Source organism: Corylus avellana, chromosome 8, assembly GCF_965113065.1.
Source record: "Corylus avellana chromosome 8, dhCorAvel1.hap1.2, whole genome shotgun sequence".
NCBI classification, from domain to species: Eukaryota; Viridiplantae; Streptophyta; class Magnoliopsida; order Fagales; family Betulaceae; genus Corylus; species Corylus avellana.
The window spans coordinates 11,179,653-11,251,462 of record NC_142497.1 but is presented as its reverse complement, the minus strand read 5'-3'; the positions used below and the strand labels follow the sequence as shown (position 1 = coordinate 11,251,462).

Below are 71,810 nucleotides of genomic sequence, written 5' to 3'. Positions count from 1 at the left end.
AAAAATAAAAAAATAATTAAAAAAAAAAAGGAGCTAAAAAATACAATAAGACTAAATAATTTTTAACATTGACCATGCAATTGCCACAAGTGCTCGGTAAGGTCGGATTGCAGTTGAAAATGACTTTGACTGTCTCTGATGCTCAAATGCCTTTGAATAGACTCCATAAATCCAGGGGCATGCTCGTGAGAAATTTGTATGAGGAGAGTATCATCAATTTGTTCATATTCAAAGTCACTAGCATCGTTAGTATTTTACTCATTTTTACTGATCATGTTATGCAATATTATGCACGCTTTCATAATGTTAATAAGTATTTCACGGCTCCAACTACGTGCAGGTCCACGAACAATTGCGAATCGTGCTTATAGCACGCCAAATGTGCGCTCCATGTCCTTTCTTGTTGACTCTTGGATTGCAACAAATGGCTTTTCCTTTTTTCCTTGTGGACATAAAATTGTCTTTACAAAGGTTGACCATTGTGGATATATACCATGAGCAAGATAGTATCATATTGTATAGTTATGGCCTCTGCCAAAGATGCAGTGGATTGCTAGCAAGATCATATCATATTGTATAGTTGTGGCCATTGATTGAGTAATTGGTTGGAGGAGCATGCCCTTTAGCATGCTCGAAAAACACAAAAGATTGTTCTAGAACATTAATGTCATTGTGAGAACTCGATAACCCAAAAAATGCATGCCATATCCATAAATCTTGTGAAGCCAGTGCTTTCAAAATGATTGTTGGTTCATGGCAATGACCACAAAACATACATTTCCACTAAGTTGGGCAATTCTTCCATGTCTAGTGCATGCAATCAATACTACTCAGCATTAGCATTTCTGAAAAACCATGGCTTTCGCCAACTTCTAGCAATCTAGCAACATCACTAATGTTTGGAGACCATAAGTAATCGTTAGAATTGATTGAAATGATCGCATTAACACATTTTTCTACAATTCTATTGTTGTGCTTTCTCCAATCCACACATACTCATCGACATAGTCAGTTGGTGCTCCATAATCAAGCATTGAAAATGTTGCAGTCACCTTTTAAAGGGAAGACAAACTAAGTATTCTAGCACAATTTCTTGTCTGGACAAAGTACAAATTATAAATTTTTTACTTTAAACAAGATACGACGAAAAAGAGGATGATGCATACGAAACCTCCTTTGAAATATCATTGGAAGATAAAATGGTAAATCAACAAAATTGTTAAAGATATTTTTGTTGACTAAATTCAGTGATCAAAACCTTGTAAGAATTTTTCCTCTTGCTTTTTGGCTTTGTAACACTTCCAATGCTACCCGTTTGCAAGACTGTTAGTAGCCCATTCAAATGTGTAGCAGCCAGTACTAAAAGCCGAGAGCTCCGTTTGCATGATTGTTCATAATTCGTTCAAATGTGCAGCATCCAGTGCAAAAAGCAGAGAGCTCTGTTAGTAAGGCCATTTGCTGAGGGTTTAAACGAGAGGTGTTAGAGAAGATGTTTAACCTAGCCGTGTCCGAACAGGGTTTTAGTCCGTTTGAACGTAAGCTATCAGTTGTTGTTTTAGGGTTTTCCAACTTCAGCTTGGACTTCTATATAACCCTAGAATGTCGCCTCGGTTTTTCCATATTATGATTCATTTTTTCAGCAAGGAAACCTAATTCTTAGTTGCCTATATATATGGCTATTCTGAGCACGATTTTTCTAAGCAACTAAGGGGCAAATACTATATTGTGCTAAGAGAGCGTTTTTAGAGATTCAAAGCATGAGTGTTAAATCTCTCTTAAAGTGTTGCTGATATTTGAGAAGTTGTTCTTCAACGACAATCAATTAGCATGTTAGAGGTTCTGGCATGGAGAATCAATAGAATAAGTTTCCAGAGGTTTTGGGGGAACCACTATAGTAGAAGGCAAGAATCGTCACTTGTCTAGATAAGTTAGTATCAACTACAAAGTTTTTGTAAGCGTGAATAACTTCTAATTTCTCCTTCTTCTATAGTGCATGATTCCCTAGGTTTGGTTACCCCAGAGTGGTTTTTCCTTTTAAAGAGTTCTTTAAAGGTTTTCACTTCTTACCAAAATATCCGTGTTTATCTACCTTATTGCTTTACATATTTTGGTGATTGATTGTTGCTTGCTTATATGTTTAATTCCACATTATTTTTGATAAACACCTATTCACCCCCTTCGAAGTGTGTTTTTAGAGTCAATTTATATTTTCAAATGGTATCAGAGCCTAGGTCATTGGTTCGAGTAGCAGGAGTGTCATGTTGAGGGAGTGATTGTTAAGGTGCAATAATGCATCTCTACTTACTTGGACGACTCTTAGAACATGGTGATAAGTGTCGAATGTTGCACAGTCAAGCCTCGTACCTCGCATATGTTAATTCCTTAGTGTTGTTATCTTTTTGATCTTGTTGTTTTAGTGTTTTCAGGTTCTAAATGAAGACGAAAGCAATTGGTTTTTTGAATGCCTTCCCTCATTGAACACCAATTGGTTTTTAGATGAGATGGTCAAAGAATCACAAAAATAATCAAGAGAAAGCCTTTGGTGGACTTTGCAAAGAATCACAATTGATGAATTTACATCATGGAACAGAACCACAACGTGAGATGGATCCTTACTTTATTAAAATGTCTACATGCCAAAAAAAAATTGTAGTAAGTAGTTTCAACTCATTCTCAGAATCTAAGTCTGAGTCTTCCAAGAGCATTTTTCCTACGAGATTGACAGCCATTGTGTTTAATAGTTACACTTCTGTTAACACTGAAGTGTAAGTGTATAGAAATTCAAAAATATTTGAAAGACTAGTTCTTGGAAGGTTCATTTAAATTTAGAAATTGTCAAGGCCATATAGTCTTGGAGGCATTAAACCATCATACCACATTTACTCAATTACCTCAACTGCATTTACTCACTAGCTTTCCTACTCAATTTATCATTTTCCTACTGCATTTACTCAACCTACCAAATTGCATTTACTTAATGAAGTCAGTTTCAATAAAATATGTCTCATTCAATTTCTTTAGAATATGACTTGAAACATACTTTGAATGATCATAGTAAAACGTGTCTCACTCAATTTTCATTAAAGTTTGTATTCTTTTTCGAGTAATTAAGAAATAGGAACATAGTTCCCTATTGGTATTGGTGGATTTATTCATTGACACAATAGTTAATAGAAATTATACATTGTCTTGTTGAGTGGTCCCACATTGATTCGTTAACTCAATTTGAGCTAAGTATCCACAAAACTTATTTCTACTCTTTTGAATTGCTCCCCATTTGTTTTGATCTTGTGCACTTGCGAGTTAAAATGTACTAAATATTATCTATTAATTTAGGTAGTATTTAGGCACAACATCTCTCTCGCTCACCTTCTATCAATTTGTTTTTATTGGCTGTTTCAGGGGATACCGAAGAAAGAAAATTATTAGACAACTCAGTTGAGAGTTGTCTACATATACACGTGCATATTTTTCAGTTTGTGAGTCTGTTATTATAGTTGTAATTAATTGCAGTTAGTTGAAGATTAGTTGGAGTTAGTTGTTAGCTGCAGTTAGTAGTTAGAAACTTGCTAAGCTTATGTTCAAGTGTATAAATAGTGAACTTCATTTTCTTTGTAAAGTTAAGTTGAATATACAGAAAGTTCTTTCCAATCTCTCTATTTTCAACTCTGCAGTTCATCTTGTTCCTGTGATCATCTCTTTCTTCTTCCTCCTTCTTTGCATTCTTATCACAAATTGCAAAGCTTGACATGGTATCAAAGCCTTAATCACAACTGTGATTCTCTGTTTTCATGTTTGTTTTCCAATGACATGGAATTCCTGCAAATTCAATTGCTAGCCCATCAGGTTATCTCCAAACTCTCAATCCTAAATACTCTTCTTCTTCTTTTGCTTCTTTTCTTAACATTGTGCCACACTTAAAACAAAAAAAAAAAAAAAAAAAAAAAAAATCCTTGGATTATAGACACTGGTGCAACTGATCACATGATCATCCACTCATCCCTTTTCACTTCAATTATAGCTATAGTCTCAACACATGTGAAGTTACCTAATGGATCTATATCATTTGTCACATACATAGGCACTGTCAAACTTTCAGACAATCTTACGTTGACTAAAGTTTTGTGTGTTCCATCTTTTTCCTTCAATCTAATTTCAGCTAGCAAACTCATTAAAAATCTAAGATGTTGTCTCATCTTTCTTTCTGGATATTGCTTTATATAGAATTTGTACCATTAGAGAACGATTGGGGTGGGTAAGGAAGAAGCTGGTTTATTTGTCTTGCTGGAAGAGAACAAGGTCTCTGCCCAAGCTCAAGCTGCATCCTTTCCTTCCATTCAACAACATGCATCTTTTAATTTCATCAAACAGCCCTCATATGATGTTTGGCACTATAGACTAGGGCACCCTTCCATTTCTAGAATAAGGTTGTTACAGAAGCATGTTCCTGCAATTCTATGTAAATCTGATAGCATTTGTCCAATGGCCAAACAACCTAAGCTTCCTTTTTCAGTTAGCACTTATGTACTTTGTCACCATTTGATCTCATTCATTGTGATATTTGGGGTCCTCTAGCCACTAAGTCAATAAATTGTTTTGTTTTCTTTCTTACAATTGTGGATGACTATTCATAGTTTACTTTGGTTCATTTGATGCAACACAGATCTCAAGCCATTTTCATTATCAAATCTCTCTTTCAATTTGTTCAAACTCAGTTTCAAACTAAAGTCAAGTGTCATAGATTAGATAATGGTGCTGAATTTAAAATGAAAGATTATTTTTCTGGTCAAGGCATCATTTATCAACTTAGTTGTGCTGAAACCCACAACAGAATGCCATAGTTGAGAGAAAGCACCAACACCTACTAAATGTTGCAAGAGCCTTAAGATTTCAATCTCATCTTCCTTTAAAATTTTGGGGAGATTGAATACTCACAACCACTCACATTATAAACAAAATACCTAACACCCCTTCTTTCAAACAAATCCCCTAATGAGCTGCTATACTCTGCAATCCCATCATATTCTAATCTCAAAGTTTTTGGCTGCTTAGCTTATGTGTCAACTCTATCTAGAAATAGAACCAAGTTTGATCCAAGAGCTATTGCATGTATTTTCATAGGATATCCATATGGCATGAAAGGTTATAAATTTTTTAGTCTTCATGATCATTCTCTCATCATTTCCAGACATGCTATCTTCCATGAAACCATTTTTCCTTTTGCTTCTCACTTAGACCATTCATCATCTACAGCTCATGATGACACCATTCCTTCATCCATCCATTTTCAAAATTCTGATACATTTGATATCTCAGATTTTCCCTCTAATCCAGCAGTGTCAATTTCATCTCCTATTCCTCAACCACAGCCAGTCATAACAAACCCTAACTCACAGCCATTCATTTCACCTACTTCTGAACCTGATACCTTATCAGATTCAACGCCTTCTGTTGAACCAAATCCTTCATCTAATTATGTTTCCTCTTATGTTCCCTCTTCTATTCCTAGCCAATTGTCATGTCCATCCATTAGAAAATCCACTAGGATCAAAACCAGAACTAGTTACTTGCAGGATTATCATTGTCAATTGGTTTCATCTTCTCCACCCCCATCTACTACAATGTCTACTCATTCTGGTAAATCGTATCCATTGTCTTCTTTTGTTTCCTATGATAACCTGTCTCATTCTCATAAACATTTTTGCCTTAACATTTCACTCAACGTTGAACCTAAGTTCTATCATCAAGCTGTCAAGGATGTACATTGGCGTGAGGCTATGCATGCTGAAATCTCAGTAATTGAAGCAAACAAGACTTGGATAGTTATTGCATTACCTCCAGAAAAGAAGGCCATTGGCTGCCAATGGGTGTATAAGATAAAACAGAAATCTGATGGCAGTATTGAGAGGTACAAGGCTAGGTTGGTAGCCAAAGGGTACACTCAATGTGAAGGGTTGGATTATCATGAAACCTTCTCTCCTATAGCCAAGATGACAACAGTGAGATGTTTCTTAGCTCTTCCAGCAGCTAAAGCTTGAATATTACATCAATTGGATGTGAATCATGCATTTTTGCATGGGGACTTAGATGAAAAAGTCTATATAACTATGCCTTCCGGTTTTGGCAGCAAAGGGGGGGAGCAAGGTTTGCAGACTAACTAAATCATTGTATGGTTTGAAGCAGGCTTCCCGACAATCATTCTCCAAATTCTCTGCAACATTAATTGATCTTGGTTTTACTCAGTCCAAGGCTGACTGTTGTGCTAAATACTTACCTAAATTAATAGCCAAATACTTTGTATGTTTTACTCACAAGTACACAAGATCAAACGATAGTATAATACAACAAGTACGAGATCGATCCCACGGAGATTGTTGATTTTGTTTTAGAATTGATAAAAATATCAAATTGTTACTAAATTGATATTGTGAAAAAGAAATAAAAAGATATAAAGATAAATGAAAAGCTAAAGGTAGGACTTTGATTATCCACCACTAATCATACTTAGATAATATAACAATACGCCAATGATCCAATCATATTATGAATACTTAATGTTTGCCAACCTAAGGGTATGGGTGTCTACTCCTTAAGCTAATAATTTTCCTAATCAACGAATTAGGTATGGGTGTCTACTCCTTAAGCTAATAATTTCCCTAAGCAATGAATTAGGTACGGGTGTCTACTCTAATTCTTTTCTTTCTTAAAGGATTTAGCATGGGTATCTAGTAAGTTGTTTTTTAAGAAAGCAAATATCTATGGAAATCGACAAACACATAAGGGCCTAGGGCATGGGTGTCTACTCCCGGTTCCCCATGTTGATTAACCCAAGAACCTGATGTGGATTTCTTTTGTTACTCTTATTAAACCCAGGACTCGATCATCCAAATTGATTTAATTAACTAGTTCATACTACATGCATATGTTGATCAAACAAACACATGTGAGGAATTCAAGAAAACAGGAATTAATCAAGTTAAGCAACATAATATGACTATCACAAATGTGCCAATATTGAAATAATAAATAAGCATAATTAGGGCTTCAATCTAGCCCTCCTAAAGAGTTAGTTACATATAATGAAAATAAAACTAAAATGAAAAGGGAAAGAAAGAACCGAAAACCGCTCTTAGAAGTAGCTTCCAAATTCCTCCCCCAAAGTTGTGTCTATTCAAGGATCCTTATTCTCAAGGTTTAGAGGTCTATTTAATGGGCTTTAGAAGTCCTTGTTACACTAGTAAACCAAAAAAATTTGTAGGGTTTAGTCCTATTGCAAGTGGGACTTGGAATACCCTAATATGAAGGAAAGAGCATTCTAGCTGCAGCTCATTGTTCTCCAGCGCACGGGTGCGATCGATCGCAGCCCATGTGCTCTCGATCGAAGGAGTGTAAACCAAAAAAATTTGTAGGGTTTAGTCCTATTGCAAGTGGGACTTGGAATACCCTAATATGAAGGAAAGAGCATTCTAGCTGCAGCTCATTGTTCTCCAGCGCACGGGTGCGATCGATCGCAGCCCATGTGCTCTCGATCGAAGGTGTCCTGCGACCGATCGCACTACTAGAGCTTTCAGCTTTCCCAAATTTGCTCTTTAAGCTCAATACTTCAAGGTTTTCTTCCTTTTCTTCCAAAGGCCTACAAAGACACAGAAAATACAGAAAATGAATAAAATTGCATAAACTAACAACACTAAGGAATTAACACATGTAAGTTTACGGGCTAAAATATGAATATTTTGGCACTTAATACACCCCCAAATTTACATATTGCTAGTCCCTTAGCAATACAAAACTAAAAACAAAATGAAAAACAGAAAACAAAAAGATTAATCCATCTTTCGTGGGATGTACGATTGCATTTAGCATATGCAACAAGCCTTTTAAACTCCTAGGAATTCCATAGAGAACGAGTTAAGTCTCGTGAGGGTTTTCCAGGAATGTTACCCATAAACATCATGCAAGAGTTCATGTCATCCAAAAATTAAAGTATCACTCAAAACCATGATTCTCATTCATTAGCAAGCTTAAAAAAAAAATAAACTTCATCTTCACAATGAATTGGAATTTTAAAATTTAATCGCTTACAAAAAACATGCTAAGGCATCATAAGTTCGAAACAATGTAAAGTGAATTAGCACATAAATATGAAGCTTCCAAGTATTTCCAATGTGCAATGTCTCCATATCTCAAAGTTCATTGAAATCCCTATTAGAATGAACAACAATGGCATTTTTTTTTTTTTTTTCTTTTTCATCAGGTTGTGCAATGTTTGGTTTCCTTAAGCTTTCTAATTTACCCATGTATCAAGTGTTAAGTCATTGACTCCCAAACCAGATGGTTTTAGGACATTAGGTGTAGAGACACCCCTAGGACTTACTAACTCGAGTCAAAAAGGCTACGAAACCTAACTAACCATGACATTAACCAAATCAAAATTCTTCACCTTTTGATATGAACACTCAATGCTTTGAGGCAAGAGATTCAGTTACTTAGTGAAAAGCTTACCAATGATCATAATTCTTTTTCTTTTTTGTTTCTTTAATCTTTTTATCACACACACACACACACACATATATATATATATATGCCAAAGTATCCATCTAATAAATCATTCAGTTTCACCCAAGACATAGACGCACACACATCAGACTTCATGTCATACCCCACAAATTATGTGCTAATGTGCTTGTGTAAGATCAGATCAAACATGTGAATTCTCAACTGTCCTAAGCAAGTAACCAAACTGAAAAATTCAATTATCAGATCATGTGCTCAAAATTTTAAGCTCACCAATAAAATCAAATCACAATTTTTAAGATCAACCAAAATTTTAAGACAAACATGAACATGTATATATATATATTTTTTTTTCACAACAAAAAAAAAATAATAATACTAGGGCAATTTTTTTTTTTTTTCATAAACAACAAAAATAAAAATAAACTAAAACTGGAACAAAGTGTGTGTAAAGTGTCTCCCATACCCCCAAACTTAAATTACACATTGTCCCCAATGTGTCTATTTCATGGAAAGAATTTACCCGGGATATGGACGAAATTGTCTAGAATAGCACGCCCTCAAACTTGAACTGAAGCACACTTGTCCCTGCAAAATAAAATACTCAAATAAATAAAAAGGAAACAAAAAAAAAAACAAAACAAAAACAAAAACAAAACTAAAGACAAACATAAAAATAAAAAAAATAGAAAGATAATAGGATAAACTATGGGGTGCTTCTCATGAGCGTTAAGTTTAACGTCTTCAGCCAGACTATGACACTTTAAACTTGAAGCACCAGTCTTTTCTTCTCTTGCACCAAAAGGAATGAATTCTTCTTATTGCAAGATGCTTCCGAATGTCTATAGATCAGGGAGGACCACTTTAAGTTTTCACAAACAGTTTCTCATCCGATGGGGAATCATGAACTAGAATAAAGTAGGAAGAAAACTTAAGGAGCTTCTCTATCTTGATATCCTCAATTTGCTCATGTGGTAACTCTAACAGACTTCTCTCCTAGCCTCTTAGTGTTTCAAGAATAAGAGCTAATGTTGAAAAAATCTTAGTGCTCTCTCCTTTTTCCTAATGTGGCTCCTGTGGAACTTCAATTTGCTCCTCCTTCCCCTCTTCCACTGGATTTTCAACCACCTCTTCACTCTTCAGTGTGACAGCTTGCGCATGATAGTAGGTACATTCTTCCTCCTTGTATTGTCCATTGGGGTTTTCCATCAACTGCCTTTGACACTCTTCTTCTTGGTATTGTTGAGGCCAATTGATGGGAGATGCCTTCAGCTCCCTCGCCATTGCCTCATTTGTACTTTCAGTCTTCGAATAGCTTGATCGATCCTTGTATTGATTTGTTTTTTATCAATCGTAAATTACTGTTGCAAAGTTACTAGGGAGCATAGCATACTTGCCAGGTTATCCAGCTTTGACTCTTGCTCCTGATTTGTAGATGAATACAAATGACAAGTTTCAGTAGAATGATCAGAATGAGAACATGTGGTACATACCTGGAGTTGGATGGCTAGCTGAATGGGAGAGATGTTCTGAGTAGTCATGGAGTTTACAATCATATTTAATGACTTCTGCATGGCAGCCATTTGATCATAAAACTGCAGATATGATTGATAATGCAGTTCATTAAATTGTGGAGCATGAATTCTAGGAGCTTGAGCTTGCCACAGGAAACTTGATTATTGGCACCAGGTTAGGTTGCAAGAATCAAGATAGTTGTCGTTCCCCAGTCTAGAGAATGATGTGTTCTTATGCTCATTAATTTTGTTAGAAATTTGTCTCATTATAAGACATTCTCTAACATGGAGATAAGGGTCATGGCATAATGAACATAGTCCATGGGGTGTCGGAATACCTCGCACATGTAAATAAAATAACAAAAAGTTTAAATAAAAAGGAAAATAAAAACGAAATTTAAAAGAAAACTTACTAATATGCAAACTCAAATGACCCTGTATGAAACAACAACAAAAAAAAGTCAGATCTGTAAGTAGTACAGTAACTGTGCTGCTGTCTGGATGTGGGATTGATCGCACCGTGAGGTGCGCTCAATTGCCCTGGATGGGCACTCGAGCGCATCTCCAGAGGTAGAATAGTAACTGAGGAAAAACTTTAGAAAAATTAAAAACAGAAATAAACTTAGGGAAAAAATTCCAAACAAAATCAAACAGTTCTCGGCAACGGTGCCAAAAACTTGTTGTGCCAAATGCCCATCTAAATTAATAGGCAAATACTTGGTACATTTTACTCGCAAGTACACAAGATTAAACGATAGTATAGTGCAACAAGTACGAGATCGATCACACAGAGATTGTTGATTTTGTTTTAGAATTGATAAAAATATCAAATTGTCACTAAATTGATATTGTGAAAAAGAAATAAAAAGATATAAAGATAAATGAAAAGCTAAAGATAGGGCTTTGATATCTACCACTAATCATACTTAGATAATATAACAATATGCCAATGATCCAATCATATTATGAATACTTAATGTTTGTCAACCTAAGGGTATGAGTGTCTACTCCTTAAGCTATTAATTTTTCTAAACAACGAATTAGGTATGGGTGTCTACTCTAATTCTTTTCTTTCTTAAAGGATTTAGTATGGGTGTCTACTAAGTTGTTCTTTAAGAAAGCATAAATCTGTGGAAATCGACAAACACATGAGGCCTAGGGCATGGGTGTCTATTCCCGGTTCCCCATATTGATTAACCCAAGAATCCGATGTGGATTTCTTTTGTTATTCTTATTAAACCCAGGACTCGATTATCCAAATTAATTTAATTAACTAATCCATACCACATTCATATATTGATCAGACAAACACATATGAAGAATTCAAGAAAACAGGAATTAATCAAGTTAAGTAACACAATATGATTATCACAAAGGCTCCAATATTGAAATATTAAATGAGCATAATTAGGTTTTCAATCTAGCCCTCCTAAAGAGTTAGTTACACATAATGAAAATAAAACTAAAAGGAAAAGGGAAAGAAAGAACCGAAAACCGCTCCTAGAAGTAGCCTCCAAATTCCTCCCCCAAAGTTGTGTCTATTCAAGGATCCTTATTCTCAAGGTTTAGAGGCCTATTTATAGGGCTTTAGAAATCCTTGTTACACTACTAGACCTAGAAAATTCGTAGGGTTTAGTCCTATTACAAGTGGGACTTGGAATACCCTAATATGGAAGGAAAGGGCATTCTGGCCGCAGCTCATTGTTCTCCAACACACGGGTGCGATCGATCACAACCTCTGTGCGTTCGACCGCATGTCTCCTGCGATCGATCGCATTACCAGAGCCTTCAGCTTTTCCTAAATTTGCTCTTTAAGGTCAATACTTTCATGTTTTCTTCCTTTTCTTGCAAAGGCCTACAAAGACACCGAAAATACATAAAAGAAATAAAATGGCATAAACTAACAACACTAAGGAATTAACACATATAAGTTTAAGGGCTAAAATATGAATATTTTGGCACTTAACACTGATTATTCTCTATTCACAAGGCTCAAAGGTTCTTCTTACATTGCTCTTTTAGTCTATGTTGATGATGTAGCCATAGCTAGCAATGATCCCAAAGCAGTTTCGGATTTCATCATTCTTTTGATTGATAGGTTTCGTTTGAAGGACTTAGGACCTTTGAAATATTTTCTAGGTCTAGAGATTGCTAGGTCCACAGAAGGCATTTATGTATGCCGAAGAAAATATGCCTTAGAGATTCTTGAAGATTCAGGATTACTTGCTTCTAAGCCAATTAGTTTTCTAATTGAGCAAAATTTGAAATTGTCAAAAGATGAAGGTATTCTTTTATCAAATTCTACCTCTTATAGGAGGTTGGTTGGCAGACTTCTCTACCTCACCATTACTAGACCTGATATAACATACTCAGTGCAAATCCTAAGCCAGTTTAGGGATAAACCAAGACAATCACATTTAGATGCTGCCACAAGGGACTTAAGGTATGTTAAGAGTTCTCCTGCACAAGGTCTCTTCTTTCCAGCAATTTCAGACTTTCAGTTGAAGGCTTTTTCAAACTCTGATTGGGTAGGGTGTGCGGATACTCGAAGGTCTATTATTGGATTTTGCATCTTCATTGGTGGTCCATTAATTTCTTGGAAATCTAAGAAGCAACAAACAGTTTCCAGATCCTCTGCAGAGGCAGAATACCGTGCCATGGCCTCTACTTGCTGTGAACTAATGTGGCTGTTCTTTTTGCTTAAAGATTTTCAGGTTCCTCATCCAAATGCTGCATTACTCTTCTTTAACAGTCAATCTGCTCTCCATATTGCAGCAAATACTGTTTTCCATGAGAGAACCAAGCATATAGAAATTAATTGTCATCTTATTAAAGAAAAGATTCAGCTTGGTCTTATTAAAACATTACATGTTCCTTCCCAACATCAGTTAGCAACATTTTCACCAAGGAACTTGGTTTTAAGGACTTCAGTCGTTTGCTCTCCAAATTGTCTGTCAAGGACATTTGCCATCCTCCTTGAGGGGGAGTATTAGACTAATCAGTTGAGAGTTGTCTACATATGTACATGTATATTTTTCAGTTTGTAAGTCGGTTATTATAGTTGCAGTTAGTTGAAGATTAATTGGAGTTAGTTGTTAGCTACAATTAGTAGTTAGAAGCTTGTTACGCTTATGTTCAAGTGTATAAATAGTGAATTTCATTTTCTTTGTAAAGTTAAGTTGAATATACAGAAAGTTCTTTCCAATCTCTCTGTTTTCAACTCTATAGTTCATCTTATTTCTATGATCATCTCTTTCTTCTTCCTTCTTCTTTGCATTCTTATCACAGATTGCAAAGCTTGACAAAAATATCAATAAACAAAGGAACACATTGATTTTCGTTCAATTGTTATTATTTATAATGTGAACAGTAAATATACTCTTTTCTACAAGAAAAATCTAAACTTTGTCTATTCTTCTACTAAAAAGGAAAAAAGCCTCATAATAGTCAAATTATGAGGCTTTTGACTACTCTCTTGGAAATGTGCTAAACTCTTTTTCTACTCTAGGAAATTTTTTTTTTTTATTTATTTTTTATCCCTTCTTAAAATCTCATACATGAAAGGTTAAACCTCAATCCTCTTAACCTTAGAAAGAAAAGGAAGTTTCTTTCCAAAAAAAAAAAAAAAGGAAAGAAAAGGAAGCATCACTAATTCACTATTCTGAAGCTTGATCTTCGCCATGAAATCTGGATCAACTAGTTTAATGCGCTGTTATTATAACCAGCTGCCAGGTCAATAACTAGCAAATTGAGGTCACAGACAATGGTCAATCAAAGTCCACAAATCAGATGGCTGTGATCTAAAGAGGTCCAAAATGTCAAGATAAGTATATGCCCTGATTGGTACAATGGCACCTACGCCTACGGGGGAAAAATACTTTATTATGTCCCATCTCTATACGACCATATGAATTAATCTTGTTTATTTTATTCAATTTTTAAAAAAAATTTATTTATTTTTACAACAGATCATCTTCTTGATAATTTTATTTATTTAATTTAAAAAGGTTTAACTTAAAATATTTCAAGTGTCAGAGTGTCAGTCGGTTCCACACCGTTTGACCTCTACACTTCACCAGAAAAGACATTCCTAGAAAAAGCTTTCCCCATTATTTAAAATATATATAGTACTCGAATTAAACAGAAAAAGATTAAAGAAATACAATAAACTTAGCTGGCAACTCACTTATTTTAATCCGAATCCATTGGAGATGCAGATTTGCATGTAATAAGGTGTCAGGATTACAGATTTTTCACTTAATTATTGAAAATTATCGTATAATTAATTCCTAATCAAACGCCTTTACCAGACAACAAGGAAAAGTGCCATACCCTGACAGAGATCTTTGTACATCATGTATTTTTGGACCCTTTATAGTTTAGACTGCTTCCCCATGGGGATTCCCTGTCTATTGGTCATTTTCAAATTAATTTGCTCAATCATCTTTTTTTTTTTTTTTTTTTTTTTTTTTAATTTATAATTTTTATGCAACCAAAATACCTTAAATAAAGAATTTGGAAGCTAAAAGAAAGTAGGCACATACCCTACAAATACAATCAACGTCATTCAATGCGCAGTAATGCATAATTAACAAAGGTAGATAAAATTAGAAAATAAAAATATTAAAAAAATGTTAAGTATTCTTCTAATATTTTTTTGATATTTTTTTAACTGTAATGTAACTTTTAAAATTACTAATAGATTAAAAGTTAATAATGATAATTTCAAATTCAACGATAATTTTAAAAGTCACATCATAGTTGGGAGGATATCAAAAAAACACTAAAAAAACACATAGCATTTTTCAAAATAATATATATATCTTACCACCACAAGCATAAACACTGAATCTTTAGAATCTCTTTTACGACTTGTACTAATTTTAATGGTTTTTCAGCATGCATGCTTTTTTTTAAAAAAAATTTAATTATTTTTTTATTTTTATTTTTGATGAAAGCATGCATGCTTTCGAATGCATTTCATCTCTTAAATATATATATATATATATATATATATATATATATATATATATATATATATATATCACGTACCAACAAATAACAATTAGTTTAGACATACAAGTAGGGACAGTGAGAAAAACAAGACTTTTTTTGTAAGAAATTTTTCAATAAGTGCAGCCCATATGCTTATGATATTTAGTGTAGGTTTCCAACTTTGATTTCATAGTTCAAAAGGGCGATTTTAAAATATATTTTAGAAAGTGTATGGTTTGAAAGTACCCTTTTTTTTAAAAAAAAAAAAATTACGGTTTGAAAGCGTTTTTTATGAAGTGTATTTTTGCGATTTCAAATGTTAAACTGGGATAATATTGTATTTTTAAAAATTGCATTTTCAAATCATATGTTTTAAAATCACTATTTTTTAATCACACTTCTTGAAAAACAAACCTTTAGTGTGGTTTAATTAATAACATATTAAGAGCTCCCATTAATATATTCGGAATAAGAAATTATTTGTGAAAATCTAAATCGTAATTAATTTTTATTCTATTCTTATTCCTTTGATGAGATGAATAAATTAGAATTTTGATTGAGGGTTTCTAATCTAGCCTACAACTAAAAGGCTATGCATTTCTTCGATATGAGCGAAGCACAATTGTGTTTAGGTATATGTTAGAAGATACCTCTTTCTCATTTATTTCAAGTTATGAGATTCTTTTATTTGCTTGAGTAAACATAAATAGAGGTAATTAAGAATCATTAATTCCGCTATATGCTAACATTGTTTAGTAGTAATGGGAAGCCAGTGAGGCGCATTGACGAGGCTTGGTGCATGCATAAGTTTTATTCACTACCTACTACATAAGAATTAAGATTCTCTCCAGTTCAAATGAATCCAATTAGTTATATTAGAAAAGTATTTTTATCATCTCAAAAAATTAAAAGACAAAAATACATCTCAAGTATAACTAACTAATCATCTCCAGTTCATTCCACTACATAAAGGGTAGAGCATTATTATTTGAAAAATGTTACACACTCGTACTCCCTGACGTGGCATCCAAAATTACCATTAGATATGAAATCCAATAATAACCCATTCAAAAGCCAACGTTGATTTTGGATGCCGTGTCAGATAGTAATGTACCAAGGTTGCACATGCCTTTGAAGTTTGTATAGCATTTATCTTGAGTATGCTTGAGACCTAATATAATGAACCACCTTCCTCCCAATATAAATGCTAAAGCCAATGACTCATTCCAATATTCCAATTTTCAGGTTCACCAAATGCTTGACTGACAAATAATTCAAGTGTTTGAATGAAGAACAGAGAGTTTCTCTTGGTTAAGTGTTTATGGATTTACACACTTAATTTACTAATTAATTCCAGGATTAATAAATAAAAAAGACTTGGACTATCCCTTACTTTTAAGTCATTTTAAAGTTGAAAAATAAGTCTGAGCCTCCACAACATTCCAAAATTTCCAGCGTCAAAGAAGGTTCTCCATTTAATTTCTTGTCCCAGGCCTACTTCTTTTTTATTTTATTATTATTATTATTTTTTTTTCCCTTGAGCCTCGTTCATAGAAAAGATTCTGGGATTTTGATATTCCTCGCAAGCAGTGCAATTCCTCTAAAGGTCCAATTTACCCTTTATATTGTAAAGAAAAATTTTAAGGACATGTTTGGCAAGTGTACCTTTTCACTGTAACAGAAATTCATTGACACCAAAAAAAAAAATATTTGGTATGAAAAAATAAGAAAGTTGAGAGTTAAATTCTTTTGATGAAGAGTATATGTCTTTTGTCAAACCCACCTCGTACTATTCCTAAAAAATTCAACTTCCAAATATTTTTATTTTTATTTTTAACATCAATTAATTTTTATTACAATAAAAAAAAGTCATGGCTTTTGCCGACTATGCCCAAAGGGTATAATTGACTTCTGAGCACGTCTCAGCCAATAATTTTGGAAAAAAAAAAGGAAACAGTGCCAGCCACTTGTCTAGATTTCATAAACATTTATTTGTGATTGGGAGGAGGGAGAGGGGTTTCAGTGAGAGAGCAGGGCCGTATACAACAATATTACATCATCGTCATCAAATCCCAAAAAGAAATGCACAAAATAAAAAGAAGCTTTTACCATGTACTGTCAAAGAAAAAGGAAGGAAGGAAGAAATGTTTTCATTTCATTTCATATTTCATTTCATCAGAAAAAAAAAAAAAAAAAAAACACACACGAACCCCCAGAAACTCCAAAAGTCTTTTCTGAATCTCCCCTACCACCACGCCCTTACCCCATCAAATCTTTCTGATATTACTTACAGTCAGACATCAGTTCTTCAGTACAGGTACATGACCTTCTCTTGTGTCTTGCTATCATCAATATGATTGAACAAGCTGCTGATCATGTTATTATTACTAGTGCTAATCACCTGCTTAACATCATCATCTTCCATGGCGTATTCTAATGGGATTTCTCCAAAATACGCGCTTTGTAATTGGTTCACTTTTTCACCTCCATTGAGCATGAACTTGTGATTTTCTTCCAACCCATGGGAGATAAAGCTCTGGAAACCCATTTCCTCTTGTTTGATGATGTCTCTGCCGCCATAGCTGATCTGGGTACAGCTCCCAATATCAGATGAGCTGCAGCTTCCTTCGCATCCGAACATGAGGAGGTTCTCTTTAACAGGATAATACTTCATGGAGCTCACCCAGCTCTCCTGGGTCTGGAAAAAAGGAGTGGTGGAGTTGGAAAAACTCAATGGGACTGAAATATTATTATTGGTGGGTTCGAGTTCGAGGAGGCCTGAGAAAGAGCTGCATTCTTTGTAGGGTGAAGATGACAGTTGTTGGGATTGAAACGGTGGCGTTTGGTGAGAGGATTGGGGGAATGCTGGTGGTTTTCTCTGAGATGGAGGAAGCATCATCCCCATGAGCTTCTTCTTGAGCTTCGTGTTCCAGTAATTCTTAATATCATTGTCAGTCCTGCCTGGCAACTGAGCAGCTATAATTGACCACCTGTAATTGTTTTACATATTAACTTCCATAACAAGAAAACTCTCTGCTTTCTCTTAACAGCTGTTTGTGGGTGTTGATGTTAGATCTAAACTTGGCATGCATGCACAAGAATTATCCAAAAATATGCAACTTTTTCTTTTATGGTAGAAATGGAGAAAACCTAAATATTTGTCCGTCTTACCCACTGGATAGATTTCGAAAGAGGAGAACAGTTATTACACCCAAATTAAGACAGTTTAGGCAAATTTTCCAGATGTGGTCAAATATCCAGCAAAACTAGCGTGGAAAATTGGAGTGTATATATACCTGCTTCCAATGCTTGCAAATAGAGTGCAGATTATTCTGTCCTCCTCGTCAGAGAACTCCCCATGTTTGATGTTAGGCCTCAGATAGTTAAGCCATCTCAATCTGCAACTTTTCCCACATCTCTTCAGACCTGATCCAGAGCCAAAGAGGAAAATATGAGAGAGACAGAGAGAGAAACATGGTTATATAATGAAATGGGTTGATGATTGTTTAGGTCAATCTTACCAGCTTTCTGTGGGAGTGCAATCCAATTCCCTCCAGTTCCATATTTCTCTATGTATTCCTTAAGCTTTGAGTCTTCTTCTGGTGACCATGGCCCCTTCTTCACATTTGCCTTGTCACAGCAAGGAGCCCTCCCCATCTCTCTCTCTCTCTCTCTTTGGGTATTATTTGTTAAGGTTGTGTCTCTCTTGTGAGAAGTTTTGATCTCTTTTGGATATATATGTGATCCCCCAGCCTTCCTTTTGGAACCAAAGGTACCTCACTATAACTAAATGAGCTTTGGCTTGGATGAATGCTTATGGCATTATAATTAATAAGAACCCTGGTTTCGGAGATTGTACAAGAAAATAATGATTATTATATTAATTAATTCTCAGATACATAAGTCAAAACGTTAGATAAGTCTGCTAATTAGCTCAGCTAATAGAACTTTCCGTCTCATATGAACCTCAGTTTCTTCCTCCTCTCAAAGCATCCAAAGTCTTGTTATGTGGAAACACAACAGGCAACTGAATTGATAGCTACAGCTATCATTTTGTGACCTTTTCTAAATTAACCACACACCAAGCATGCATGACGTCCACCACATAAAATATTACTTAGTGCCTCCAACTAATTCATATTTAATTACTGCAATATTTCAATAACCAGTTATATATATATATATATATATATATATATATATATAATGCCCCCCCCCCCCCCCCCCCCCCCCAAAAAAAAAATAGGTAGATTAATTTCACCTATCTTTATAGGGTTATTAGCAATTTCTCCAGTAAAATTAACTGGGAAAGAAGGGTTCAGAGCATCACAATATATAACTGCTTTTAGAGCATCTTTAGTAATAATGAATATTTTAGCTACTCAAAATACACATTTTTTAACTCCAACGTACGGATTATATATCTATTACAACTCTTTACTTTCTTTAAATATTATTTTTTTGGTTTGTTAAGGAGAAATGATTAAACTAATTGTAGAGTATGTGAAGTTCAGTGTAGCAAAATTTTTAAAATTAAAATGACTACTATATATGTTGGGGATGAAAAAGGGTTGATTATCAGTTTTTTTGAACGTACATCTGCCGGAGATCGATGTTCAACATGTGTATATATTGGGAGAAAGAAAGAAGTTACATACTTCATGTAAAAGTGCTAAAATTTATGAACCTATTAAGAGATATCTCATCTGATCAGGGCCTCTTTTGATTTCACAAGATAAATACTATATATTAAGCCTCATATATATATATATATATATATATATATATATATATATATAGCTAGGGACCATATTTGTGTATAGAATGTCTGCTGTTTGGACATTCTGTTTGTACATTTTAGCACAAAATGATGATCATATATATGGCCCCATCAATCAGATCGATTCATGGCGCCCTAAATTCATCTGATCATCAGGTGTTTGGAACAGACTAATCAATGGCAAGTTTAGAAGAAGTACTACTGTTGAGGTATCATATATAGGCATTGTCACAGCTTGTAAAAATGGTGAAGCAATTTCAAAAGAGGGGTCCTGGCTGCAGGTACAATATTTTACTGGCGGCCTTGCCTTTCTGTTGGTAATTCTGAAACAAAGGTAGGATAGAGAGGCCTAAGAAGAAGCAATGAGGATTTTGTAGGCCATAAAATCAAGCTTTGCTTTTCTAGGGCTCTCATCATCCTATCTATGACTTATAACCCTAGCAAAAGACAAAGAGATGGGCATCCTGTGACTGCTATTTTCTCCTAGCTAGGGCCCTATAATTTTACTTCATAAGGATTATAATGTGTTTATCTATAAAAAGAAAGGTTCCTCTCAACAGTACTCATGTACTCCTATTCTGAGCCTCTTGCCTTTCTACCAAGCTAAATAGTGTCACACGTACAGGACTTTTTTTTACTAATTTCTACCATATTCTTTAAGAGTATGAGGAAATTTTAGCAATGTATATAGAAGGCAATAGAATTTTGGAAGTTAAGAAAGTGTTGTGTTTTTTTGTCCTATGTGAATATTATTTGTTAGACAAATTGAAATTGGCTCCCAGTAAAATAATAAGTTTTGCAAAGAGAATGCATTAATTTTGTGTTCAGGATACAATATTGCAATTGCAAACTCTAAACACCATTCTGAAGAAGAAAATCTATAACAGAAGACGATTTTATTTATTTATTTATTTTTGTGTAAATTGAATTTCTAAAATTAGCCTTTTACAGAACTAATTACATCAGTTTATAACAGTTGAAAAATGATTATTTATTAAAATTCAAACAAATAATAAGCTGCTCCAAGCATCACGCGTGGTGGCTAGTGCAAGTGTCTACCCAAAAGTTAATTCCTTATAAAGCATTAAAAAAATTGGGAAAAATACACTTTACTCCCCTGAACTATCCACCAATTTGCACTTTTAACTCCAATGTTTAAAAAGTGACACTTCCACCCCCCTCTCAAACTTCCAAATTGTTGCAATTCGACCATTTTGACTTTTTTTTTTTTTTTTTTCCAAAATGCCTTCATTCCAAGTTAACAAAAATTAAAAAATTAAGGGGTGGCAGGTCTGAGTGGCCAAAGCCACCCCCAGGCCCAACTAGGGTGGCTGGCCACCCCTTAATTTTTTTTTTTTTTTTTTTTTTTTTTTTTTTTAACTTGGAATTGGGGCATTTTGGGAAAAAAAAAGTCATGATTGTCGAATTGCAACAATTTGAAACTTTGAGAGAGTAAAGTGTCACATTTTAAACATTGAGGTTAAAAGTGTAAATGAGTGGATAGTTCATGTGGGTAAAATGTATTTTCCACACAAAAATTTCTAATTCTTCAATGTTGGAGAAATTTAAAGACTTAAATAGCGAGAAAGTTGAAATTTTTAAATAAGAGGCCGCGGAGAAACTTATTTTTCATGAATAATTCAACAATTCCATTATGTGCTAGGAAAAAAAAAGTAAAGATATTTCAATTAGCATAACTAATAGGAATTTTGTTTTTATGAGATATGTTTGGTGTCATTCTCGTACATATCTATTGTCCATTTTTTTTTTTAAACCCCACTATTGAATATGTGAGACCCACATGTAAGTTACACAGATTTAATGGTGAATTTGCACATATCTGATATGAAAATAAACAAAAATTATATAAGAGAATGAAACCAAACATTCCTCTATTTTTATTAGTTATTATCCTTTTCTCTTTCAATGAACATTACCACAACCTTTGGTACTACCCAGATGAACCCGAAGTGACCATTACTAAATGGAAGCCAAAACCCTATGAAAATTTAGGCCCTTTTTTAAAATAAAAAATAAAATTATATAGACTTGGCATGCGTGATATAATAAAATTACAAACATGCCCTTACGATAAAACGATAAAATTACCAAAATGAACAATATTATCCTCAAACAGAAAGGGACATAACTTCGCGGTGCATGCCGGCTGTATTAAAAGCTCTATATACAGAAGGCCCAAATTAAAGAGCTTAATTAATTTAGAATAAATCATCACAGTTTGCGTGAAGTAACATCATCCTCGTAAAACATCATCGATCGTCGTAATTCATGATACAAGTCAATCTTGTTGAAATTACGTAGAAGCTACGTACGTAGTTTCCCAACAGTAGTTCAAGTATTGAATTAATTAAAGAAAGATTTGGATAGGATAGAGCCTTGAGGATAAACTTCCATCACTCTCTTGCTATAATTAAGTGCTTTCTCCATTTTGAGTATACTTGCATTAATACTAATATAATATACACCAGACAAGAGTTGACCACATGCGGCTCATACTTACCTCTCCTCCCAACTACCATTTGGTTTGACTCCTCTAGAGTTCTACGCCATTTTAGTATTTTACCATGATGTATTCAATTTGAGTAATGTTATTTACTGGGTTGTTATGTGATTGTAGTATAACTGGAATGACGTAACAGTAAAAATTAACATTTGAATTAATAAGAATTTGTAAAAAATAAAAAAAATAAAGAGAAAAGTTCATATATTTTCCTCAAACTACTATCCAATTCACAATATTTTTCCAAACTTTCAATTGAGACAGTGTCACCCCTCCCAAACTATCAACAAATTGCCAACGTCCCCACATGGACAGCAAAAAAGACAAAAATGACTCTAAATTTAAGTCAATAAGATAAAAATACCAATATAAATTCGAGAAAAAAAAATTAATATTTTTTTAACAAAAAAAGGGAAAAATTTTAAATTTTCACTCCCTATTTTTGAATTTTTTTTTTTAAAAAAAATTAGTTTAGTTTTTTTTTTTTGAATTTTATTTAGGGTGTATATATCTATTTTTGTCATTAGGGGGTGACATTGACAATTTTTGGTAGTTTGGAGGTCGGCAGGGGAGGAGGAAAAGAATATTGTCAATTGGATGGTAATTTGAGAAAAAAAAATGGACTTTTCCCAAAAATAAAATCAATGGATAATTTTCATTATTGTTACGTTTTTTCGGTCGTATAACAGTCTACTAAATATCATTTTTTTAATTCAATTCACATTCATAAATTAACGTCAATTTGATGCCACGAACCATGTGATTCACAATGTAAAGGAAGAATATTGTAACTCATGCATGCTCGAGAGAGTGAGTGATTATGATAGAAAATATAAATTCAAAGAACAAATAGTTGCCACCCTATAAAATTAATGTTGGTATCTTACGTCCCACAATGGACCATTATCACAAGTCAACAGTTAATTGCATTACATAATCGACATGATTGGGTTCCACTTTTACTTTATTTTATTAATTAATGAGCTTCATTGGGTCGTCATTGCTAACGTGTTACTACTAAGCTGTATGCATGCCAACAACCATGTACATGCTGTGTGTAGTCATCTAATTTATTTATGCCGGAAATTCAAGCAAGGAATATTTGTGATCACCTATAACATACACTTATTATTCAATTATGCAATTACATAAAGCATAGAATATTGGGGTTTTTTTTTTTTTTAATTGAATAAGGAAATGGTTATAGGAAAATATCATTTCCACTCCTGATCCGAAAGGAAGGAGGAGACGATCCGAAAAACGAAAAAGGGGTGAGCTTCCCAACAATAGATCCAAAACAAACTAAAGTAATGCGGAAATAATTATAAAACATAGGAAATTGGACAAACAACTGACCCGGTCCTCTCAAGGGGCCGCGCAAGGCGGTTTTAGAAGCAAAATGGGCACAGATTAAGGCGAACGTATCTGAACCTCCACTTGTAACCAACAACAACCGTCGGAAGGAGGTTGAAGCGATAAAAGCACTGCTAAAGTTTATAACCAGAACTGTTGTAAAGAGAGGAACTAACACAAATTTAGTTACAAAAGTCTTCGCTAAAGAAACATAGAATATTGGCTTGCTTTGTCTATATACATAACAAAAATGATTTACACAAAAAAAAAAAAAAAGAAAAAAAAAAAAGACTAAAGCATTAGTCTCATTCAAAACGCATCTGGCATCCTTTGACTTCAATATATTATAGTAGCCCAAGTATAATTGGATCCTCTTCGACACTCTCATCATCTAACAACAAGATCTATACGATTGTAGGGTTAATTAACAAATAATATAGGCAAATATGCGAGTTTATTGTTTCATTAAGTATAGAAATTACTAACTTTTCATAATGAGCTGATTTTTAGTTTCTAGCTACCATGAGTTTACAATAATAGCTACATTCGGTATTGCAATACATTTAAATCAGTTCATTGCTGACGAAGTAAATATTCTATAGAAGAAAACCTTTAAACATAATACCTTCATTCCACTGCCTCAAACGAAACACATGCTTAATTATGGGCATATCTAATCAAGGAGAGTGTACAAAATCATCATATGCAACCACCTATAACAATATGCCTACGAAAATCATCCATATACATACATTCTATGTCCCAATTCAGGAACATATGCCTACGAAAACATCTAGTATGAAATTCCTGGTAAATCACATTACATAAATATCTATAAAACACTATGTTATATATGCATGTTTTCATTTATTTCATTCATTTTAATTTCCATTGTTTATACCAACGGATGAGACTTTCTCTCACCGGGAACTTTCTCCATGTTCGTTATTTCTTTGTACTTTGTTACTCTTAATCCATTATCCTTTTACTTACACTTCATATCCATGTATATATGTTCATGATTTACGCAAACAAAACTATCTTTCCTTTACTTTCATGCTCATGCAACAATCAACATCATTTCTTCAACACAATTCATAAAGCATATAAGACACCATTGAAATCATCATGAAAACATCTATCATCCATATCATGCTTTGAAAACAATTCAAAATTTGTTCGTTTACTCAATAATTAAGTAAATTAAATACTTACAAAACATTAAAATCTTAAATCAAAGTATTATTCCCCATAAGTAATATGTTTACATATCATTGACAACGGTTGTGGAGGATTCCCAACTCAAGCCTTACAATACAAAATTGTAGTTATCACATTGCAAGATACCATTAACTCATGTCACAACTATACTTCAATTCTACACAAACCCATAGTGTTCAATTTCCCTTGAAACCTAGGGACATTAATGAGGTTAACCACAACCATACGTTCAACAGTATGGGTTAATTGAACACTATATAAATACCCATACTAATGGAGAAATAAACAAATTTGACATCAATTTTTTTTTTTTTTTTTTTGACATGTCCACACAAAGGGAAGGGGGAAGGGGAATTCGAATTGAACTAGTGACTTTCGCTTTATTAGGCGTTATCTACAACCGATTGAACTACCCCTTAGCAGTGGAGAAGGCACGTGGTCCCTCGTGGCACCCCCAAGGATTTTAAATTTTTTTTTTTTTTTTTTAAACCCACAGCACCCTCAAACTTAACACACATCACATGTTTGATGTAATATCTCAATGATGTGTAGTTGGTCAAATTTTCCTTATTTTTCTTGAAGTGATTATGGCCAGTGGCCGTAAAGTGCAGTTCCATACAATTTTTTTTTGTATTTCTATTTTTTTGATATAGTGTCGACATGTTACATTTCTAATATATCAATTTCAGCACATATTTATGAACTTTTATAGATATTTTGTGTGATACATATATTGTGTGAATTACCAAATTTTTAGGGCAAAAAAAATTTTAGCGGCACCCCAATATAAAATAGCTTGCTCCACTACTGCCCGTAGAGACTTTTTTTTTTTCTTCTTAACTTGTACACAAATCTCTGACAATTATATGGGCTGCATGCATGAGAGATAAGATATTGTATTGAGAGAAATATAATATTATTTTATTAATTTGGGCCCCAAAATGTTTGGTTTATGGAACATATATATATATATTTAGTACATGCATATGCGCGTGCAAATAGATTCTGTAGATAGATAGGCATGCATATTGAAAACCTAAAGTTGAATCTCCTTTTGCGAAGAATATATTGAAGAAGATATCATAATTAATTATATAGAAGAAAAATTATTAATTTGCTCCACATTTAACAGAAAAGGCCATGATTTTTTGCACGCTAATATAATATTATATGTTAAATCTCCTTTCTTGCTTATGGAATCTTGAAATTAAAAAAACATATAAAGGGCCTTCGAATGGACAATTAAAAGCAAATAATTAATAAAAATGATTATAGAAAAAAGGGGTTTTATATACAACTAAAGAACAAAATAGACAACTGTCGTCATTCGCATTGACTCTCATGGCAAGGTGTTATTTTCACTTTCTCAACGGTTGGCAAACTAAGCTAGAATTTTTTGCAGCTTCTAATCTTTTATTATTATAATCATTAAAAAAAAGTATCGATAACATGTCATAATTTGCTAACTTTTCCTTTTTGCATTTATACCCCCCTGCTGCCCTGCATTTCAACCTATCTTTTTAATAACACTTCAAATCATTTTCTACATATTTTTTACAATTTTTGTAAAGTGAGAATATAATTCTAAAAAGAGAAAAAAAAAAAAAACTGAAATATAAAAACAAGGACAAAGTTTTTCTCTAAATTGGGTTGGACGAATTTTTTTTAACCTAATTTATAAAAGTGACATGTGTCCTTTTTTTTAATAACATGTAAGATACACATGCGTTTTTAATAAAATTTATTCCAACTTTGTCTCTACTATTAAAAAAATATATGCATATTTTTTGGACAAACTGATCATCTAATAAAGTGACAAGTGTTTCATAACTATTAAAAAAACATATGTTTCTCACATATTAAGAGACATATGTTATTTTAGTAGATGAATTTGTATGTATTAACTACATATCAGTTTGTAACAAATTTCTGTTTATATTTTTTTAATAGCATGTATTTTTTACATATTTTTTTAATAGTTTAAAAAACACTTGTCACTTTTAATGTCCGATTTATAAGAATTTTTTGCATTCTAATTTGTAAAAATTTCTTTCCCAAAGAAATCTTTGTAGTTGTGAAAAAATAAAGGAAATCAAAGGGGTTCCCACTGAAACTCGGGAAGGAAAAGTCAAACCAGTCCCAAGTGAGATTCGCGAGGACAAGTGTGTTTGAATGACGTCAGAAGTTGCGTATTGGACCAAAAAAAGTATCAATTTGAAGATTGTGGCCATCGTGGGCGGTCGAAACGTGTCCTAAACCGCCTCGAACTTCGCGACCATTTTTCATTTTCCTAAGACTAATCTATAAAGTGGTCCCCACTCCCGGGGCGGCTTCAATCTCGGTTGGTGAAAGTCTGTTTTAGGACCTTTGAATTTTGATCTTAATGTCAATTATTATTATTATTTTTTTAAAATTTTTTTTTATTTAAATTAGACAAAATCTTAGTCTTTACTATATGAAAACAGAAAAATGCTATATTTATTGTCTTTAAGAAGTAGCTCAGCAGAGGACATTAGTTCAAATCTCCCTCCCTTTCTTGTAAGAATTTTTTTTTTTGTCACACAAAAAGATAAAAATAAAAAAAATAAAACAAGATTGCCTGCTGTGGGTGGGTCCCCAATTTTTATTTATTTTTTAAAATTTTTAATTATTTATTTTTTGTCTATTTTTTTCATCTTTTCTAAATTTTTATAAAAGTATTTTTATTAATTTTTTGATAGTTTAGGTATAAATTGTGTGATAGTTTGAAGAGTATGTGCGTGTACTTTTCTAATATTTTAATTAATTTTCATATTTAAATATTAATGAGGAGAATTGTATAATCAAATATAAGAATGTTAGTTAGAGAAATGAGGAAAAAATTGTTCTTTCGTAGAAAAATTAAAAGGTAACAATTAGTCCATGATATCATTTGTTATATAAACATTAGACAGAAATTTCCTCCAAACCTAGAGGAAATATCCTCCAACCCATGTAAAATAGTGTCAAATGTTTATAAACATTTACAATACACATTAAATTTTTAACCTCATTAATAGCAATTTACAAACTCAGACCAAATTTAATGTCATTTTTAAATATTTATAGACACTTGGTATTATTTTACATGGGTTACTAAATATTTCATCCAAACCGATTTGAATAAAATTTCTGTTCACAGTCATTATTCAATTCACAACATTGAAATTGTGAATGGGCTCTCAAAAAGTGTTCATTTTGGGACCAACTTCCAACACTCTGTTGTTGTGAAGGCTTTTGGGCCCTAAAAAGTTTCAATTTTACTAACCAGGCTTGGGCCATGGACACATTCTATGGGCTCCAGTCTACGCAGATTTGGGCCATTGAACAAAGCCTTCTGTACAAGAAACCCATTTTTCTGAAATTAAATAACTTTTTGGAGGAGCGCATGTTTGAGATGCCGTTTGAGAGCTCAAAAAGTATTTTTAGTACCTAAAAGGTTGTGGCAAACAAAGAGCTGGCATATTTTGTAAAAAATTTCAAGAGTACTTATTTGACTTTTTACTCTAAAGATAGTCAAAACGTACTTTTGGCAAAAGCTTAAAAATGAAGCTTTTGCTAAACCTCGTTTTGACTTTAAAAGCTCTATTTTCAAACACAATCTCAAACAGGTTTTAAAAATGGCCAAAACGCACTTGGAAAAAGCTTAAACTTGAAGCTTTTTCTAAAAAGCTCTTTTTGACTTTAAAAATTCTACTTTCAATGCAATCTCAAACATGCTCTTAGATATTGAATTTTTATGGCATAGTTGGGATCTATATCGTTGGATGAAGGGTTTTTGGTTTAATGACAATCATTCATTTTCGGTACAGGAAATTTTAGTAAATGTGTGTTTGGTATTGTGATTTTATAGACAAAAAGTTCGATTTTAAATCAAATTGTAGAAAATTGATAGTTTGGAATTACATTTTTTTTTTTTAAAAAAAAAAATGCGATTTGAAAACGCAAAAAATTTATATTTTTCAAATCGTAGGTAGGGAAGTGTTTTTTTTTTTTTTTTTTTTTTTTAAAAAAAAAACACACACAATTTTAAAGTCTAAAGTATAATTTTAAAGGTCAAACAGCAATTTTGCCAATACTTAACTGCATTTTTTAAAATCACATTTCCAAATCATATATTTTAAAATCACACTTTTTTGAATAGGAAACCAATACAGAAATATAATGATAATTGAGGTTTGCATGAGTTGTCGGATGTGGTGTTTGGTGTATCAATAATCATTCCTTAGTTGCGTGAATTTTGAGTCAAGTGCTTCAAAATTATTGTAATGTAATCAACCCAATTTCAAGTGCTGCTCCTTTTCTATGATTCTATATTCTGTAACTTCACAGTTTTCCTTTGGATTACTTAGCGTATACACAAACATTCTTCTTCTTCATCATTTGACTCCACTAAAACTAAATTATAGAACAAAAAAAACTAAAAAAAAAACTAAAACTAAATTATTTAAAAACAAAATAAAAACAAAAACTAGGGCATGGAAATTTGAAAAAAAAAATCGTTTTTTCCTTAATTTTTTTTTTCCAATTTATTAGAGTATTTTTGTCTTATTAGAAAAATATTTGGGTCATTTTTGTCTTTTTGCTAGGCTTGGGATGAACGTTGTCAAATTTTCAATAGTTTAAGAGAGACATTATCGCAATTAAAAGTTTGGGAGGGAGGACATTATCGATTAGGTGATAGTTTGAGCAAGTATGTAAACTTTTTCCAAATCTATTCCATTGATGAAAGCAACATGAAAGTAAACTTTATCCCACGATTAATGCTATTTAGTAAGCTCTCATACGACTGTTATACAATTATTATGATTTTGCAGTAAAAATCAATTATTGATATTCCCTGCTATATCATCATAATTATACGACATTCGTATGAGAGTCTACTAAATATCATTTTTTTCTATCACAAACCATCCAAATCCAAAAAAAAAAAAAAAAAATCTTGCTTTCTGCGTTCTTCACTATCAAACAAGTGGTGTCAAATAATGATGAAGAAGAATGTTTGTGTATAAGCTAAGTAATCCAAAAGAAAATCCTTCTTCTTCATAAATTATTATTATTTTGTAGTTATATTCTATATTATCACTACCATTTTGTTATGGATTATGTTGTATGCGCGAAATGAACAAGCAATATAATGCTGTACAGTTTCTTGGCCTCCAAAGTCCAAAGAGACAACCCAAATAATTTCTGGTGTACCCAAAAGCTAGAACAAACTCAAGTGTATTTGGCAGTTTTAAATAACTTAAAAGTTATAATAGTGACCATTTTTAAGGAAACAAGGGGCAAAAAAATGATGATTTTGCTACCTTGTATGTTGGTTGATGACCTATTGTAACTATTCAAAAAAAAAAAAGCGTTAATTTTTTTTTTTTTTTTTTTTTTTTACCTTATCATTTCGAAAAGATTAATTAAATTAAATTGTAATTAAACTTCCTATAATCACTTATTCTTCAGTAATTTTTCATGTAATAATCACTTATCCATAACAGATCTTGCACATTTTTTATTTGCTTAAGAAGTAGCAGTACCATGTTGTTTTGTTAAAAAAAAAGGTTTTTGTTAAATTTGGATCATTATTCGTTAGTTTTACAGAAGATGTGTTGTTACATTTTGCTTACCACTTAAGAACTAAGGAAAATTGTACATATCTCCTCAAACTACCACTTTATTCTCAATATCTTCCCAAATTATTATTTGTGTCAATGTCTCTAATAAGACTAGCAAACTAATAACAATAATAATAATAATAATAATAATATTTTTTTAATAAGAAAAAATGTCCATATAATTTTTTTTTTTTTTAAAAAAAAAAAACTAAAAAGTAAAACAATTAATAGGATTTTTATGATTTTTTTTTTTAAAATTATTAAGAATATATTTATATTTTTTTATAAATATTTCATAAACTAATCACAGAAACAAGATACAGGAAAATACAAAATGAAAATAAAAGAACAACTCAATAACCCAACCAAGATAGACTACAAGCACCTCAGAGCCCCGGAAAAGAAATCCAAGAAGGTAGAACTCACTTGGGAATGCAGCCTGTGAAAACTGCGGCCCACTAAGATGGATAAAACCATCAAGAGTAAAATAACTCCTATAAACTTAGATCTAAGTCTAGCTTCGAAAGAAACTAAACATACTAAGAGAAATGATAACTTAGATCTAGTCCGGCATCCAAGCACCTCAGAGCCCGAAAAGAAATCTAGGAAGCTAAAACTCACTTGGGAATGCAGCCTGTGAAAACTGCAGCCCACTAAGATGGATAAAACCATTCGGAGTAAAATAATCCTTATAAACTTAGATCTAAGTCCAAATTCGAAAGAAATTAAATATAATAAGAAATGATAACTTAGATCTAGTCCGGCATCCAAGGAAACCGAACAGACTAAAAGAGAAAGAACAACAAAAAATGGATCTACAATATAAACAAAGAGTCTAAAGCCCAAATAATTTGGGTTAAGTTGTAAAGAACATAAAAACATAATAAATAACATATAAAAAAAAACCCATAAAACATCATCTTTGGGGAGGACGATGCAAAGGAGGGTGACATGAGGAAGTTGTCCGGTGCTTGATGTCCACGCGTCGGTGCGTAAAGTCCGTCAAGGGGAGAAGCAGTTGATGGTGCTAGGAAGCTAGGACGTTGGAGAGAGCAGTGGTGCAACGTGTTGCAGGCTAAAGCTAGCGGAAAAAGGAAGATTTGACTTTAACAAAATCAATCTTCAAAACTTCACAAATCCAACTAACAATGTGGTGGGGAAGATGAATGTTAAGGAGCATCATGTGACTCAATGAGGGAACTTAGGTTGTAGTTTTATGAGGATCTAGGATAGATCGTCAAAGACAATAGATAGAGCCTTGTAAGAGACTAACATATATAAAGAAAACCCTAGAGAAAAAGGGGGAGTTAAAAACCGAGTAAAGGAAACAACAGAAAGCAAGCAGTAAAGAAGGGGGGAGGAGACCCTTCTCAGGCATGGACAACAGTATTTTCTTCGTAGAGAGAAGAGAACAATTAAGGATATTTTGATAATTAGAATTTGGTAATTTAAAAAAAAAAAATTGACAATAAAATAAATATTTTGAGAGGATATATGTAATTTTTCGAATTAACAAGTAGTTCCATATGCATATTGCTCAATCAAAACAGTCAACACCAACATCCTTTCTAAAATGCCCCTCACTTCCACTCCATCCGACTTGGTCCCATATCTCTCCCAATGCCCCCCTCCATTCTCCAACATGGAGGAGAAGAAGAAGCAGACCACCACAACCATCCCTCGAACTCGCCAAACCCAGAAGCCCGCAAAACACATGTCCCAGATCACCCTTCTAACCCTCCTCTCACTCCTTTCTTCGTCTTCATCTGCATCTTCTTCTTCTTCTTCAAACACATTAGTCAAACCTCCACCTCTTCCCATTTTGCCCATCCCTTCTGCTTCCCAGCTCCAATGGCAGCTCGGCCACATGGCCCTCTTCCTCCACTTCGGCCCAAACACCTTCACGGACTCCGAGTGGGGCACTGGCCACGCCGACCCCCACCTGTTCAACCCCTCCAGCTTCGACGCAACGCAATGGGTACGCGTGGCCAAGGAATCGGGATTTTCTCGCGTGATTCTCACCGCCAAGCACCACGATGGGTTCTGCCTATGGCCCTCCGAGTACACCAACTACTCGGTGCGCTCGAGCCCCTGGAGAAATGGGAGTGGTGATGTTGTTGCGGAGCTGGCTGAGGCTGCTAGGGACGCAGGCATTGGATTCGGTCTTTATCTTTCGCCGTGGGATCGGCACGAAGTGTCATATGGGAAGACTTTAGAGTATAATGAGTTCTACATTGGGCAGATGACTGAGTTGCTCACGAGGTGATTGACACTGATTTTTTTAGCTTGCATGTGATTTTTTTTTTTTTTGTGAATTGGGGTCTCTTGATTTATTTTCCAGAGTTCTGGGTTGATGTCTGATCAAATTGTGTTGACTTTGAATTGGGTCTTTTATGCTCTGTGAAATTTTGTTAATCGGATTGTCATTTTGAGCCGTTTGTGGTTCTTTCTTTCTTGTTGCATTTGATCTCTTCTGTTATCGGAGAATTCTATGCATTGTTATTTTCTTTTACTTTTGAATTACTTACTACTTCTGACCCATGAGGAAAGAAGGAAAAAAAAATCTAAAATTTTTGTTGACTTTGATTGTTTGATTTAGGCAGTTATTGAGCTTCGGGGTTCTGCCCAATTGATTATATAAAATTCTTGTTCTTATGAATCGTTTGCATGCCTTGTGGAGTTTAGTTGAGTTGCATTTTAGCATTATCGGCTTTATGTTTGCTTTCTACTTGTTTAAGTTTAATAAGTTGTTGAAGATTGGTTTTAGTTCGATTCTATTGGTTCAAAAGACGGATTCTGTTTCTTTTTGGAAAATTGAACTTTTTAAGTAATTTGCTACTTTTTGTTGAGTTCCATGGTTAGAGAATCAGAGAATTATAGCAGGTGATCTTTCATAATTGAAACAGGTATGGTGACATCAAGGAGGTATGGTTGGATGGGGCGAAAGGGGAGGGAGAGAAGAACATGGAGTATTTCTTTGATAGTTGGTTTAGTCTCATTCATCAACTCCAGCCCGGGGCTGTCATTTTTTCTGATGCTGGTCCAGATACCAGGTGGATTGGGGATGAGGCTGGTGTTGCTGGGTCTACTTGCTGGTCGCTTTTCAATCGGAGTGCTGCCAAGATTGGTGACACTGACCCTCAGTGAGTTTCACTTTCCTTAGCTTCCTACCTTCACTTCCATTTGGTAACATTGATTGCTTAAAGACAGTATAGGTTGAGGTTTTCTAGCATTTGGAATGGAAAGTTGTGCAACTTCTTAAGTTGCATATAGCTTGAGCATTCACATTGGGCTAGCTAAAATAGCCAAAAGGTTATTTTGGTTAGCCCTGCGGCAAAAAATACCGAAAAAAGTTCTCCATCCGGCTAGTCACTTTGGCTAAAGACTTGACTTGTTGCTACAATGCAAATTAATAAAAAAGTCAACATGATTCTCTCTACACTTTGGGAATAGTGAAAATAGATATAAAGAAACAATGGAATGGAATAGTGAAAGTCGATGGCTAAAATGCTAACTTGGATGTACTGGTAGGTAAAATATAAAAAAAGTATTCTTTAGCTAAATTTTAGCTAAACATTTACTGAGCCCAATGTATTCTCTCAAGTCTTTCAAGTTTCTGTTTGTTCAAGTTACCTTATTAAGTTAAAACACCATTACCATTCAATCGTAATTGCTTTGCCATCATTTTCCATGTTGCTTATAGAACGTATGGTATGTATTGATGCACTTGGCAGATAAAGGCTCTTTAACGGAATTTCCAATCCTTAATCATAATTCTTTTTTTCCTGCTTAAGTGAAAATCTTGATATAATACTACAGAACAGCACATGGAGGTGATTCTGGTGGGCAAATGTACCGTTAGAGTCAATTGCTTGATATAATGTAGTGGGAACTGTACATTGTATTGTTGATTGGCTAGAGGTCATATCCCTTTGAGATATTGGTCTCATTTAGGAAAGTCCTGGTTCCCAAAGCACAATTGTTGCAGCCTTTGATTTATGTTGTTTTGATCTATTCATTATCACATTGATATATGAAACATTGGCTTTCTGGATAGATTGAGAACGGCTGTTTTTATTAAGCACTATCTTTTTATACATCTAACAGATACTCAAGGGAAGGAGACCGACACGGTGTTGAGTGGGTACCTGCTGAGTGTGATGTCTCAATCAGGCCTGGTTGGTTTTGGCATGCATCAGAAGTTCCGAAATCTGCGAGAACGCTTCTTGACATATACTACAAATCAATTGGCCGAAACTGTCTCTTGTTACTAAATGTGCCTCCAAACTCTTCAGGTCTTATATCAGCTGAAGACATACAAGTGCTTCAAGAATTCAGTGAGCTCCGGAGGTCGATATTCTCAGATAATCTGGCTATTAATGCTCTTGTTAGTGCCAGCAGTACACGAGGAGGCATTAGCAATTCTCGTTTCAACCCCAAGAATGTCTTCAAAGAATGTATTTACACCTATTGGGCCCCAAAGGAGAATCAAACTCATTGGGTGTTATATTTGAACCTTCAACAAATATTATCTTTCAATGTTCTGCAAGTTCAAGAACCAATTCACATGGGACAGCGGATTATTGAGTTTCACCTTGAGATCTTGAATGAAGATGGGCAATGGAAGAAAGTGACCAATGGCAGTACTGTGGGATATCAGAGGCTGCTGCAATTCCCGACAATAAAATCTCAGTACTTGAGGTTTGTCGTCAACAAGTCGCGTGCAGATCCTCTTATCTCTTATTTTGGAATTTATATGGATCACTTTTCTATTCTGAGTAACATATCTGATACAAGCTCAAGAACATATTTCAATGGCACACAGGTTCTTCAGCAAATCACATACAACCATTCCCAGATTGTCAGCTTATAGAGTTTGAAAATTTCTGGGCTCAGCCGTGTACATGTGATTGTCCAATTATTCGAATATTGATTCTTGAAAGATTTGTTAATAAGCAAAATTACAAGCTGTGGTTACTGAGGATTCTTTTAAAGCACATATATATTCAAATGTGAAAAGGTGCGCGCTTGAATCTGAAATTATAGCTTATGTGGTTCAATTTCCATTTTTCATAGCAACCCCATGTCACTTGTGTATTGTGGTCTCTGTTGTGCAGTTTTCCTTGTTTCTTCTTTTGTTCCTTTCAATCAGACCTTAGCGTTGTTTAAGGAGGGAAGTCAGTAAGACAGGCTTGCTTCAGATTAATTGCTCCCATCAATTTTATATGTCCATTTTTTACTTGTGTATCTCATTTGCTTCACCTCAACAGCTAATGTGCCCCATGCACCTCACTAGTAAATCTACCTCGATGCTTCTAATATGTTTGATTCAACTCCATCTGCATTTGGCATGTCCGACTGCATCCAACCGGGCTTTGGTCTGTCCAAGTCAAAGCAAAACATAACTTGTGCTTTTCTAATTCTCTCGCATTCCATGTGGTTAACTAATGAAACTTTTTAGTACCTAGAGGGATGTTGAATAAAGTTTGATAGAGTTATGTTACACTTCTTTGAAAAGCACCTGCTTGGCTCTCTCTCTCTCTCTCTCTCTCTCTCTCTCTCATGCAAATTGAGTGGACAAATAGATAAACCAACATTAAGAAAAATGTATGATGGGATTTGGGTTGAGGGAAGAGAATGATTTGGATCCCAGTTGAGAAGGTTTAAATCCAATCACAGAATCAGAGATATGGAGACTTGGAGTAGGTGCAGAATGTTTCATGTTTGAATATATACGTAATTTTTCAATTTTTGGAGCTAAAATGTGATAAATTATTGACTTTAATGACCATCACCATAAACTTTCTTCTTTGCCTTTGTTTTTTTTTTTTTTTTTTTTAAAGCCTTGCTACTAGGATGTAGCCATTTAGACAAAGAGAGAGCGAGGGCTGGTTTTCCTATATATATATATATATATATATATATATATATATCACGAATGCTTAGGAAGAGAAATGGAATAAAACAAAAATAAAAAGAAAAACCTCAAGAATATCGCCAGAGCCTAGACGCAGAAAATGTTACTAGGACAAGACATGCTAGGGTACTCTCAACTACTCCCACAACATGCTGCCACTAGGGGTTGTATACCTGTTGCGGTTATTTCCTCGCAACTACAATTGCAATCAATTTAGGTGGTTATTCAGTTTTAAATAATCCTAATTATTAGGTTGGTTGTAGTTAACTGAAACTGGCAGTTATGTGGTTAATGAAGACTGGTTATATATCGGTTATTAATCGGTTTTTATGAATAATTTTATTATTTCTTTCTTTAATATAAAATTTCGGGGTAATTACATTTTTCCCTATGAATCAATATACCCCCATGAACTGCCAAACTTACCGCCCGACCACATTAGACTATCATTTACTTCTCAAAAACCCCTTATGTCCGTCAACCTCGTTAAAAAATTTGAAAAGACCAAAATACCGTAAGTTTATAAACAAAAATTACATATAATACCCTTGAATTTTAACAAATATATATATATACCATTTTCAATAAAAAAAAATCAAAAATCAAAATTAAACAAAAAATAGAAATATATTAAAATTAAAAAACATTTATAAATTAATTTATAAAAATAAAAAAGTCAATATAAAAAACTAAAAAAAAGTTAAAAAAGACTTAAACTTAAAAAAAAATATAAATACAAAATCTGTCCATGTAGTTGTTTTAAATTAAAAATCCATCTATGTGATATATAGAAACAAATAATAATAATAATTCAGAGATTATTGGGATAGACCAAAATAACAATTTAGTCCATATAATCAAATTCCGTTAAAATAATTGACGGATTCCATTAGTATATCACGTTATCACCAATAGAATGATGATACGTGTCATTCTTAATTAAAAATAAATAAACATATTAAATATATAAATATATAAATTAAAAAAAAAAAAATTGAGGGGTGGCTCGTTGGGCACCCCCTCCCCCAAGGGTGGTGGCTGCCAACTTTTTTTTTTTTTTTTTTTTTTTTTTTTAAATTTATGAGTTTTATATTTTTTGTGTTTTAATTTTTTTTTTTTTTTTATTTAAGGGTATTTCTATCTTTTAATGAGATTTAACGTTTAAAAGAGAATATTCCATCCTATTTAATGAGGTTGACTGACGGAAGGTAAGTTTGGTAGTTCATGGGGGAGGTATAATTGACAGAACGTTGTAGTTTATGGGAGAAAATGTAATTACCCCTAAAACTTCAAATTTGTTTATTCCAAAAGAAGAAAATACTTGTAAGACGCTTGATAAATATAAAATAGAAAAGAAAAACAAATACAAAAGAGAAATTAAGTATACAAAGCATCCCTTTGTCAAACTAAATTTCAAAATGAGATCTACCAAAATGACATTTTATTATATCATCAAATTTATCAAAATTGTGTTAATTCATAGAACTATTTAATTAACACAAACGAAATAAAAAAGATGAATTAAAGATAAATAGAGTAGTGCTACGAAAACTTACCATGACATTCTCCAAGAACATAGGGATTTCCTCCAAAGCCGGTATTGCAAGAACATGTAAAAGTTGCGTTCCACCTTGTGATGAATGATGCAGATGGAATCCACCGTTCCAACATCATAGGAATGTAAATCGGAAGAATAGTGTAGTAATCGGTCTTGAACCAGTTTTCTTCTACCAAGAATGCAGACTTGCATCCATTGATGATAGTCTTTAAAAGTGTTTTTGATCGTTGATAAGGAAAAATAATTAAAGAACTTAAATGATTATATATATTAAAAAAACCATTAAAGAACTTAAATGATTATATATATTTAAAAAACCAATTACCCCCGTTACTCAGTTATTTGCTAAATTTTTAAATGTCTATAATTGATAACCGTAACCATCCTAGGTAGTTATCTGATTGCTGATATTTCTAATTATGTGGTTATCCGGTTAACAATTATTTGTGGTTATTGGCGAATCACTCCATTTGTACACTCCAAACTACCACGTTAGGAAAACAAGAAAATAATGAGGAACTCCAAAACTAAAACCCGCACCTCTCTACAACGTCCAGTCAGGAAGCGCTAATAGTAACTTTTTCACCTTGGTGTGATGTGATAAAAAAAATTTAACAGTAATTTTTACTGTCATGTCAAAAAGTGTAAACTTGAAGTTTATTTAACATTTTTCATATTTTTAAGGATGACCTTTTGAAAATCTCTAGTTTCAATATAGGGTCCCTCCCTATTACGTGGGTGTTCTCCGATTGCTTCTTGGCTTAAGAAGTTGGATTGTAAGATCTCGATGCAAAAGATTGATGTTGCCAGAACTAGAAGTGGGCAACCAAAAGTTAGCCCCATGCAGGCAAATTGAAACTGTTGAATTCTATCCAAAGGTTTGAGTGATTAAACATGCTGATCAAGTTTTTAGGGCATTTCTTTGGAAAGGAAACAACCTTAATCTAGGTGGCATTCTCAGATAAAGATTAGGTTGTTGCTCAGAAAGAAAAAAAGGATTCACCATATTCCCCATACTATTCACATCACATGCAACTCATACTGAAAATACCTCCAAAACATTTCACAATCTCTTCCTCCATTAATCAACTGGAACCTTGGACTCCATACCTTTGCCTAAAACTGTAACCAGGACAACTTCATCAATGCAAATCAATGAAGGTCTCTTCATGGGATGCCACCTCATTGATGAGAGATGAGGCATGTATATCCAGCCTATTCTGCATTTTCAGAAAGACGCATCCAACTTCCATGGAAGCCATTGAGAATAAGACACAACAAAAATGTCTAAAAATCCTTGTTGCACATATGTCCCACCCCATATAGGCTCTCTTGACAGTACCAAAGACAAATCACAAAAGGCTGGCCCTGCAAATTTAGGCTATCTTGACATCTCGCAGAAGTCGAGCAGCCATCGAGCCACATCGTCGAACTTCAAAATCATCAAGTTTCTCGTTCTGGGATTTTGTCAATAGCTCGGAGTCTTCACTGGCCACAGCAACAGAATCAGCCACCTTTTCCTCATTACTTGTCCCAACGTTCTCACCCTTCTCACTTATTTCGGTCTTGTCGATTTTCTGACCACTCCCCTGATCCGCGTTCTCTATATTCCCTTCCGGAGGCTTTGATCCCATAATGTAGATTTGAATACTTGGATGTTGGAATGTCTGGTCCATCTGCAAGAAATGAGTCAATGAGTGAAGTGGTAGCATTTCTTATCGCAGGACTCAAACCGGATGCATGGTTTTCGAAGCATCATATCTGACGTATGGTGCATGGTCGGATAATACAAGAAGTAAAATCCATAATCAGATGATGACCATCTGATATAGCATGTTCTCAAAATATTTCCTACAGCAAAAAGTAACGGCTAACATTATGCGGTCCAAATCTATTAAGGTATGAGACCGATATCATGTCCGGCACTTGTAAATTAAATGTAAAAGGTATAAACTATAGACTATGGACCAAACCATTTACAGTAGAAGTTTGCACAAAACATCACACATACCTTAGATTGTGGAACAACTTTTACATTAAAGTTTCTTTTCCACATCTGAAGCATTTGCTCATGGACGCTCATAGAACGGATCTCATAACCCAGCTTCATGAAAATAATTAGAAATTAAAATAAGTGCATCAATTTTGATAATGTTTTTGAGGAACAAATTAAAATAACTACCAAATACAATACCATTAGTGTAGTTTTAGGTCCTGATAATGCAGATATTGTTTGCAATAGCGGTTCCAATAGGTGCTCTGCGTAAACCTTAAATCCAAAGAAGTTAGAAATTTACTGTCTCAAATGAAATAATTTTAATTAGAGTCACATCATAAAACAATAAGAGAGATGGTATATGAATGAGTCCAATTCAACATAAAGGAAATGCTAAGAAACAGGCAATTCGATCAATTAGCAAGCACATCCAAGATTTAATTGCTTTAGTGTAGCAGGTTGGAAGCCTTACATGGCCCATACCAAGTAAAACTTAGAAGAAGTAACAAATCAACTTAGTTTGGGTGACAATTGATTCTTTTAAAGTTACCTAAATTGCAAAGTTAACACAAATAACTAGTAAGCCTCAAAATTAGGACTGCAACGAAGGAATATTTTAAATGGCAGCAGGGTGCTATGCTGGAGAGATCCTTCTCCACGAAAATATATATGTCCACAGCTCATAGAACTGTAAAACAGAAGCATTTGGTCAAATGTGTAAATAAATCCTTTCTCTTCAAAACCTTTCCATATCTCTTGTCTAGTTCAACCTTACATAAATATGACAGAAAAGTTACTCCAACTGTCAAGCTGGATAAACTTGTGAATATTATATTTTTCTTGTCGGAAAACATCCTTTAAACTTGTGAATATCATATTGCTTAATTTCTGTTATACTAATTAAAATGCTTCACATCCCAAACTGCAAACAAAATTGTACATAAAACTGATTTTCCAACCCTACTAACTATGTCTCTTTGGCCAAAAGAAGAGGAAAAAAAAAAAAAAAAGAGTGAAATATTTTACCCTCCTCATTCTCTGAGACCTCCAATTTTCTAAGGGAATGATCGAGGCACCAGAAAACTTAATCTAGATCAAAAGAACTTGCATCCTAGAGGCCACAAACATTATTGTCATCCCTCGGTAATGTCTCATCTAACATTGAGCTTTTCCCAAAAGATCAGAGTACTATTGCATTTGATGCAGGAGGACAGAGAGCCACTACACAAGCTAGCAGCACTTTGTTTTTTTTCTTTTTTTTTTTTGTCCGGTAAAAGAGGCAACAGCGCGGTGCAAAGCTAAGGTCTCCAACTGTCATAACACAAGTGCATGGGTCTAATCCAGGAGTTGTCTGTTCATGCAAAAAGGTTAAAGGTTAAGAGCGTAATCTGATCCCTGCTCTCAGAATTTTACTTTTGTAGGACTAAAACTTGGTAATGGACTCAAGTACAGAAGAAAGCACGCAGTTCATTCCACTCGAAGAATTACAAGGATTAAACAGCACTCGCAACACCAAGTTTGATCATGAAAAGTCCTAATTTCACAGACATGTTTGTGTTACCAACTTATCGTTATGAAACACATGAAACAATAATTAAAAATTTATTCATTTCCTAATATGGGACCACGGATAAGGGAGATGACATGGTTCTTCCTTTTTTATCCATGCAAAAAATGTCTAACATTTCATAAACTTACAACATCAGTGCCAATGATATAGTCAAACGGTGGATCAACAGCCTTAATATGATCCTTGTTTCCCCAGTCTAACTCTGCAACCTCAATCGAACCAAACGAATCTGCAAAGAACATAAAGTTTCAGTTATGTTACAAGTAGTATGATTAGAACTCTCTAAGATAATCATAGGTAGCTCTAAGTGAAGTCCTCTAATCCTCTATTGACAGCCAAACAATTCTAAAAGTGGTTATAGTTATCACTGCTCCATTCATAGTGCAAAATATAGTCAAACTGAATGTAAAAGCTTAGCACAGAAGTTGGCACTTCCAATGAGCATCAAAAGGACATTATACTGAAACTGCAATATGCATAAGCAATTTATTTGCTTAAATGTTGCAGAGCACACCAGAACCAGGATTCATCTGCAAGATCCTTGAAGTATTACGTTCAACATTCCTCATCAACAATGGCAAAACTTCAACTTGGTCCGTTGCCACTACATCACATCCCAGCAAAGCCATGCCTGAAAAGACCAGTCCAGATCAGGCAAAGCAGCACCCTACATTATAAAGCAGGATGACCTAGATCCTGTCCAAGCAGAAAAAAGTGCACAACCACTGTATAGATTAATTCTACATAAAAATCAAGAGAAAAATAGAAACTCACCAAAACCAGCTACTCCACAACCTGCTCCAAGTTCAATAACACGTTTTCCTTTAAGTTTAGATGGGCAAAATCTTCCCTTTCTACAATTTTTCTCCTGAAAAAACAAAAAAAAGGTCTTTAGAGATTCAAACATACAAATGCGCATACAAACGAAAAGTAGGATTATAATGCATGTCTTTGAAGAAACTGAATCCAACAGAAAAACTAAAAATTAAATCCCAACTCCCACTCAGCTTGAAAAGAGGCCTAAGAGCATTCTCATTCGGCGCCCCATTTTGAGGAAATCCCTACTTTAGGGAGCCAAAATGCTAAAATGTTCATTTTTAACTCTCCAACGGGCTCCCTATTTTGGGAAAAAATTTAGGGAGCATGAATAGTACTTCCCACTAGTAGAGTGCACTCTCCACTCAAATCATACAAAAATATTAAAAGTTTGACATTCTCTCTCCTCACAAGTTTGGCTCTCTCTCCTCAAAAGAATAAATATATCCTTAAAAAAATATATTTAAATGGAAGAGTAAAAGTAGACCCCTAGTTTGGAGAACCAGATGAGAATACTCTACCATAGAACCACATCTCCACATAAAAAGAGTTTGCTCTATCAGCCACACGAGGCTGCTTCAGGGGGAATGGGCTTTCCCTTTTAAATAAATATAATATTTAATTGTAGTTAATCCTTAGGAAGCAAAGAATATGACTGGATGGAGTACAGTTTCAAGGACCAAACACTATTGAAAATTTTTTAATGAAGTAACCAGCACAAAAGTATGTTCCATTAGACAGATCAGTACAATTGTCATCAGATTCTATAGCAATTTGCTTGAAATCATTAAGCAGGAGCTCATGTAATAATCACTTTAAGGCTTTCTAATCTTTCAGCGACCTTGTCTCCTTGTCTTTTCCCTAGATTAAGGAAAAATGAAAATAAAAAATTAAAGATGATGAATGATTGAAGTTTCCTATACTGCATACAACTTGATTAACTTGGCAAAGTTTAATCCTACCCATGTAAAGTAGCTCATATAAATTTAAGAAAGAGATCATATATGAACTTATAAAGAGCTAGAAACATGTGAAAAAAAAAGTAGCAGCAACTTTTCAAGATCATGAAAAGGGATAATAAACTGTACCAGATATTTGACAAACACAAGTGATGCATCCCAAACTGTAGTTCCTAAATGCTTGGAATTGGGATCCTACCACAATGATAACAAGCTATGTCAGTGTTACAGAAGTTATTAAGAGATATACAAGAGAGTCAACATAAAGAAATACTAACATGCGTGTACAAAAATTGATATTCCTAAAGTGACCTTGACTTTTATATTTAGTAACTGAAGCAACAAAAATTGGAAAAGGCCTGTAGTAATTATTATTGATAAACATGCAGGTAAAACATGCTTTCAACCAGAATTCCAAATAAGCAACAGTTTTTCTCTCTAGCAAAAATGGATTCAGCAAAATGAAAATTCTTCACTATTGTTCACATATACTGAATTGACTAGTTCTCCATGCTTGCAAATAGAAGGAAAATGCCTACTTGATGCAGCATAGCATGGGAGAAGTAGAATCTGCGAACATTAAACTAACAACTCTGCTACAAAAGCTTAAAAATCTTCTGGGATTATAGGTGTTAAAATATTGATTAAATGATTAAAATTACATCTTTCTATTAGCTTAAGCTTTTGGGATAACTGGTGATTTAACATGGTATCAGAGCCAAAGATCTTGGAATTGAACTTTGACTCCGTTAAATCACTCCCCATTTAAATTAAATATTCCATGTGCTGAATCTCACCTATTAAAAGGGAGTTTGAGCCCACATGTGAGGGGGAGTGTTAAAGTATTGATTGAGTGATGAAATTTACCTCTTCCTATCAGCTTAAGCTTTTAGGACAAGTGGTGGTTTAATATGGAATCAGCGACTAGGTTCAACCAACAAGTCTTGGCCCAACAGTCTACGGGAGAAACGTGTTGTCTCTGTTCCAACTCAGGGCCCAATGTGTGAGTGAGAGATTGTTGGAGTTATCTCACGTCAATTGTGGAAGGTGGCTGGTTGTCAGTTTATAAGTGTGAGAGAAAGCCTCATATCTTGAGCTAGCTTTCGGGGTTGAGAGAGACCAAAAACCACCTAACACTAGTATCAAAGCCTACCATAGAACGAATAAGGCCCACACTACTTACCCCGTGATAAGGACCAAGAAAAGTACTGCATGCACGTGAGGAAAGAGTTGAGGAATAATCTCACATTTCATGTGAACACTTTGGGCATGTTTATAAGGAATAGGCAGCCCCTCCCCTATACAACTAGTTTTATGAGATGAGTTTGGCCTACAAATTTCTTCATGATATCAGAGCCAAAAGTCCTATAATCGAACCTTGACTTCGTCAAATCACCCCCATTTAAATTAAATATTCGACGTGTTGGGCCTCACCTATTAAAAGAAAGTTTAAGCCCACACGTGAGAGGGAGTGTTAAAATATTGATTAAATGATTAAAATTACATCTTTCTATTAGCTTAAGCTTTTGAGATAACTAGTGATTTAACACTAGGAATATAGAGGAAACTCTTATCAAGAGTATTCATTGATAAAAACTGAATAACAACACTAATGGTCAGCCAAACCAGCCTTGTTATGCTTAAATAGGTTTAGGATTTCAACCCTAAAAGTAAATTGCCAAATTATCCTTTCTTAAAAATAAAGGCATCTTGCTCGAGCCAATGTTGCACGAATGTTGTGCAAGATTTCTGTCTAGTCATTAGTCACATTCTCGCTCCAGCTAGGATCGAGCGAACATCACGCTAACTTTATGTTTGCCATTTGTAACATCTTGCTCGAGCAACTCTCGAGCGAAGATCACGGAAAAGTCTTGTGGCCACCTCATTCAAGTGAGAGTCACGCGTGGTTTTTGCCTTCTGCATAATTGCATGTCCACACATCAAAAGCTATCCTCTTCGCTCAAGGTCCTCCATGAAGCCACATGTAATTTGGACTACATCCTCTCTCGGTTGGAGAGAGTTCACCCTTGAATTCGCATTGTCATTTGATGAATCACCATGGAAAGGGATCAGATCTCTTGTAGCTTTATGTGACATCTGAATCTGAAATAACTAGACCCTCTGCCTTTCCTTTCCCTTCTCAGAATTGTCTCTGATCAGTTTTGATTCTTTACATTCCATCTTCAATTCATCAAGAGTTTGCACAATTCAACACTCAAGTTCTTTGTGTTCTCAAGCTAATGTTTGTTTCTAAAAGCTCTATATCCTCTGTACTAGAAAATCCTTTCCAATGGAAATTTGATTCCATGTATGGTCATTTAATTCATTTGCTTCATGCTGCTCCCTCTCCAGCTTCTCTACTGACTTCAACATCTCATTGATGAACTCTCTTCTTGCTAAGATATTCTTTCCTTCACTTTTAGAGGGATTGGGCTCAACCTCCTTCGGTAGGAGTACTATATTAACCTTATCAAATAAAAACTGTTAAGTGTTATTCTTCCCATCATGTTGAGTAGCTCTATCATACTGTCATGGCCTACTCAATAGAAGGTGACAAGCATCCATAGTGAGCACATCACACATGTTATCCCTATATTTAGACCCAAGAAAGGACACCGAGCAATGTTTAGAAACAGTTACTTGGTTTCCTTTCGTGATCCTAGCCAACTTGTAGGGACTAGGGTATTGCTCCGTCTCCAACCCCAATTTTTGAATCTATTCAGCAATTATATTCTCACTACTCCCTAAATCCAACACGAAGTCTACATACCTTACCCCTTATAATACAATTGGACTAAAAAGTATTTTTGCGACACCAGTCCTCCCCCTCAGATATACGGGGTGTAAAGCACACTGCCCTCACTACTAACAAAGGACACACATTACCCTGGACATACTCCTCACATTCTTTCCCAACATCATATGTAAGCCCTTGTTGAATGTCAACCAGATTATCATCTACAAGTTCTGCGGAGTCAATAAATAACTCCTTACCATAGTTGTCACCCTTCCTACAACTAGCCATCTTATGACCCACTTCACCACATTTGAAACACCGTGGTGAAGCGCTTGTTGAATCAGCCTTACTAGGCTACACATTTGCCCTCTAGTTTGTGCAGGTGGCAGAACCACATCATGATTGGGGGTATGGGGTTTGTGTGACTACTACCCCCATTGTTTCCTCCTACTATACCCAACGACTTCTTGGCTAAGGTCTTCTCTAAGTGCAAAGCCCTTTGATGGGCTTCAGATACATTAACAGGATTAAAGAAATTAAAAAAATCTTGAAACTGTTGTCTCATACTATACCCAACGACTTCTTCGCTAAGGTCTTCTCTAAGTGCAAAGCCCTTTGATGGGCTTCAGATACGTTAACAGGATTAAAGAAATTAAAAAAATCTTGAAACTGTTGTCTCATACCTCCAATGTACCTTGAAACCAAATCATCATCTGATTTAGCAAGATCAACCTGTGCCACAAGCCTATAGAACTCCAGTGTAGTCATCCACAAAGTGTGTCCCCTGTCAAAGTTTCTGGAATTACTAGTACATTGTCCTCATGTAGTTATGGGGCAAGAATGCTGCTCTCATGTGCTTCAACAGTTTCTCCCAACTTTTGATCTTCGACTTGCCTTGATTGACTCTGCTTTGCTTCAACTACTTCCACCACCCAGTTTCTTGCCCTCTAAACTTGGTAGCTACCAGCACTCGCCTACCATCAGGTATCTCCTTCAAATCCAAGATCTCCACAGTGGCAACCCTATCTAGGAAATCTTTGGCCTGTAAACAACCTTGGAACTCCAGTATGTCAAGCTTGAAACCCGCCTCCCACCTGGCATCAAGGGATGCTCCCTCCTCGCTCCACGCTGCACAAATGATTGATGGGCTCACTACCGACGCTATCCTTGTCATGCTCCTCTGCAAATGGTTGACAGTGATGTCCGTTAGCAATGGCTAAGGTGGCAAGCTGATCAGCCAATGCATTAAATTGATCACCAAACTGCTCAAATCGCCAATTCATTCGCACCAAAAGTGCCTCTAGTTTCTCATCACGTGCCACCACATTGCATTCATACACATTGCCAATAGTTGCAGGCCTTCCTCCACGTCCTTCTTTTAGCGCCATGTTAGGAAAATAGCTAGGCTTTGTTACAAACTGATGCAACATAGTGTGTGGGAAGCTGAATCTACGAACACTAGACTAACAACTTTTCTATAAAAGCCTAGATATCTTCTAGGATTATAGGAAAATAGAGAAAACTCTTTCAAGAGTATTTTTATTGATAAAAACGGAGTAACAAAATTAATAGTTGGCCAAATTATCCTTTATTAAAAGTAAATGCATCTTGCTTGAGCCACGAGTGTCACGCAAGATTTTTGTCCCACGATTAGTCGCATTCTCACTCAACCCAGGATCGGGCAAAAATTGCGCAAACTTTCTGTCATCTATAACATCTCGCTCAAGCAACCTTCGGGCAAAGATTGTGCAAAATTCCTACTGCTATCTCGCTCGAGCGATCATCAAGCGAGAGGCACATGCGGTTTCTACCACATGCATAATCGCATGTTCATACTTAACCACTCTCCTCTTCGCTCAAGGTCCTCCATGAAGCCACGTGTAATTTGGATTACATCACTATGTTAGAATCTTCCCTTGCAAGGCAAATTAACAAAGGTGGATTATTCTCTCTACCAAGACAAGTCATCCATCATATGGTGAATTGGTACCATTTCTTTAAAGATGTATTATTCAATTTTCAACAGGCAAACAATTGCAGTAATTAAAAAAATAAAAAAATGAAAAGAAAATGAAAAAAGTCTACACATCAAATAACTGCATAAAACAAGGCATACCTGATAAAATTGCAATTCATGGCCTAAAATCTCGAGATTCATTGAGAAAGTAGTTGGAGAATTTAACCTGATAAAGAAAATGGTATAATATATATAAAAAAAAAAAAAAAACCATTTTTTGATGAAATGTATGATTGAAGACATTAAACAAAAATAAGGAATACAACATCAACCTCGTATTGTCACATGAGTTCATAACAATCCACAAGAAAAGTTACATGTGTAAACATAGTATCAATTATCACTAGACTATCACTTAGAAGTAGTACATGTTGCAGTATCTCATCATGTTAAAAGTGCAATATAAAATTCAGTCCAAAATTAACAAAAATATGGTCTAAAGATATGGAAAGAATTGTTGCGATCCAACATGGAGAATGGGATTCAAACCCAAGAAGGCCCTATAATAAGGGAGCAGCTCACTGCCAATCTAAATATCTCCCATTTGCTCCCATTTGACCATGGATTTAAGACACCTCAACACATGCGAAATCTAACGATACATAAAAGGACATTTATAATATATTAATAACCATCAAATTCTATTAAACAATGCCTGTTAACGCTATGTAGCATCTTCTCCTATGACGCCATCTCCTTCCTCCCATGCTCACCTCCTTCGATCAAACAAAAACCACTTCCAAATCCTTGACAGCAAAGCAGAGGCTGGCCGTCCTTCCCGTTTATACTGGGTTTTTCTCAAAATATTTCTCAAACACTCTTTGTTTAGTTTGTAAAAGAGATTTTGAGAAATGTTTTGAGCAAAATGCAGATCTTGGCCAAACATGTTATGATGGAGATGATAAAGGCCAAGAAGAAGCTGGATCTACTAACCTGTACTTTTTTTTTTCTTCTTTTCTGAGATTTTCTAATTTGAGTTTGTATGTGAAAGATTGGATCCACTCAATCCAAGTGATGTTTGCCAGTTTGTGGTAGAAAAGAAATTAAATAATTTTTAGAAATGTTGTGTATAAGATGTTTGTTAAAATGTTTCTTTGGTGCTCAGTCTCTTTCTCTCTCTCACTCTCTAGTTCCCTTTCAAATTTCCTCTATTTTCTCACGAGCACCAAATGATGCTTATGAGAAACCTCGAAACTCCTATTTGCTTACTAATTTACGCTTTCAGGAAGAACAAGGTACTATTAGTTTTGCTTTGCTCGGTTGTTTATCCAATACACCATAATCAGTCAAATCAATTGTCATGTGATCTTGATTTGCATATTTTTCCTTCTAGGCATCATAAATTTTTTCCTCTGTTTCCTCTCTCCATGGATAACTTTCCTCTGTTGAACATTAAAATATGAAATAAAATGGAAACTACTCATCTGTATACTTTTGGGTTTTACATTTGTGTTTGGAAGCCAAAAAAATAGCCAAGAAACTGTTCTTTGTTCTTTCAATTATTTTCTTCACTTTATTACTTGAGGCAGCAGGACTGCATTATCTACCCATTTGTTCTGTTATACAGTTATACTCTCTTAAAATTCATCGAGCTTTGTCCCATTGTTTTGAGCATAAATTAGATTATTTTCTCCAATTCAGATTATTGATTTGTGTAAATCTAGATAGCTATATGAAGTTTTTGCATCAATGAGAGATGGAAGAAGACGCTACTTACATTGACAGCATTGCTTAACAAATTTTTTGGACTTGGCACTCCATTAAAACATAAATTAAAACATATTTAAATTGGAGGTGAGCCACTCACCCATAATATAGACAAAAGATGCAGAACAATACATGTTGAATTTGATTTTCTAAGTACAACAGATCCTTTTAGTAATAAATCATTAAAGAACCAAGTTAACTCATGCAAATACATCTCTTTTTAGAATATAAGTCATGGAAATACATCTGACATGTCAAAATTAGAAAAAAGTCAAAGTTTAATGAATCATCTCAACCGTGAAGGAAAAAAATTCAAGAGCCTCTAGTAAGTGTATATATAGGATCTTGACCGGACATATTGATACTGAGAAATAAAGCATTTTCCACATCCATTCAAATGAAAAAGGTCACACTAAATGTTCAAAGCGAGGTTGGTTTACAAACTATTGCAATGTTAAAGGCTCATAATTCCTTAAGGACCAAATATAAACCAAGCCAAAGTTGAAGGTTAAAAAATTGCCCCCCCACCCTGCCCAACCAATACCAACGATTACTCACAGGTCAGCCTTAAATGTATGATTAATGGTTTTAGAGAAAGCAATATAGGAGAAAATGTCCAAGTAATTCATCCTTCAAATTTGAGAAGCAGTTTTTCATCATAAGTCCTACATGTTAGAACCAAAAAGCTCTAGTACATGTGATTTTTAACATAAATATTTAACACAAAGACAAAGTAAGAATCTAACAGTTGAATTGCTGAAGAACTTTAAACAACACTCTATTCTTAACAAAATCAGATTTAAGACTTCTATGGAATATATAAAGTTTAATCTGAGGCAGAAAATTGGAGGAAATGGTTGGATAAGACTTTAATTTAGATCTAAAGGACTGCTGCCCCACTTTTTTTTTTTTTTTTTGGGGGGGCGGGGGGCAATGACAAAGTAGATCATCTTCTAAAGCACATAAATTACTAATTGCAATCTAATAATAGAATTAGTTAAACCTTGACCATGAGAAAGTTGAAAATATTCTAAAAACTAAGGATGTAAAGCACCTGTCAGGCTCCATTTGATTGCAGTTCCTGAAGCGAAGTGAAAGCTTTATATCGGACTTGATTCAAGAAGCCTTAAATCCCAGCTAAAGTAACAGCTTGATTTGAGCTCATTTACTGCAATATGAGGACAGAGAGAGAGAGAGAGAGAGAGGTTGGGGGCAGGTTAATTAAGGTAGAGAAATGCAGACCGCTGACAAATTATAATTTCAAATGTACATCTATTGCGTAAGTAGAGGTGTTAGATTAAAGTTGCAAGTTATAATGTTGTGAGTAGAAGTTCTGTACTCAGTGATAGTGCTCATGCATGGAGTATAGAGATGCAATATTAAGATTTTGTGCTCATCTTATTTCAATTGTTGTCAGGATTTTTGCTTTGAGTATATATGTTATGCTAACCTTTGGCTTTAGCCTTCTAGGCCTCTATTTGCTAGCGATAAATTTGTTTTCCTAAGAAAACTAACCCTCAAAATAAATGTATATGCATGTGCAAGTGTGTACAACACAAATACTCATGTCAAAACAATAAAGAATGCTACAACCTTAACATAGAAGACTAAACATAACATGAGAATAAAAAGCTACTGCTCCACAGATACCACAAAATGGAGTAGAAACTTGAAAATTCAATGCATTGCAAAATCACTTCCAGCTTGGCACGATATTTAGCACTCGAGATTTGCACCATTTTCGCTAACATCCCATACACATGATCATGCATGCACAATCACACAAAAAGATGCATACCCACATAAAGAGAAGCTTACAGGAGCTAAAAGAATCTGGCATACAACATTCTCTACAGCTTTTCCAGAGTAAAGAAGAAGCAGGCACTTTACTCGCATTGCAAGTTGTACTTTACTTGCGCGATTCTTTTTTGAGCCTTGAGCTAATAACTAAACTAACACAACCCAACACATCAATTTCCAACAACAGTGATTTTTTCCTTCTACATTCTACAGAGCCTCTACTTCTATCTTCAAGAAAAAATTTAAAGAACCGATCCTTATCCTTACAGTGAAAATAAGGCAAGGCATCGCTTTGCATCATTCTTGTTCTATAATTTATTACATTCAAACATCTAAGAATACTATAAAACCACATAAAAGTAAAAAATTGCATTCGTCGATCATTTAGAAAAAAACAAGTGCGGCACACACAGTGTTACGGATCACAGAATATACTGAAATTTTTATTCATGATCCAACCCAAGGCTCGCACCAGTGCATCATACCCCGTCTCCTCCAGAAATATTACCCATACGATAAAAACAAACTTTTAGAAACCAAATTAACAACGAAAACATAATGTACAAGAAAAAAGAGACGCACACAAAGGGAATAAGATTGACGACGAATAGCTTTACCAGCTAATCTGCTTATGGGCAAACCCTCTGAACTCCATTTTTTTGAGCTAATCTGCAAATAAGCTTTGAATGGTCAAAACTCTCGAAAATATAGATTTTTTTTTTTTTTTTTTTTTTTTTTTTTTTTTTGTGTGAAAGGAAAAAATATAGGATATGTTTCTTAAACTTTTCGAAAACATTTTTATAATTTTTTTAAATAAATAAAATAAAAAGACACTTTTTCGCCGGGCCTTTTTCGGATTTCCATGCAGCATTTATAGAGACGGAGGGACTGCTTGCACGCTGATGGGTGAGACTGAGAACTTTGACAAACGCCTGGGGGGCTGGTCAAGAAACACTTAAAGAAGCAATGGAAGGTGACAAACCCACAGCACTAATGTGTACAGTGCTAGCGATAGACCACACCAGCTTCTGCTACAGGGTCTGCTCGGTCTGCGAGAGGACTCTCCCTGACAATCCCACTTCTTTCTGCAAATTCTGCAATTTCAACGCTTTCAACTCCGCCTCCACCGGTTCCAAACGCCTCTTCCGCGTCTTGGTAAGTAACCCCGCCCCTCCCCTCCCACCGAAAGAAATTCCAGTTTGTTCCAGAGAAAGTATTTTCTAGAGAAAATTTGGGGGAAGATTTCAGTTAGTAGGAATGGGGGCCTCTGGAACTGGAAATGGGGAAATGGGCTTCCTATTTTGCCTTTTTTAATATCTGGGTTTTGTTGGTTTGGTTTGGTAGATATCAATAGCATCAGATACAAAGGTATTCACGGTGATATGCTTTGATAGGGCAGCTAAAGTTCTCTTTGGGTGCTCTGCTGATGAGTTCTTTGACTTCGCCAAGCTTCATCCTTTTGCTGGTAACCTCCATTCCTAATGAAACTTTTATCATCAACGCATTAATCATTTTGATTAAGATTTTGGGTTATTGTGTGTAAGGAAGCATTTTTAAGGTGAAGTGAAATAATTTCTCTAGGAAGTAGGGCTGTATAGGCGGCGGAGGTCAGCTGTTCTTGTCCTTAACCGCTAATTGCCCTGCCTTAGAGCATTCTTAATAGAGGAGTCAAATTTTTATGCAAAATGACTTTTTAAAACTCACTTTTATCTAGTTTAGCTAATGAATTTTTAAGTGCATTCACATCCGATTAGCTATATTTTTATTATATCATTTAAATATTATTAAAAGTGAGAAAAATTTTGGAAAAAAGAGGACATGTAAGAGAAAAAATAGGAAAAGTTTCGGGAAAAAGAGAACATGCAGAGAAAAAATAGGAAAATATTTGGAAAAAAGAGAAAAAAGGTGAAAGAAACAATAAAAAATAAAATGGCTCCCTTTAAAAATGCTGCTACATTTAGCTTTTTTTTTAGCTCTTGCAATCAAATATCTATTTTATATTTTCTTTTGGCTAATCCAATGTAGGAGGTTTTTTAAACATTTGAAGAGCCATTTTAGATAAAAGTAACATTTGACTCTTCCATTGAAAATGCTCTTAGGCAATTAGCCGTTTTGAGTAACCATTAACCACACCGCCTAAACGGTTAGCGGCAACATGGTAACTGCTTGTCAAGTATGGGTGTTTTGGGCACTGTTTTTCGATTGTTTTGGGCCTGTTTTAATATTTTGGTATGAAACCCTATACCAAAATAACGTCATTTTGTGATTATATATATAAGGATAGGTGGTTCCGACTACCCTACCATTGCTAAGTGCTAACTGCACTGCATTGCTCTAAGCGGTTAGCGGTTACGGACGATTAATGGTTAATAACTGCCCGTCTGTACAATCATATTAACATGTAGCCGCTTGAATGGTTTTGTCTAATATATGGTTGATTTGATGATAGGAAATCATGCTGAAACATAAGTCCTTTATTCTGTTTTCTTGTTTGAGCTTTCCATATTCGGTATTCCGTTTCCTTCTTTTTTTTGTTTTTTGTCAATCTAATGGAACTTTTTACCCTCTGTTTGACTGGTGAGGAGATGCGGTGAAAGAAAAGATATTTATGCTTTTGAAGCTTAGTGCTTAGATATATCACTATTCTACTTAGTTGTGATGTCTGGGACAATTTGTTGTTTCCCCATTCATCATAGTTTACATTCATATTCAAGCAAATTGCTCCGTGAGGCATCAGTCGCAGAAGTCTTGCATGATAGTTCCAATGACTTTAACCTCGTTAGCATATTCCTGTCTTAGAAGATTTTTTTTTTTAGCGATATAACCATTACATTAAAACAAAATAACACTACAAAAGAATGGGGAGGGAACCCCAACAAACACCTCAAAAACAGTCATTATAATGCATGAAATTAAGAGTACAAATAAAACTAAGGGATCCAAACAGATTCGGGTCACCTTGATGGCGGTGGTATGTAATGTAGTCCAATGAATGGACCACCAAAAACAGGGTGTACTGACAATGATTGTGATGAAATGGTTCATGAAGATCACTTTTTTTGCATCTTTGGACAAAAGAGCATTCTTTGCGGCAACTTCAGACAAAAGAGAGAACTGTTCCCGCTTTATTGAGAAAGAAGGTGGGGATGTGACTTAAATAATAAGCCAATAAGCGGAGTTCATAGTCCACATGAAAAGAAGAAAAGAGAGAAGAGAAGGTAGAAGAGGAAGAGAGGGGCAGGGAGGGAGGGAGAGAGAAGCCTCTCTCTCCCTCCCTCCCATCTTCTTGATGGGGGTTTCAAAGGGAGGAGTCTGTTTTGGGGGAGAGTGTTTTTCCTTACATCTTAACCTACTTAATGCTTAGAATATGGCAACTAAAGTTTTAGTTGTGAAATATTAATTCTTGTGTCTCAGAAAATTTGGTAATTGGGGTGCTCTGTATATGACCCAATGTCCTGATCTTTTGGACTTTTGTGCAGCGGTTTCTGCTAATAGAGTTCTGGAGGGAGAGATGTTCAGAATGACACTGTCCAAATCAAAGGGTGGCAATGCACAACATCTGCGAGTTGCATCGGTGGTTCCTTTGAGATCTGGATTTCTCCCTGCAATTCAGTCTTTAAGGGAATTGTATGGTGAACGAGTTGGTTCTTAACAGTTCTCTTCAGTTATGTATCCAACTTTCAGTACTCTACCCAGAAGGCTCCTGTAATTTCCCAATGGAATAGTTTGTGGAAGCAGATCTTCCAAATTCAGGTTCCATCTCCTAACATCATCCACTGTTTCCTAATAATTAGATCAATTATTACTAAAATTTTCTAATGATGCTGGAATTTCCAAGCTCTCATTTTATATCCAGGCCTATTATGCAGTTTGTCATATTACAGTGTATGATGGTTATGGTAGAAGAATTGAATATCATATGATGGTAAACATGTATTCACTGTATATTTATATTTGTGGAACCATCGTTCATTGGACTCCATTTGAGGGAGAAAATCTTTCAGGAGTATTTGAAAACAAGCCCTTTGAGATCACTGGAGGACAAACATATTGTAATTATTTCTGAAATCCATAAATTTGAAATAATTTAGACATTTGCTAAAGAAGAGGATGTTGGCTTCACAGAGGCCATCACTGTGGAGCAACCCTTTCTTTTGTCTCAGTCATGGCAAGTTTCCCTTGCATCCAGCTCATGAGCATCTCTAATGAAGCTTTCGGCTGATCCATTGGAACCATATGACCAGCATCATGGACCTGCATATTGTTAGGACCAGAGTTGCTTACGTTAGAATACAATAGAGACAGAAAGAGAGAGAGAGAGAGTGAGAGAGAGAGTGAGAGAGAGAGACCTTGAGGAAACTGAGAGGACCATGGCTGTTTAGCAATCCTGCTTCTGCACCGTCAACTAAAAATGGAACGGTTGCAGATGCCCCGAACTGTTTCTGTCCAGACCATTCCATGGCATGAACCCACCTTGAATTCCCTGCCAAAAAGAGAGACAAACCAAGAGTACAAGCTCAGCATTTTTAGAGACGGGGTCGGAGGAATTTCTACTACCCAGTTTACAGAAAAGTTATATCGTCAAGTAAATAAGTTATGTAGAGGCTTACCGAGCCAGTTGCAAATGAGATCATACTCCCCAGCATACACAAGAAGCTTGATTCCATCCTCCAGAAGAGCAGGAATACCCACTTCAAGATTCTTCATCCAATCCACAAGCATGGCTTCATATACCTGGCTACTGCATGAAACAAATTCTATGTCCCCAACTCCTAGAGAGTCCCTCACCGTCTTCTGGTTCAGGAATGTCTCCATGTTGGAGAAGTCATAACACAAATCTCCCTCGCATTTCTTTCTAATATCATAGTACTGCAGGCAGATCAAAGATTAAACAAAATTTCTCATCAAAGTTGAAATTGCGTTTTTGCTCTCTCATGAATTATGAAATGACATTTGGTGTTTTGTGCTCTCTTACATTTATATCACCCGCGATGTTCATGATCTGGTTGAATATGTTATTGCAAACAACGTACGAATCCACACAATCACCTCCACCTTCACTACCTGACAATGCTAGCAGAGTCATATGATGTTTGAATATACAAATAATTTACAAAGAATATACGAATTAGAAGAATTACCACATTTTTTAATCGCCTGTGCACACTGTGGAAGCAACTTGTTAATCTTATCGTAATCAGATTTCTTAATTATCCCCATATCCAATGCATAATCAGTGTATGCTTGGTACTGGATTTCAGGATTCGTCAGCCCATTACCAATGGCAAATCCCTGTTAAACATCCAATTATAAGGCAAAAATCAAGAACAAACCAACAAATTTATTCGGGTCAGGTTAAATCTGAGAGATGGATATGGATACCTTGAGATTGATATGAATTCCTTCCTTTGCTTTGTTTCCCTGATGAACCCGAGAAGCAAATGCTGGAATGTAGTGTCCAGCGTATGATTCTCCAGTTATGTAGAAATCATTTTTGGCAAACTGAGGATGCTCTGCGAAAAATGCCTGACAGAATTATGAACAAAATTAAGCTCAGAAGTCAGAATCCTCTCAATCATATTAAGCATGATTTTGGTTTTTTGTTTTGTTTTTTTTTTTCTTGTGTATAGAAATTTGAAGAAGATTAGCTGCAGAAGCAAAGAGACCTGCAAAAAGTCATACAAGTCATTGCTGACGCCCCCTTCATCATGCCGAAGATCTTCGTCATCACTAGTATAGCTAAAACCGGTTCCAACAGGCTGATCAACAAAGATAAGGTTCGATGTCTGCCAAACCACAGTAAAATAGTAGAATAAATAATCTATTAGAGTTTGCATTAAAAAGGTAGCAGTTTACTTGAGTAAATCTATCAATGAAACATTAATTTCATGGTACGAGGTTCTTGTCACAAGCAAAGGAGAGTATTTATGAATTAAATAATTACTATTTATTATTATTACTACCTTGTCCCAGCCATAGTTGTTCCATACAAGAGACAAGTTTTTTGCAATTTGAAAAGGACCATTTTCATAGAACACCGCCAGCTCGCTGCTACACCCTGGCCCTCCAGTCAGCCATATCACAACTGGGTCGTTCTTTCTGTTCCTTGATTCAAAGAACAAGTAGAACATTCTGCAAATAATCATCGAGGGAGATAATTTTACAACTTTTCCCAAAAACAACAGCTTAAAACCATATATATATATAGTTTAGTCCCAAAAAACTACTATCACATTTCATATTTTATTCTTCCAAACTTTAAAAACCGACATCGGGCATGTCAAATTAGATACTTTTGTATTTTTCTCTCTAAAATAGCCTTTAAGTTATTAAAAAAAAAAAACTGAAAATCCTATAATAAGGTGACCCTTTTCATATTACTCTCCTCATTTTTTTTTTTTTTTTTTTTTTTTTTTTTTTTTTTATAAAAAAAAAAGGCGGTTTTTTTAATAACTTCAAGGGTAATTTCGGGAGAAAATTATTCTAATTTGATGCATGGTCAACAATTTAAGGTGTAAATGAAAATGTGAATAGGATCCTCTCACGGATCTAGTTAGGCCAATAATTTTAAAAGTGGGACAAAATTGTCCTCATTATTATAAAAAGTGGGTAACCTAATCGGTTCCCCTCCATTATGCTAGTTTGAGGGTAAAGTATATTTTTCCATTAAAAAAAAAAAAAAACAGATGAACTTCTTTAATTAAGAAGCTCTTCCAAGAAACCATCATCTAAATAGTATATATGGAATATGGTGAACAATTACAGGCATACCTTGCGGCTTTAGAATGAGGAAGACGATAGTAACCAGCATGGTGGCCAAGTTCTTCAGATGAAGGGCCAGAGTAATCGAGATGAGGGAAATTAAAACGCTTCTCAACAATCTTGGGGGCCAGAAATGAAGGGTCAGGGGCCGCAGAGTTGAAGGGTTCCTTGGGGAACAAGTTGAGGTCTCTGATAAGCTTTTCTGCTTGCAGCTTGGGGAAAGAGGCAGTTGAAGATAGGTGAAGGTGGTTGTTGGGATATGTTGCAGAGAAGATTAATGGCAAACTGCTGAGAAGAAGCAAGAAAATAGAGGGAGAGAATGATGATGATGATGATGATGCCATTGCTCTGTATCCAAAATTAGTCTCCATTGGCCGGGGATTTATACTGACTTTTTTTTTTTTTTTTTGCTTTTCTTTTTGGATGAATAAATTTATGGTGATTGCTGCCAACAGACTTGGCTGATAAGGCAGGAAGAAAGGTGGAGTAGAAACTGTCTAATGCAGAGAGAGAGAGAGAGAGAGAGTGAGAGAGAGATTAGGAAAGAGAAAAGAAAAGGTTTAAGTGGGATTAAAAAGTTTACGGCAATGGGAAGTTGAATTTGAGCAAGAAACGACCGTTACCTTTCTCTCTGTCTCTTGTCCGTTTGTGTTAAAATTTGAATTAAAGTCTCAAGATGAAGAAAAGACACTGAAAGGAGAATACAAAAAGGAAGGTTAGTTTTTCAAGCCGATCTTTGCACTTTATCAAACACCTAATCTAAGTAGTTACTGGAATGATGGGACAATACAATCTACTCATATTTATAATGAAATTTACACCATTTAAAATAAAAATTCTTGAACTATATATATATATATATATATATGAATTTATCACATTTGAATATCATATCAATATATTTAGAGCAATGCTAGAAACTACAATTTTATTGACAACGCTGATGTGACAATCTCAACTAACTTTTAAACAAGTCATTGTTATAAGAATAATTTACTAAATAGCATTACTCTTATTCTTAGGTTAAGAATAAAAATACAAGTTTATGAATTGAATATACCTATTATTTGTATTCATTTTATCACATCGACTGATGTAGCATGAGTTGAATCGTCACCTAAAAAAAATAGAGGCATACTACACATCATTCTTTTAACTTTTTTTTTTTTTTTTTTTTCTTTTCACTAAAATTCAATGGTAGATTCATGTATGGAGATAGTTAAAAGAATAATTTTTATTTTATATATATATATTGCCCTCCGTGGCACCATTGACAGTTCATTTACCCTCCGTGGCACCATTGGCATTTGTCAGTTACAGTTCATTTGCCCTCGGGCACCATTTACCGTTCATTGAAGTCTGCTAGGTCATCATGGCACAGTGATACTACAGTGCCTGCCGACACTACAGTATTTACTTTTACTATTAAGTTTTCTGATGTAATTTTATTTACCCGCTAGACTCTGTCTATAAAAGGACAAGTCCCCTTCATTATAAGGCAAAAACTTTTAGCCCAAACACCTAAAATCTCTCTGCAACTATCTTGTTGCTTTTTACTTGTAATCCTTCCTACTCTTGTGTAACTTCACTACTTCCACTTTTACATTTGAATTTATAAATACTCTTGCTAATTAAATCCTTTGATATCTTTCCATTAGCTATTTGTTTTATTTCTCTCTTACCCTTTTTATATGCTCCAATCTTGTGCTTACTCTGGAAAATCTTGCATTATGTTTATTTTAATTGCATATACCTCCTACATTGATGGTTTTACTGCTTTATTTTCATTTATTTTTTATTAGTTATTTTCATTTATCTTCTATTTGGTATCATATATATATAACTTTTTATCTCCATCAATTTGTGCTGCATAAATAGTATGGAGTATGATAAAATGAGTATAAAGTTTTTTAAGAATTATTATTTGAATTGATTTATTTAAAAATCAAACTTTAATAAAGAATATAATAACATCATTTTTTTTTTTTTTTTTTTGTGTGTGTTTATTGGTATGATCGGTTAGGAGTGGATTTTCTCAACTGTCAATTGGAAGTTGGGCGAGATCAATGTTTTCCAGACTTGAAAGTATCGCCAAAAGTGGGGTCCATAAATATCTTTTATCCACATAAATTCCGTGTGTACTGTTTTTAAGGCGCTGTTGTTGTACACGCAACATTATTTTCCCACGCACTTCGCTTAACTTTTTGTTCAACTACCGCAGCGCCTACGACGATGACATTTGCAGCCCTCTTTCTCCGGGCACTTTATTCAAAAAAAAAAAAAAAAAAAAACTTGTATTTGTGGAGAAAGAGAGAGAGGAAGACTCCTCGTATCAATAACTTGCATCCAAACTTTTGTCCAAATCTGGCCAGTTCGTGTCTTCCGACAACAATAGTTTTATAAATCACAAAAAGACAAATTAATAATTGCCGTAAAAGCATTGAGTAATTTTAGATGGCATATTTGTATATTACTTGTGTTTCACTGAGAATGATGTGGCTATTAAAATTGAAAAATGTTAAAGGCACAACACAAACCCAATTCAGGGCCAACTTCTTTCCTACGTGTCATTTTTTTTTTAAAAAAATAAAAGTTTGAATTTTAAACCACACACATCGTCTTTTCCCCTTTCAGAATCCAAAAATCCTCTCTCAGTCTCTCGCTCTCCCTCCCGCGCTCATCCTCTTTCTCCTCCGGCGAGTTCTTCGGCCACTGGCGAAGCTGTCCGAATGTCGCTCCTATCTCTCTCACTCTGGCGCAAGGTTTCGTCTCTATCTCTCTCACTCCGACGACGTCTACAGCCACCGGCGAAGCTCCTGTCTCTCTCACTCCGGCGAAGCCGAAGGCTTTCTCTCTCCTCCACCGGCGGTAAGTAATCCCTCTCTCTCCTCCACGTGCAAAATCTAGGGCTTTTTGAACACTATTGCCTGCTAGAATAGTGTGTTAGATTTTTGTGTATTCAGATTTTTGAACACTATTGGCTGCTGTTTTTTAAACATTATTGGGTTAGGGTTTTTATTTCTTTTTTCATTGGTTAAGGCTGTGTTTGTTCATGCCCTAGAAAAATAGTTTTTGGTTTGAATTTCATGGTGAAATGTCGAAGCATTGAAGAATAGACCTTTGAAGAATTTCGAACATAATAGGGCTTTAGTGTATTTAGAGTTTAGATTTTGGGTTTAGATTTTTGTGTATTTAGGGTTTAGATTTCTGTTCTTTGAAGAATTTCTATTCTTGCACTGCCATCTTCTTGTAAATGAAACTGTTTATTTCATATTACTTGCTTGGATTTTTCATATGAATGGTAATGGGATTGATTATTTTGCATGCAATTGGTGTCCAAATGGCCATTTAGTATCTGCACTAGAAGATGTAGGAGGTTTGATTTAACATCGAAAGCCCTTATTGCTCTGTTCAAATCAAATTTTTAGACTTATGGTACTGTTCATTGTTCTAAGGATAAACTTGTTTTATCATTTAAATTGATCAACTTACTAAAGAATTTCACAATATGTCCTTCAATTACACCAGTAATGGTATACTTCTGTAGTGAGTTATCCTAGTTTTTCTATTTATCAACAACCAGTAATGGTTATATGTACAAAACACTTGATTAGTAGTAATAGTTGCATCAACATTGTACTGCTGTATAAATAATCTCATTAAGAGCTTGTTATGGTTATATTTCAGATTTGCTACATATATAGTGCTTGATGATAGTATTGATGAAGTTGGATTCCCTGCTTTTACATCTTTCTATATCATCTGAAGTAAATAGTTCACTCTCTAAATTTTTTGCAACTCTTGATAGTTAAACTTGATTATGTATGTTGTACTTAATCTACTCGCTTATATATTGAAATCCATTATGATGTATATCTTTATAGTTTTACCTGATGTGTCATTCTCCTTCAGAGAACAGCATGCCCTTACAGGTTATGCATTTTGGGATCGAAGAGGTTGATCAGAACTACGATTATTTTGGTAACAAATCCACATTAGAATTAACCAAGCCTTTGATGGCAATAGTTGTTTTGTACCTCTCAAATGCCACACGGGGTGGTGAGATTCTCTTTCCTGAGTCAGAGGTGAGAGATAAACGATATTAAAACTTATTGTATTAATTATCATTTCTAGGTCATGAATTCACAACTGCTTATTAACTGCTGCTGAAACTTTCTCAGCTGGGTAAGATTTGGTCCAATTGTACAAAGAGTAGTAGCATCCTGAGACCTATTAAAGGGAATGCTATTCTATTTTTCACTCTTCATCCTAATGCATCTCTTGACAAGAGTAGCTCCCATGCCTAGATGCCCTGTCCTTGAGGGGGAAATGTGGTATGCCACCAAATTGCTCCACATAAGATCTATTAGTGGGGAAAAAGTTTCACCTGAAGTGGATGGCATTGAATGCACGGATGAAGATGAACATTGTCCAGGGTGGGCTGCCATTGGGGAATGTCAAAGAAATCCTATATTCATGATTGGTTCTCCTGATTATTATGGGACATGTAGGATAAGTCCCCCCCCCCCCCCCCCCCCCCCCCCCCAATTTGGAGCTAATGTTACATTCTTTTACTTGATACATAGTAAGCTATTGAGCTTGCGTAACTTAATAAGATATTGCTGATGGTGGAGAAATTGATTAGTAACAACACTATGAATGTTGTGAATAAAAATGTACCAATATGAATATCTCTGTTATTACTTTGGTTTTCTATGTATCTCTCAGTTTTTTGGACTGTTTCAAAGTTGATTGTTGCTTTCTGGATTTAACATTAGTAAAATAAAATTTTTGTTATAAAAAAAATATTTTCTTTTATCAGGGGAAAAGAAACTTACTAGATGACAACGTAAGAGTATTCTACATCAATTGCAGTACATTCGGTTAGGTTGGTTATGGTCTTTTGTGCAAATGTTTTTTTTTTTTCGCAATATTGGGAAGAGAGGTGTGGACACTTTATTGTAGTTTCGGCCAATGTAATTTATAATGCATAGTATTGGAGCTGAATTCCAATTTGCAGTAGATAGAATGATAGGTATATGGGAAGTAATTGGCGTATGGGTGTATTTTATTGTCCCTTCACTTCATCTGCATTCCATGGTCCCTTCCATGCAGCTAAACTTAATCACTGTTGTGACTCACAGGTGTCAAGGACCATGAATTTTTGGAAAAACATATGGATGTTTCTTATATTAGATAAACAATGTATTGATGCTAATAGTACACAGACAACTATATTCTGATTTTTTGTGTCAAAACATATAAAATTCTTGTTATCAAAGAAGGGTCTACTTGACCTTACTCAGTAGTTTATCATTTAGTTAAATTGTGTTAGTTCTTCCAGAGACGATTGCATGACATATGTTGAATGCCTTTAAATGTTTGTAAGCACTGATATAATCTCTATTCTAAAACATCTTTCTATAAAGGCATAACAATGAGTGGAAAAACATGCAATCAGTATGTTGAATCTCAAAACAAATGATATTTTCATATCCTCACTCCTATGTTTGGAGCTATCATTCCTTTCATTCATTTTTTATCCTCTGCAAATCAATATGATTGAATTGTGTCAGGAAAAGTTAATTACTATGGAGATAGAGGAAGCATAAGTGGTTGAAAATTTTGAATTGACTTATTACGTACAATTGAAGTCCGAGGAGAAGTGATGCTTTCCAGTAGTTTTTTTTTTTTTGGCATCTCTTTCATATATAGTTTTAGAAATTGAATGTAGACCACACCTCATGAAACAAAGATTATTAGTTTAAATATTCCCTTCCCCCTCTCCTTGGGACCAAGACCACACCTCATGAAACAAAGATTATTAGTTTAAATATTCCCTTCCCCCTCCCCTTGGGGCCAATTACTTATGTTAAAAAAAAAAAAAAAAGGTTTAGATAGCTTATTGCTGTATTTTTTCCATGGGGAAAGCATGTTTGCCAAGTGGTTAATATGGTTGTAAGCAATCTTGTCATTGGAGAGGCAAGAAACTTCCACAGGAACTGGCCTACTGAGATGAGATGGTTCTTTAGCACCGAATTACCTCAAAATTTAATGTTTTTGGGTGTTTTTTGCAGACGGTAATGAAATGTCGCATGGCTCCCCAAGGAACCAAAATTGTAATGACACGAGTGTCTAAATATATCTTTGCACAAAATTTAGGACCTGCAAATGCGCCCATCTACATTTTCTTATAAAATACTCCATTTTGTTACAACCTAATTCTCAAGGACATACACGCTGTTTTTCAGCAAGATAAAATTTTAACTTAATACTTGAGACAACTCTAACCTTTCCCGCATATGCAAAACAAACATAAAATAGAAAACTAGAAATAATAGATACATTAGATGCCACATTAATATATAATTGTGAAGACGAAAAAAATATAGACACTAAAACAACAATAACCCTACTAAAACCCACTGCCCCAAATTCACTATTTTTCCTAAAGCTACATTCAGTTTCCAAATATAAAGAAACAAATCCTCAAAGAACCATACATCATAGACGTATAGTGACAAAGATCAATCGGACCAAAAACCAATACTTGAATAACTAAATCTACCTACACCATCATTTGCACGTTATAACTACAAATTAACAAACACTTTCACTATCTAAAACAACCAGCAACCCATAAATCCAACTTCCCCCAAAAATAAATGAACAAAAAATCGAAGAACCCTATAAAAAACTTTCATAAACAGCAAGAAATATGCAATAAACATAAATGACAAAAAAGAAAAAAAAAAAAGGAATTTGAAGCTACTAGCCCACCTCGAACCGAATGTTCTTATAGACAAGCTCTTCCACGTTGCTCCCAACACAATCCTTTTAAAGAGCTACATGGCAACTTCCCAAAAAGACAGTTACATGACAATTCCCTAAAAAATATGCCAACATCAAAGGTATAAACTATATTAAATTTTACACGCTCTTGGACATAATGACATGTATTAGAGAGCGGATACTTGAAAGCTTATCACTAGTAATCGTAGGCAAGTATTGTCGATGGTTGATAACGGCATAAATTTCATTGAAGATGGGCTGCACATGCATTGCAATCATTGGGTCTGTTGGGATTATAGCATTGGCGACGCTTATCATCCAACCAAATGTGTGAGGCATATTGATATTGATACCGTAGGCTAGATGCCGCAAAAGGTGAAGCAACACTACTTGGATCAAATGAAGAGGATATATAGACAATATATGCTGTAGATCAACCTAAATAAGGAAAAAAAAAAAAAACCTTTAAGGCAACTTCTTTTAAATATATAACATTAATAACTAAGATAACATGATGAATTTATAAACCTGAGAGCATAGCCAGTATACAATAGACACATCACATCTTCGAAAGGCTGGGACGAAGGCTTCTTCATATTTGTGTTGGCTGATCAATTTTGACAACTCAGACATTGGATTAACCATGGTTGCTGTCACATTGATGGAACCATACATAATAAATTAAACAAATGAAAAATCATATTTGAGCAAATGATATGTGCACCTAAAATAAGGTAAATCGTCATATTAATCACCTGTGTTGGATGAGGCAATGAAGTTTGAGAAGTGTTGAGGTCATCTTGAGCTAGGTTATGTACCTTATTCTTTTTCCCCTTCTTGTTGACAGTGTTCTCGCCCTGTTGCTTATTTCGTCCTTGAAATTTCTTACCTTGTGACTTTTTGGTCACTTTTTCTATAACTAGGACCATTCGTAGGAAGCGTGGTCTCCCTTTCTTTGTAGCCTTAACAGGAGTAAGCACCTTCTCACCTTGCACCGTAGTGCCCTCATTACTTAAAATTACCTCATCACAAGTTGGAATGACTTCATCACATTGAGTGGGCTCAGCCAACGTTAAGGCACGGTATTTCTCCGTTAACATATCAACACTTTTCATCGCTTCCATGAAATATTTCACGTTCTTGGATGTGAGCAATGCTAATTCTTCACAATGCTTGCAAAATTCGTCATACCTCTGGGCATTGGAGTTATTAACCAACACGTCATCACTACTCTTAATCAAAACATGTTTTTGATTTATATCCTTCCTCCATCTATCAAGAATATATCTAGGTGGCAACGTTGTAACCCCACTCGTAAGTAGAACAGAAATAGAATGTTTGCATATGATCCCTCTTACTTCAAACAATACACAAGTACACTTCACTTCAAATTCATCGGTGTTGAAGAAAACACTAAATGTTTTGTTCATCATGCGGTTAACATTAGTTTCAATCACTTGAAACGTAGAAATTGCACCTTCACTTTTTAGAAGACAATTATTAACATTCGAACGTGGCTTAAATTCTGCTTGAACTTCTTTGAATTTTGCATTTGTGTAAGCATCTTGAAACTGCTTCTCTAAAGCAAAGTCTGTTACACAAGGACTCGTGCGATTATAACAATCAAAATCAGCACGTGCCTCCCTCTTAACCATTTTCTTCAAAGCATTATCAAATTGGTCAACAAATTCCTTTAGTGTGGTTTGTGCATGCACGTAATTATCAAAGAAAGAATTCATGCTTTCACTCCGCTGCGTTGTAGTCATTCCCGCCCAAAACGTATCTTTCATATATGCTGGCACCCAAAAAGTCCGCTCAGAATATAACATATTCAACCAGGGTTATTCTGAAGCTCATAACTCTTAATAAACTTTTCCAATTTTCTTCAAAATCATCAACATTGGGAGAGTCATACACACATATATTTAGGGCCATCTTAATGTCATCATAATGCTCATATCCTGAAAGCTTTTCGGGGACTTTTCTCATAATGTGCCATAGACAATATCTATGTCGTGTTTTTGGGAAAACTATCTCAATTGCATTTTTCATTGCCCTATCCTGATCTGTTATAATTGCACTTGGAGCTTTGTAGTTTATGCACTTCAACCATGCTTCAAACAACCAAACAAATGTGTTTGTATCTTCGTTTGAAAACAATTCTGCCCCATAAAGTATAGATTGACCATGATGATTGACTCCTACAAAGGGAGCAAATGGCATATCATACCTATTAGTCAAGTATGTGGTGTCAAATGTAATGACATCCCCAAAATATTCATACAATGCCCTACTTCATGCATCAGCCCAAAACACATTTCGCAACCTACTATCATCATCCATGTCTATCATATAATAGAATCTATCATTCAATTCTCGCATTCTTACGAAATAATCACAAAGGGCCTGACCACCTGAAACAACCCAGGGAAATGCGCTATCACCTCAAAAAGACTAGTCAATTTGGAGCTTCCCTAGAATTCATTATAAAGCCCAGTTTTACCTAGTAACTAGGCAATGTGGGACTTAGCACTCATGACTATCTCTATAAACCACCCACTCTATGTGGGCTTCTTCTCATCTTCCCAATATGGGACCGGGGTGTTACAAACTCCCCCTCTTAAACTCCTGACGTCCTCGTCAGGTCCACGTCATGTAGTGCTCCAGTACCACATGACCTGGTGTTACTAGGTGGCTCTGATACCACTTATAACAACCCAGGGAAAAAGCGCTAGCCATATCTGCGCTATCACCCCAAAATGACTAGTCAATTTGGAGCTTCCCTAGAATTCATTATAAAGCCCAGTTTCACCTAGTAACTAGGCAATGTGGGACTTAGCACTCATGACTATTTCTATAAACCACCTACTCTATGTGGGCTTCTTCTCATCTTCTCAATATGGGACTGGGGTGTTACACCACCTCCTTTTCCAAGCCGAAGCTCTCTTGCCTTGTTAATAAAATTCCGACAATCTCTCTCATCAAAGGGAACATTCTCAAACCCCCCCCCCCCCCCCCCCCCATTTCAACAACCAATGAGTTAAAATTCTTATTCAAATGTATTCTAGCCCTATCATTAAGATCAAGCCTTTTTTTCGCAGCATAATTCATATTCTTATAATACCTATGAAACCTTATTTTTTTTGGGCTTACAGGATGGTTATGCTCAAGCACCACTTTATTCAAATACCACATTCCGTTATCCCATATGCACAACTCCTAGCATTACACTTCGTTCTATTAGTTGCTAATTTGGTCTTTATACCCGTACTTCTGCTGTTTCTTACTTGGCCATCATGCATGCATGTCAGGACCATGTAATATGGATTACCATTTACATTCTTCTTAATAACTCTTTTTAATATGACAAAACCAACTTGCATAGCATACGCCTTATAATATGAAATAACTTCTTCATGTGAATTAAAAGTCATTGACACAACTGGTTCTTCAACTTTTTCATTCCCACCGATCATCTCTGTTTCTTCAAAATTTTCATCTCCATCCAACTCTTCATTCGAACTTTCATCCCCATCCAACTCTTCATCCGAACAAGTGATCCTTAAGACATTTGGTTCTTCAACTTCTTCATCCACATCTATCAAAAAGGGATTCAAAGTTAAAAGCCATCTTGGTGTGTCAAAGCAAAATTATAACCCAAACAAAAGATGAAAAGTCAAACCTATTTGAGGGCAATCTTGCTTCAAAAAATCTTCATAATTTGGAATACGTGTATACAAAGATTCAACTTCACCCTCCTTGTCCATTTAGGTAGCTATAATGAGTAACTTTTCCACTAACCTAATGTATAATTCGAAATATTATTGTATAAGCAGTGTGAACTATAAAAAGCATATAAATAGTAAGAACTTAAATAGGCTTGAAAAGAAAAAAGAAAATGAACTTCATTCCAAGACTTCTCTTGAGAGAGGAGACGATAAAGTGGCAGTTGACAATATTTGATGAGCAAGTAGAAAAACCTTGGTAGTTGACAGAATTGCTATAGGCACTTTTAGGGACATTAGATCAATCTCTCAAGGTTTTTCTACTTGCTCATCAAATTCAAACTTACACCAACCTTGGCTTTTCTGAATGATTTAGGCTTTGAATATTAAAAGAAATAAACTCAATACACCAAGTCAACATAAGGACTTACATTTGACAAACCGCCAGAGAATAATGCAAATGAGAAATCTCTCAAGGTTATGGACCTATGGTCGAGCCAACATGCTTACAGACATTTAAAGGCATTCAACATATGTCATGCAATATTCTCTGGAAGGACTAACACAATTTAACTAAATGATAAACTACTGAGTAAGGTCAAGTAGACCCTTCTTTGATAACAAGAATTTATATGTTTTGACATAAAAAATCAGAATATAGTTGTCTATGTACTATTAGCATCAATACACTATTATCTAATATAAGAAACATCCATATGCTGATAGTCAAACTTAAGCATCATCCAGAACTCGAAAAACCAGGTTGCTTGATACTAAAAGATTTATATGCTCAATGTATCAAGACCTATACCTCACTGGATGAAAGAAAATAAATGGTCTATATTTTCCAAAAATTCATGGTCCTTGACACCTATGAGTCACAACAATGATTAAGTTTAGCTGCGTGGAAGGGACCATGGAATGCATATGAGGTGAAGGGACAGTAAAATACATCCATACGCCAATTACTTCCCATATACCTATCATTCTATCTACTGCAAATTGGAATTTAGCTCCCATACTATGCATTATAAATTACATTGACCGAAACTACAATAAAGTGTCCACACCTCTCTTCCCAATATTGCCAAAAAAAAAAAACATTTGCACAAAAGACCATAACCAACCTAACCGAATGTACTGCAATTGATGTAGAATACTCTTACGTTGTCATCTAGTAAGTTTCTTTTCCCCTAATAAAAGAAAATATTTTTTTTTATAACAAAAATTTTATTTTACTAATGTTAAATCCAGAAAGCAACAATCAACTTTGAAACAGTCCAAAAAACTGAGATATATAGAAAACCAAAGTAATAACAGAGATATTCATATTGGTACATTTTTATTCACAACATTCATAATGTTGTTACTAAAAGAAATAATGCAATACAAGGACTTACATTTGACAAACCGCAGAGAATAATGCAAATGAGAAATTTAACCAAAAACTATCTTTCTCGGGCATGAACAAACACAGCCTCAACCAACGGAAAAAGAAGTAAAAATCCATTCCCAATAATATTCGAAAAACAGAAATCTAAACCCTAAATACACATAAATCTAATACACTATTCTAGCACCCACTACACATAAATCAAAAAGCCCTAGATTTTGAATGTGGAGGAGAGAGAGGGATTACTTACCACCGGTGGAGGAGAGAGAGAGCCTTCGGTTTCGCCGGAGTGAGAGAGAGACAGGAGCTTCGCCGGTGGCTATAAACATCGCCGGAGTGAGAGAGACAGTAAAAGAAACCTTGCGACGGACGGACAGCTTTGCCGGTGCCGAAGAACTCGCCGGAGGAGAGAGAGGGTGAGCGCGGGAGGGAGAGCGAGGGAGTGAGAGAGGATTTCCAGTGGCTGAAGAACTCGCTGGAGGAGAGAGAGGGTGAGCACGGGAGGGAGAGTGAGGGACTGAGAGGGGATTTCCGGTGGCCGATGAACTCGCCGGAGGAGAGAGGGTGAGCACGGGAGGGAGAGCAAGGGAGTGAGAGAGGACTTTTAGATTTCTGAAAATTTGATTTTTAGAGAGCTTTGATTTGGTTTTAATTTTTTTTTTTAAAAAAAAAAAATTACATGACACGTAGGAGAGAAGTTGGCCTTGAGTTGGGTATGTGTTGTGTCCTTATCAAACCTCATTAAAATTACCATTTAATCAAAATTCAATAATGATTAATTACAAGCCCAATGATGATTTTAATAGCCACATCATTTTGGTAGAATATAAGTAAGCCTCTTAGAATTACTTAGAAGCATTCGATAAGATGTTGGTACAATGATTAATTTCTAAATTATATAATAAACACAAATGTATAGATGTGAATTTTGAGATTCATCATTTTCATTTATAAATATAAAAAGAAAAAACAACAATGACAGACAAAATTGTGTCTATATTACCTTTCCTAGACGTCCATCTATCGTACACTAATACTAAATAGTGATTTTTTGACCACTTAATTTTTAAGGAAAATTTTACATATTTCTTCCTCCATCTACAACTTTATTGTTAATGTTTTCCTAAACTATTAATTATATTAATCTCCCTTGTAAACTATAAAAAAATGTCAATGTTCATTTTAAAGCCTGCAAAAACACAAAAATAACCATAAATTTTTTTAAATAAGACAGAATTTTGGTTATGAATTCTAAAAAAAATGAAGAAACCCAAGGGGGTGGATTTTCATTTTTCATTTTTTCAAATAATAATTTTAATATTTTATTTATTTATTTTAAGAATGATATTTTTGTTATTGGGGTGTCATTAACAGTTTTTTTTTGTAGTTTACGAAGACTTATTGCCAATATGGTGGTAGTTTTAGGGGGTCATATGTACTTTCCCCTTTTTTTTTTTTTTTTTTTTTTTTTTTTTTTTTTTCAATGGGGAGCTATAAATTAAGATAACATACCTTATTTTATTTTATTTTTACATT

At 34.8% G+C, this 71,810-nt stretch overlaps 5 protein-coding genes and 3 pseudogenes across 7 annotated transcripts; 3 read left to right on the top strand and 5 right to left on the bottom strand.

Annotated features, from left to right (window-relative positions):
- Positions 1-365: 365 nt before the first annotated feature.
- LOC148584118 (uncharacterized) lies at positions 366-1,115 on the bottom strand (annotated as a pseudogene).
- A 16,127-nt stretch (positions 1,116-17,242) lies between these two features.
- On the bottom strand, positions 17,243-18,695 carry LOC132164494 (transcription repressor MYB4-like). The gene is made up of 3 exons (XM_059575017.2): positions 18,545-18,695; positions 18,320-18,449; positions 17,243-18,013 (listed from the first exon to the last, which is right to left on the bottom strand). The coding sequence occupies exons 1-3, from the start codon at positions 18,678-18,680 to the stop codon at positions 17,332-17,334; spliced, it is 948 nt and encodes a 315-aa protein (XP_059431000.1). The 5' UTR covers positions 18,681-18,695; the 3' UTR covers positions 17,243-17,331.
- A 13,379-nt stretch (positions 18,696-32,074) lies between these two features.
- On the top strand, positions 32,075-35,591 carry FUC1 (alpha-L-fucosidase 1). The gene is made up of 3 exons (XM_059575311.2): positions 32,075-32,787; positions 33,432-33,668; positions 34,633-35,591. The coding sequence occupies exons 1-3, from the start codon at positions 32,099-32,101 to the stop codon at positions 35,396-35,398; spliced, it is 1,692 nt and encodes a 563-aa protein (XP_059431294.2). The 5' UTR covers positions 32,075-32,098; the 3' UTR covers positions 35,399-35,591.
- Positions 35,592-38,987: 3,396 nt separating this feature from the next.
- LOC132163208 (S-adenosyl-L-methionine-dependent methyltransferases superfamily protein) lies at positions 38,988-52,512 on the bottom strand. 3 transcript variants are annotated; one of them, XM_059573413.2, is made up of 11 exons: positions 52,437-52,512; positions 52,220-52,271; positions 50,857-50,970; positions 48,195-48,261; positions 43,471-43,536; positions 42,341-42,434; positions 42,081-42,197; positions 41,695-41,795; positions 40,195-40,269; positions 40,012-40,104; positions 38,988-39,676 (listed from the first exon to the last, which is right to left on the bottom strand). In XM_059573413.2, exons 3-11 carry the CDS (start codon positions 50,868-50,870, stop codon positions 39,377-39,379), a joined length of 927 nt encoding a protein of 308 aa, XP_059429396.2. In that variant the 5' UTR covers positions 50,871-50,970; positions 52,220-52,271; positions 52,437-52,512; the 3' UTR covers positions 38,988-39,376. The 3 variants fall into 3 exon arrangements, with proteins under 3 accessions (XP_059429396.2, XP_059429395.2, XP_088375032.1); XM_059573412.2 differs by lacking the exon at positions 52,437-52,512 and having other exon boundaries at positions 52,220-52,324; XM_088518906.1 differs by lacking the exons at positions 52,220-52,271; positions 52,437-52,512 and adding an exon at positions 52,185-52,205.
- Positions 52,513-52,566: 54 nt separating this feature from the next.
- Positions 52,567-55,549, top strand: LOC132163209 (replication factor-A carboxy-terminal domain protein). The gene is made up of 3 exons (XM_059573414.2): positions 52,567-52,757; positions 52,947-53,067; positions 55,082-55,549. Exons 1-3 carry the CDS (start codon positions 52,569-52,571, stop codon positions 55,252-55,254), a joined length of 483 nt encoding a protein of 160 aa, XP_059429397.1. The 5' UTR covers positions 52,567-52,568; the 3' UTR covers positions 55,255-55,549.
- A 92-nt stretch (positions 55,550-55,641) lies between these two features.
- LOC132163207 (serine carboxypeptidase-like) lies at positions 55,642-58,878 on the bottom strand. The gene is made up of 9 exons (XM_059573409.2): positions 58,374-58,878; positions 57,566-57,734; positions 57,269-57,388; positions 56,985-57,128; positions 56,744-56,894; positions 56,578-56,666; positions 56,213-56,471; positions 55,952-56,085; positions 55,642-55,856 (listed from the first exon to the last, which is right to left on the bottom strand). Exons 1-9 carry the CDS (start codon positions 58,733-58,735, stop codon positions 55,734-55,736), a joined length of 1,551 nt encoding a protein of 516 aa, XP_059429392.2. The 5' UTR covers positions 58,736-58,878; the 3' UTR covers positions 55,642-55,733.
- Positions 58,879-61,093: 2,215 nt separating this feature from the next.
- LOC132162932 (putative prolyl 4-hydroxylase 12) lies at positions 61,094-63,136 on the top strand (annotated as a pseudogene).
- A 2,717-nt stretch (positions 63,137-65,853) lies between these two features.
- On the bottom strand, positions 65,854-68,923 carry LOC132162931 (protein FAR-RED IMPAIRED RESPONSE 1-like; annotated as a pseudogene).
- Positions 68,924-71,810: the final 2,887 nt, after the last annotated feature.

Coding starts and splice junctions, on each gene's coding strand:
- LOC132163209 (XM_059573414.2), top strand. CDS start 52,569: ATGGAAGGTGACAAACCCACAGCACTAATGTGTACAGTGCTAGCGATA. Junction 52,758..52,946: donor AACGCCTCTTCCGCGTCTTG/GTAAGTAACCCC, acceptor TTGGTTTGGTAG/ATATCAATAGCATCAGATAC. Junction 53,068..55,081: donor CAAGCTTCATCCTTTTGCTG/GTAACCTCCATT, acceptor ACTTTTGTGCAG/CGGTTTCTGCTAATAGAGTT.
- LOC132163207 (XM_059573409.2), bottom strand. CDS start 58,735: ATGGAGACTAATTTTGGATACAGAGCAATGGCATCATCATCATCATCA. Junction 57,735..58,373: donor CCTCATTCTAAAGCCGCAAG/GTATGCCTGTAA, acceptor GATTATTTGCAG/AATGTTCTACTTGTTCTTTG. Junction 56,086..56,212: donor TCTCATTTGCAACTGGCTCG/GTAAGCCTCTAC, acceptor TCTTTTTGGCAG/GGAATTCAAGGTGGGTTCAT.
- LOC132163208 (XM_059573413.2), bottom strand. Junction 43,537..48,194: donor ATGAATTGCAATTTTATCAG/GTATGCCTTGTT, acceptor TCATTGTGGTAG/GATCCCAATTCCAAGCATTT. Junction 40,105..40,194: donor GACCTAAAACTACACTAATG/GTATTGTATTTG, acceptor ATTTTCATGAAG/CTGGGTTATGAGATCCGTTC.
- FUC1 (XM_059575311.2), top strand. CDS start 32,099: ATGCCCCTCACTTCCACTCCATCCGACTTGGTCCCATATCTCTCCCAA. Junction 32,788..33,431: donor ATGACTGAGTTGCTCACGAG/GTGATTGACACT, acceptor TAATTGAAACAG/GTATGGTGACATCAAGGAGG. Junction 33,669..34,632: donor ATTGGTGACACTGACCCTCA/GTGAGTTTCACT, acceptor TACATCTAACAG/ATACTCAAGGGAAGGAGACC.
- LOC132164494 (XM_059575017.2), bottom strand. CDS start 18,680: ATGGGGAGGGCTCCTTGCTGTGACAAGGCAAATGTGAAGAAGGGGCCA. Junction 18,450..18,544: donor TGCACTCCCACAGAAAGCTG/GTAAGATTGACC, acceptor GCTCTGGATCAG/GTCTGAAGAGATGTGGGAAA. Junction 18,014..18,319: donor TTTGCAAGCATTGGAAGCAG/GTATATATACAC, acceptor AAACAATTACAG/GTGGTCAATTATAGCTGCTC.